This window comes from Neltuma alba, unplaced genomic scaffold (genome assembly GCF_004799145.2).
Source record: "Neltuma alba isolate B1F8T4 unplaced genomic scaffold, ASM479914v2 tig00002165_pilon, whole genome shotgun sequence".
In the NCBI taxonomy this organism is placed as follows: domain Eukaryota; kingdom Viridiplantae; phylum Streptophyta; class Magnoliopsida; order Fabales; family Fabaceae; genus Neltuma; species Neltuma alba.
Genome location: NW_021632765.1, coordinates 505,052 through 570,485, shown reverse-complemented (window position 1 = coordinate 570,485; position 65,434 = coordinate 505,052). Strand labels below are relative to the sequence as shown.

The 65,434-nt window shown below is 34.3% G+C and overlaps 6 protein-coding genes, 2 long non-coding RNA genes and 1 pseudogene across 11 annotated transcripts; 8 read left to right on the top strand and 1 right to left on the bottom strand.

The window, feature by feature from the left end:
• The first annotated feature begins 10,484 nt into the window (after positions 1-10,484).
• LOC114718815 (probable ubiquitin conjugation factor E4) lies at positions 10,485-18,605 on the top strand. Its single transcript, XM_028904261.1, has 16 exons — positions 10,485-11,588; positions 12,837-13,041; positions 13,321-13,472; positions 13,562-13,820; positions 13,997-14,149; positions 14,593-14,796; positions 14,898-15,010; positions 15,139-15,253; positions 15,705-15,794; positions 16,235-16,438; positions 16,528-16,623; positions 16,763-16,885; positions 17,416-17,508; positions 17,587-17,751; positions 18,014-18,103; positions 18,194-18,605. The coding sequence occupies exons 1-16, from the start codon at positions 10,747-10,749 to the stop codon at positions 18,371-18,373; spliced, it is 3,084 nt and encodes a 1,027-aa protein (XP_028760094.1). The 5' UTR covers positions 10,485-10,746; the 3' UTR covers positions 18,374-18,605.
• A 2,135-nt stretch (positions 18,606-20,740) lies between these two features.
• Positions 20,741-22,303, top strand: LOC114718882 (uncharacterized). 2 transcript variants are annotated; one of them, XR_003737861.1, is made up of 4 exons: positions 20,741-20,849; positions 21,307-21,407; positions 21,690-21,736; positions 22,019-22,303. It is a non-coding gene; the product is annotated as an uncharacterized LOC114718882 (long non-coding RNA). The 2 variants fall into 2 exon arrangements; XR_003737857.1 differs by having other exon boundaries at positions 21,690-21,752.
• A 29-nt stretch (positions 22,304-22,332) lies between these two features.
• LOC114718891 (uncharacterized) lies at positions 22,333-23,462 on the top strand. Its single transcript, XR_003737862.1, has 2 exons — positions 22,333-22,612; positions 23,015-23,462. It is a non-coding gene; the product is annotated as an uncharacterized LOC114718891 (long non-coding RNA).
• A 292-nt stretch (positions 23,463-23,754) lies between these two features.
• On the bottom strand, positions 23,755-26,694 carry LOC114718848 (tRNA (guanosine(18)-2'-O)-methyltransferase). Its single transcript, XM_028904294.1, has 5 exons — positions 26,080-26,694; positions 25,081-25,219; positions 24,910-24,971; positions 24,396-24,534; positions 23,755-24,091 (listed from the first exon to the last, which is right to left on the bottom strand). The coding sequence occupies exons 1-5, from the start codon at positions 26,658-26,660 to the stop codon at positions 23,963-23,965; spliced, it is 1,050 nt and encodes a 349-aa protein (XP_028760127.1). The 5' UTR covers positions 26,661-26,694; the 3' UTR covers positions 23,755-23,962.
• A 1,974-nt stretch (positions 26,695-28,668) lies between these two features.
• LOC114718296 (pentatricopeptide repeat-containing protein At3g29230-like) lies at positions 28,669-30,858 on the top strand. 2 transcript variants are annotated; one of them, XM_028903579.1, is made up of 2 exons: positions 28,669-28,867; positions 28,991-30,858. In XM_028903579.1, exons 1-2 carry the CDS (start codon positions 28,856-28,858, stop codon positions 30,785-30,787), a joined length of 1,809 nt encoding a protein of 602 aa, XP_028759412.1. In that variant the 5' UTR covers positions 28,669-28,855; the 3' UTR covers positions 30,788-30,858. The 2 variants fall into 2 exon arrangements, with proteins under 2 accessions (XP_028759412.1, XP_028759418.1); XM_028903585.1 differs by having other exon boundaries at positions 28,670-30,858.
• Positions 30,859-33,122: 2,264 nt separating this feature from the next.
• On the top strand, positions 33,123-36,561 carry LOC114718288 (L-arabinokinase-like). The gene has a single exon (XM_028903570.1). The coding sequence runs from the start codon at positions 33,484-33,486 to the stop codon at positions 36,427-36,429; it is 2,946 nt and encodes a 981-aa protein (XP_028759403.1). The 5' UTR covers positions 33,123-33,483; the 3' UTR covers positions 36,430-36,561.
• An 8,890-nt stretch (positions 36,562-45,451) lies between these two features.
• On the top strand, positions 45,452-48,910 carry LOC114718310 (chorismate mutase 1, chloroplastic-like). The gene is made up of 6 exons (XM_028903596.1): positions 45,452-45,733; positions 46,300-46,525; positions 46,608-46,694; positions 47,437-47,580; positions 48,211-48,303; positions 48,430-48,910. Exons 1-6 carry the CDS (start codon positions 45,561-45,563, stop codon positions 48,664-48,666), a joined length of 960 nt encoding a protein of 319 aa, XP_028759429.1. The 5' UTR covers positions 45,452-45,560; the 3' UTR covers positions 48,667-48,910.
• Positions 48,911-50,175: 1,265 nt separating this feature from the next.
• LOC114718199 (uncharacterized) lies at positions 50,176-53,936 on the top strand. Of its 2 annotated transcripts, XM_028903457.1 has the most exons (7): positions 50,176-50,433; positions 50,512-50,606; positions 51,028-51,145; positions 51,281-51,399; positions 52,812-52,992; positions 53,203-53,346; positions 53,531-53,936. In XM_028903457.1, the coding sequence occupies exons 1-7, from the start codon at positions 50,200-50,202 to the stop codon at positions 53,825-53,827; spliced, it is 1,188 nt and encodes a 395-aa protein (XP_028759290.1). In that variant the 5' UTR covers positions 50,176-50,199; the 3' UTR covers positions 53,828-53,936. The 2 variants fall into 2 exon arrangements, with proteins under 2 accessions (XP_028759290.1, XP_028759298.1); XM_028903465.1 differs by lacking the exons at positions 51,028-51,145; positions 51,281-51,399.
• A 4,668-nt stretch (positions 53,937-58,604) lies between these two features.
• Positions 58,605-62,537, top strand: LOC114718168 (probable WRKY transcription factor 4; annotated as a pseudogene).
• The last annotated feature ends 2,897 nt before the right edge of the window (positions 62,538-65,434 follow it).

Below are 65,434 nucleotides of genomic sequence, written 5' to 3'. Positions count from 1 at the left end.
TTTTTTCTAAAAATGAACATTGCAAAATTCAAGTAAATAACCAAATTGCCCAAATCTAGTATCAAAAATTTAGGCAAATAAACAATTTTTCAACAAACAATTTTGCAAATTTACAAAGGATATGAAATAGCTAAGATTAACTTTTATCTTTATTTAAACAATTCAAATATTTGCATAAAAATAAATTACATGTGAAAACTATTTTCAAATAAATAAATAACTTGCAATTAATTATTTATTTAACATGAACTGATTCTGGAAAATAATAATAAATGGGCTAAACAAAGTTTAATCAAAATAGGCCCAAAAGGAACATTCAAATAACAAAATAATTGTTCTGGCCCAAAACAGAAGCCCAGTAACCAAACAGTGACCAAAAATTGATTTCTGTGCAAAAACAGCAAGCCCAAGACGCACAGTGCAGCCCAGATAGCAAACAGAGAGGAAAAAAATAATTCTGTACAAAAAAAAAAATCCTCGGCCTAGTTCGAAAATAAAAAACATATGATTACAAAACCCAGAAATCCCATTCGGTCCAAACAATTTTTTTTTTTTTTTATAAAGCCCGAAACGCGGCCCAAAATGGCCGGCCCAAAATCTGAGTAAGTGAAACGCTGAGTTTCACTTAAGCCTGAAACGACGCCGTTTTCAGAACCAAACAAAGAAGCATTCTCAAACCCAAAACGGCGGCGTTTCTGGTGCTGGGTCTCCTTCCTCATGGAATCGGGTTAGGTTAACCCGATTCCAGACCCGCTTGCGACCCGGTTCGGGGCCCTTTCGCAGCCGCCGGCGCCAGCCATGGTTTCCGGCGGTTCTGGGCTATTTTCCGGTGTTAAAAGCGCCGTTTTCCGGCCAAAAGACATCGTTTCTCTCTGTTTCTAATGGCGCAATTCACAAAAAACAACATGGAACGAGATTTAAATGGTAAAAGGGGCCAAAAAACGAAATAAAAGGGAAGAATGAAAGAGCAGCGTTTTTGGTTCCCCAAGGTTCGACGGAGGTGGCGACGGTGATCATCGAAGAGTTGAGTGTTCTCTTCTTTTCCGTCCCAACTGTCCAAAACACAACTCTTCGACATGTACCGAATCAAAAGGAAACAAAACGTAGATAAAGTTTAACCTTTGAACAAATAAAGCATAAAACGCAATGATTCGGGTCCCCAAATGGTGATGGAGTCAGTGACGGCGATCATTGGAGGAACAATTATTCATCTCCTCGCGTCCCATTCATCCGAAAACGTGAAAAATATAGAACGTATAGAACTGGATTTAATTTTCAATTAGAATAACTTGCAGTATAAAATAACTATCTCTGATCTGCTAATGGAACCCGATGTGAGTCACAACGACAAGGCATTGTATTCCATTTTATGCTCAGATCATCCCAGATAAGGAAAATAAAGAGGCAGAGAATAATTAAACCAGGCTCTGATACCACGTGTAAGACAGATTCACAATACAAATAAATTAAACAATAAAGAGATGTGAATCTTCTCATAAAATAATACAACGGAAGAATCTTTGTGTACCTCTTGCCATCTGTCTTATCTTGAATTATCTCGGGATCTGAGATAGGAGAATAGAGCTGCAAAAGAGAACAACAGTTAGAAGAAAAGAGTTGTTCAGGTCTCTTCTGACTGGAATAGGGCACAGTGATGGCAACTGGATTAGCCGTCACCAGTCAGGGAACCTCAAAGGAGCAGATAGGTATTTCATTCGCTCACAGAATATTCAGCCGTCAACTCAATTGTTGTATATCTCACCATCAGAGAGTTATCAACACATATATAGACTGAAAAGCTTAACCCTACTGGGCTTGGGCCTTGTTTGACTGAAAGGGCCACACTCAGAGTATTTTATTAATTTCCTAATATATATCTAAATAATAATTATAATAAAATATCTAACAACAGATTCATTGAAGCGGAGGAGGACAAGACCACCCTATGTTTTAAAGAGAAAAGAGCATGAGCAAGTGATGTTGGAGAAACTAAGAAACTCAAACAAAAACTTCAAACCAATATTATTCATCGATTCAACTTCAAAGTTTTAACTTTGAAGCTCCTAACAACTGCAGGACCCATTATGCACAAAACCCAAAAACCAAATCACGAGAAAAACGGTTCCAATAAAGCAAATTCAAAGCTTTGAAGATCATATGTGGCGACTTGAAGAAATCGAAGTAATCCATTTTGCTAGATGTGAGACTCACTAGCTTGACCTTTGCGTAGCTGCATCATTGCGGTTGAGTTCTGTGCGAAGCAAAATGGGTGAGTTTTTTTTTTTTTATTGCTCACCCAGTTTATCGGAGCTTTACTCCGACTACATTTGGATCCGACCCACATCACGTACCTGGCTGTGGTGGGTGAGTCTCTCAACGGGAATTTCTACATACGTTGAAGCTCAAACTCGAGACCTCGCTTAAGCGGTGCCAAGCAGCTTACCACTTGAACCAACCCCATTGATACAAAATGGGTGAGTTATCTGCAAGGCGACCAGATGCCCCGGTAGGCCTTCTATTGGGTCAGGAAAAGGGTGAGGGTGCGAGAGAGGTGGAGAATAAATCATGGAAACTTTCAACAAAAGCCCTACCTAATTAATATCAGCTAACCCTTAAAAAATTTTAAAATTTCATTACACCTCATTAATCAAAATTTTTTGTGTAAAAATATAAAAATACCTTTATTTTATTTGAGTTATAAATCGTCAGTTTTGAGTTGCAAATCATCAAATTTTTTTTGGAAATCATTAAATATTTGTCATAAATTTAGATTTGAATTATTCATTTACTTGGAAAATTACAAGAATTTACCACTTAAATTCAGCTATTTAAAAAAAATCAGCAATTTGCAACGCAAATTTGATGATTTGCAACTCAAATAAAGTAAGAGTATTTTTGTTTTCTCACATGAAAAATTTGAATCTCAGAGTTCAGTAAAATTTAAGAATTTTTTAGGGTTAACTAATGTTAATTGGCTAGTAAAAGGGGTTTGTTGAAATTTTTCATAAATTAGTGGGAGAATCACATAAAGGTCCTAAAGAAAGAAAATAACTACAAAAAATCTTAATGACAAGCTACCAGTTATTATTTTCTACTATAGACCTTGTCATTGCACGCTTCTAAATTGTCATTGAGATATTCTAGTAATGATGTTTTTTTCTTGAGAATTTATTAAAATTATACCTAAATTATTTTTAGAAGTTGCTTTAACTTTTACATTATGATGCTCGAGGTGTGTTTGGATTAGTGATTATAAAATTAATTTTTATTCCAATTGACTTTTGTAAACTTAAATTAGAGTAAAAATCAGTTAATGTAATACGAGTTATGTTGGGATTGGCGTTAATAAAAAGTCGGTTAAAAAAAACTTGTTTAGATGATTAATAGAAAAGTGAGTTTAGATGTAAAATGATTAAAAAAAATATAAACTCTATTAAATAGTAGTGTTTTATATTATATGATATTAATATGATAGTTGTTAAAAAATAATTATAATTATAATTATAAAATAAAAATATTTGTTAGTGAGAAAATTTTGAAAATATGTTGTAGATAATTAAATATATATAATTAATTTGGAAAGATTAAAAAAATTGAATAAATTACTTTACAATATTTATATTTATTTTTTTCTAAATTAATTTGTTTGACTTATAAACAAATATGTTATCTCATGATACACATAAATATTTTGAAGAGATCATGTAACAAATCATATGATTAAATAATTTATTTAAATTATTTAATTTCTTCAAATTAGTCTGTTGAAATCTTATATTAAAAGGCTAAAAGCATTCCCTCTCAGGTAAAAAAGTAAAAGCATTTTCTCACTTAAATATATATAATTAATTTGGAAAGATTAAAAAATAAAATAAATTAATTTAAAATATTTTTATTTATCTTTTTTCTTTAAATTAATTTGCTTGACTTATAAACTAATATGTAATCTTGTGATATGTATAAATATAACTATAAGACCCAGTTGATTAATTTGGAAAGATTAAGAAACTTAATTAAGTTAATTATTTGTGATGAATAATTGTTGTTTTTCCTAAAATATCTTTACTAATAAACTTTATTATCTAAAGCTATCATTAGTAGAAGGACTATCTTGGAAAAAATAGATAAACATAAAAGACAAAATAGATTAGGGTCTTATATTTATGACTAAAATAAAAGTCAAATAAGGTCTTATATTAAAGATGAATGGTAGTATAATATAATTAAATAATTTATTTAAATTTTTAATAAAAAATAAAAAAGTATTTTCTCACTTACCCATGTGGACGCCGTTAACTTGCAGTGTAGAAGGCAGAAGCTACTTTATGGGGCGTTGGAAAAAAAGTTAGTATAAAGAATAAACTCATTTTACACCCCCAATGCTCATCCAAACATTTCTGGTCCTCTTTATTATTATGATCGAAATTACTTATAAACACATTTTACGTAAGTTGAGACAATTTTTCTCACATATTTATTTCATATTCTGTAATTCATAATTAAAAAGCTATTTATAAGTTATTCCAAAAGGGCACTCTATCTTCAAATTTCCCCCAACTTATATTTCACATTGTCCGATGCACGTTCACGCCTCTAATATATAAGTCGAGACAAAATTTTTCTCACATATTATAAAAATTGGTCCAACTGTCCACTATCTCAGCAATGTCTCACAGATTTTTTAACCCGTTAATTCTTATAAATTGGTTTTAAACACTAAAGACTAATGGCATTAATGGAGTATTCTTTTTAACCATTAAAATTAGAGCACCTAATAAAAAAAATGCAGAAACTTAATTCAAAACCATAGAAAATCATAAGGATTCGAAATTAATTTTCTCAAAAAGAAAAATAACAATAAATAACATAGCATATCTTAATAATAACAACTCAAAGCCCTTGAGATAAAAGCAAAAATCCATTAAGAAGACAGTCAAATAACTTAAATTTTTATTTAGATCATTAAATTTGTCAAATCCTTAAACAAGTCACGTGACTCAAAAAGAGACTTTAAAATAATATAAAATGATTCTAACACCCTTTTTATTAAAAACCTAGCGAGATGAGGATGTACTATCACTCTAGCCTTGCATGAGAGTTTTGAATGAGAAAAATTTTGCGTTTACTATTGCAAAGTTGGAATATTGATCAAATAGGTAAGCATGAGTTAGTTTTAATATCAAATCTTTCTTCTTTAATTCTAATAGTTTCATCATGCCATCTTGGTTCTTCATTTTCTTTAGTATGAATTATAAGCAATAGGGTTTTTGGTTGGAGAGGAAGGAAAAGTTGCAACACAATAAGGAGTATCTCACCAAAATAGGCAAGTGAGAGTGTCGAGTGTTACTTTTAGGGTGACCTGAGAGGTTGATGTATATGTGTGATGTAGGGTTTTATAATAAATGCGTATATTGGACAACTGATTGCATTTGTTTGGTCATGAAGGTTCAGTATGAAGAATGCTACTATAAGAGTTACATGTGTTATTAATGGCTAAGTAGAACGTGGAACATGTTAAAATATAATTTGAAGTTGTTAAAATTTGAAAGTGAATTTTGTTATGCCAATTGTAAGAAGTAATTGTGATTATAACTATGAGAGTCATGTTTTTTGTTGATAGCTAAGTGGAGTATGTTAAAACCTAATTTGAAATTGTAAATTTTGTCATGTTGATTATAAAAAGTGATAATAATAATAGTTATGAGGGACGCATTTGCTGTTAATAGCTAAGTAAAACGTATTAAAACCTGATTTGAAATTGTTAATTTTGAAAGTTAGATTCTATTTTGTTGAGTGAAAAATTTTGACGTTGATCATGGCCAAGAACAAACTTTATGATAAGTGATGACTTGTTTAGCACGTTAGAATAAGAAATGATATCTACCTGGGGACCAACAACAACAAGCGAATTTTTTTTTCCCCATGTTAGTGGATAATTTGTCAAGAATTTTAATGGTTAAAGTCAATATAATGGAAAGAGTGTAAGGATAAAAAAATCATAAGAGGGGGAATGACATTTGAAGAATTAAGAGTAATAATATCTTCATGGATTGGAATTGAGAGCTGTTAATTCAGAATTGAAACCTGTTAACTGTGTAATTGAACTTGTTAATTTTTAAGTTTGTGTTGTGATCAAGTTTTATTCAAACACTTAATACAACTATGTTTTGAAGATAAAAAATTATCAATTTAGAATTGAAACATGTAAAATGTGAAATATAACATATTAATTTTTAAAGTTGTATTGTGATTAAACTTTATTCAAATACTTAATATAAATGTGTTCTAGAGACAAAAAATTGTGAATTTAGGATTGAAATGTGTTAATCATGAACAGAAAAAATTAATTTTCAAGATTGTATTATAATTGAGTTTTATTTAAAGCCTCATTTAAAGTGTATTTTAAAGATATAAAGTTATTAATTTAGAATTGAAACTTGTTAACTGTGCAATTAAACTGACTAATTTTCAAAGTGATATTGTACTCAAATTCTGTTGAAAGATTTAGAATTTTCTTTTGGTTTCTAATGAAAGTGGTATTCAAGTCATTTCATAAAATTTTAAAATATCTTTTTAGGTCATGTGACTTAAGTAGGAGTTTGATAAATTTAATTAGTACTGGGAAAACGGGTTGGCCCGGCCCTGCAGGGCCGGCCCGTCACGGGCTCGGACTTAAACAGGCCGGCCCGTTTAAGCCCGAATTTCAAAAATCACTCATTTTTTCAAGCCCGGCCCGCGAGATAACGGGCTCGGGCCAGCCCACGGGCTTTTAGCCCTTTTAACTAAAATGAAATTTTTATAATTTTTTTGCATATTTTATCAAAATAATAAAAATAAAACAATAAAGTTACTAATAAAAGGTATAAATATAAATAAAATTAACTCACAAATATAAACATCATCATGTCTAAACATATATCACAGTGTAATAGAGTCTATTGAATAAACAAACTAAATAGAGGACAGACGTAAACAACTAAATAAGCACTAAGTTCAGTAGATAATTACAATGTAGATGATCTGGTTTAATTATCAATAATTAACAAAAAAGTTTAACTAACAAACATAGTATACATAAAGAATAATCATTTGTCATACCGATAAACAAGAAAAGAGTCCATCATCTTTAGTTCTAAATTTGTTTCTAACTATAAAAATGATATAGATCTTTATTTTAGTTCAAAAGATTTTTTGATCAATTATATTTCAAGTATAAAAAATATGGGAGAATAACAAATAAAGACCATAAAAATTACACATACAGTATTTTAACAAGTTTTGACAACTTATAAATAACAATATATTTTTGTGAATATGTTTAGTTTTAAATTTTGTAATTTTCACGTTTTTTTGGTTATTTTTCCCACAACTATAATGATTCTTTTTTTTTTTGTGAATGCTATCTATGTGAACGGTTGGAATAAGTAAAATTAAGATTATGCTATGTCTAAAATGTTAGGGTTTCTTTTTTTAAGTTAAGAAAAAAATATAAAAATTTTAAAAAAATTGGTGGGCCTAAACGGGCCGGCCCGCGGCCCTATAGGGCCAGCCCGTTTATTTTTCGGCCCTACAGGGCTGGCCTTTTTAAGCCCGACTTCCCTTTCAAGACTCCAAAATACAAGCCCGACCCTCGACTTAAACGGGTTTAAACGGGCCGGCCCGACGGGCTCGGCCCGTTTTCCCAGCTCTAAATTTAATAATCCAAATAAAAATATGAGTTATTTAAATGTCTTTTTAAGAGTTTTTTCTAAGATAAAAAGTTCACTAAAAAATTAAATACCTGCCAGTTTTTCAGAAACTAAAGGTGTGTTTAGCTTAATAGAAGAGATAGAAGGGGAGAGATTTTAATAGAGAGAAAGGAGATGAAAGGAAGGAGAGCGAGATTTTAATATTACCTTGTTTGGATTAATACAAGAGGAAGGGAGGAGAAGAATTTTAATGTTACCTTGTTTGGTTTAGAAAGGGAGGGAAGGTAAAATATCTTTGTATGGACAACTTTGCTTTTATATTATTTAAGTTGATTTTTACAAATTTTATAGAGTAATTAATAAAATATAATTATAAATAATATTTAATATATGAGATCAACTTTTATAATTAACAAAATTAAATAAATATAATGATAATACATAATTAATAGCTACTATATATCCAATAACTATAACTATATTTATATCCAAAATATGGTTTCATGAAGTAAATATATTTAATTTGAGTATTTTTTTAGTTTTCATTTTTCTCTGCGCTGTTGATACGAATAGTCAAATAACCTTTTCAAAGACGATATAAAAGACTTATTTGTATGTTTTTGTTTTGAATGCTTGATTTGCACTTGAAAATTAAATTAAAATATATTTAATAGCAACTTTTTTTTTTAATATTTGATAGCATATAAATGAGATAAAATAGGCATAATTGAATCCATAAGTATACCAAATCACATTAAAATTCGGCAATGAAGGGTAACATGGGATTATTAAAAAATAATATGAACATATTAATCAGCACAAGCCAAAATATTACGCTTTCCCTCCAAATTCTCCCAATTTTGGAGGGGAGGGGAGGGGAGGGAAAATGTTACAAAAATTTTCCTCATTTCTAAATCCTTCGTACCAAATTGATGGTAAAGAAAATTTAGTCCTACTGGTTACTAAATAACAATAATAAAAGTAAATAAATTAGCAAATAAAAAAATTGTCATAAAATATAATGAGCCAAATAAGTCATAAATAGTTGGCAAAAAATATGTCATAAGTATATACTACAAAATAAAGAAATATATAGTAACGAAAAAATAACTAGAAAAAAAATAGTTGGTTCACAAAATTATATATGCATACGCAAAATTGAAACTAGAGCACGGCATAGCTAGAAAACATAAGTAATTAAGTAAACAAGTAAAATACTACCTCCGGTCCTAATTATAACACCTAGTTGACTAATTTGGAGAGATTAAGGAATTTAGTTAAGTTAGTTATTTGTCATAAATAGGTGTTGTCTTTCCTAAAATATCTTTACTAATCAAGTGTATTGGTTAGAACTACCATTGTTAGAAGGACTATCTTGGAAAAAGTGGATAAATATGAGAGACAAAGTGGATTGGGATCTTATATTTAGGATCAAAATAAAAATCAAACAGGATTTTATAATTAGGATTGGAGGTAATAGCTAATAAGGAGTTAGGGTAAGAAAGTTACATATGGAACAAGTCAAATAACACTAGAGCCGGGAAAACGGGCCGAGCCCGTCGGGCCAGCCCGTTTAAACCCGTTTAAGCCGAGGGCCGGGCTTGTATTTTGGAGCCTTGAAAGGGAAGTCGGGCTTAAAAGGGCCAGCCCTGTAGGGCCGAAAAATAAACGGGCCGGCCCTGTAGGGTCGCGGGCCGGCCCGTTTAGGCCCGCCAATTTTTTTTTTTAAATTTCTGTCTTTTTTTCTTAACTTAAAAAAGAAAACCCTAACATTTTAAACATTGCATACTCTTAGTTTTACTTATCTTGGCAGCTCACATAGATAGCATTCACAAAAAAAAAAAAAGAATCACTATAGTTGTGGGAAAAATAACCAAAAAAACATGAAAATTGCAAAATTTAAAACTAGGTATATTCATAAAAATATATTGTTATTTATAAGTTGTCAAAACCTATTAAAATACTGTATCTGTAATTTTTACAATCTTTATTTATCATTCTCTCATATTTTTTATACTTGAAATATAATTGATCAAAAAATCTTTTAAACTAAAATAAAGATCTATATCATTTTTATAGTAGAAATAAATTTAGAACTAAGGATGATGGACTCTTTTCTTTTTTGTCGGTATGATAAATGATTATTCTTTATGCATACTATGTTTGTTAGTTAAACTTTTTTGTTAATTATTTATAATCAAACTAGATCATCCGTATTGTAATTATCTACTGAACTTAATGCTTATTTAGTTGTTTATGTCTGTCCTCTATTTAGTTTGTTTATTCAATAGACCTTATTATACTGTAATATATGTTTAGACATGATAATGTTTATATTTGTGACTCAATTTTATTTATATTTATACCTTTTATTAGTAATTTTTATTGTTTCATTTTTATTATTTTGATAAAATATACAAAAAAATAAAAAAAAATCAGTTTAATTAAAAAGACCAAAAGCCCGCGGGCTAGCCCAAGCCCGTCATCTCACGAGCCGGGCTTGAAAAAATAACTTATTTTTGGAACTCGGGCTTAAACGGGCCGGCCCGTTTAAGCCCGAGCCCGTCAAGGGCCGGTCCGTTTTCCCAGTACTAAATAACACCGACAAATATACTGGCAATAAAAACAGGAAAAAAAAAAAAAAAGAATTGTCTCAATATTTTGATTGAATGAATGCTGCCATTACATTACATTATATCATATTTTTTTCGGGTATTATATTCACATAAGTGAGAAAATTGGCTTTAGTAGAGAAGGGAGTTTGATGAAGCAAACGTTCTTGGTTATCCTTGGGGGAAGTCTTGCTCTCCTTCGGGTCCTCTTCTCCATCTAACAAGTGAAGGTTCTGGTTCTCCCCTCCTTCCGTCCAAGTTCAATTCGTCTCCTTACACTTAAATCTTTTTTAATACCCAGATTTTATATCCTTTTCTCTTTCTACCTTGGCAAATTTTCGTTGAAAATTAGTTCTTTTTATTGTTAGCCTCTTCATTTCTTGATTATTGAGTGAGAAACGGTGAAGAAATTGTAGAAGCAGTAGACGATTCCTTCGGGTTACGATATGGCGGCCGCAAAACCCCAGAGGACTCCTCAAGAAGTTGAGGATATAATTCTCAGGAAAATTTTTCTCGTTTCCCTCACTGATGCCACGGGAAACGATCCTAGAGTCGTTTACTTGGAATTGACAGCAGCTGAGATTCTCAGCGAGGGCAACGAATTGAGGCTTTCACGGGACTTGATGGAACGGGTTCTGATTGATCGGCTTTCTGGAAGTTTCTCTTCTGCTGAATCCCCTTTTCAGTACTTAATCAGTTGCTGTCAACGAGCGCACGATGAGGGTAAAAAAATTGCAAACATGAAAGATAAAAGTTTGAGGAGTGAGATGGAATCCGTGGTGAAACAAGCAAAGAAGCTGTGTGTAGCATATTGTAGAATTCATTTGGCGAATCCTGACATGTTTCAAAGTGGAAATTCTAGTGCGAGTAAACATCAGAACTCGCCATTGTTACCACTCATTCTCTCTGAGGTCGGTGGCACCATCAGTGGCTTTGGTGGGAGTGGCAATGCTGGCGGAGTTAAAAGCCCGCCTGGGTTTCTGGAGGAATTTTTCAGGGACTCAGACTCTGATAGTTTGGATCCAATATTGAAAGGGTTGTATGAGGAGTTGAGGGGTAGTGTGATGAAAGTTTCAGCTCTTGGGAATTTCCAAGACTCTTTGAGGGCATTGCTGTACCTGGTTAGATTTCCCATTGGTGCAAAGTCTCTTGTAAGCCACAATTGGTGGATTCCTAAAGGAGTTTACATGAATGGACGTGCAATTGAAATGACAAGTATTTTAGGCCCTTTCTTGCATGTTAGCGCTCTTCCTGATCACGACTTTTTCAAGAGTCAGCCAGACGTTGGGTGAGTGAACTTTTGGCTTCTATGGTTTAAAAGTAAATTTTTTGGGTACATTAATATCTAATCGAAATTGTTGGTGATCATTTGGTTCTTTTCTCATTGTCTGCCATTGGTAATAAAGGAGAACGGTACTGAAAAGAAAATTAGATTAGTTTCCTGTTTGTTTTAGTGTTACTTTCATTCTACTAAATGTAGTTCAGCGATCTGAATCAGCTAAGCAAATATAAAAGCTATACCTAATAAGTAGATGTTATTTTGTTTATTATTTCTATTCTTTGGTTCTGGGGAACAGATCTGTGGTCAGTATGATGGTCTCTCAACAGATGATTATTTAATTGGAATGTTGTCAAGCTCGAGGATCCTTTCCATATAGCTTGAGAAGTATCAATTGAACAGTTTCTTTAGTCCTATAGCTTTCTAGTTTTCAAAATATGTTAAGATGGAGAATTAGAAAACTTTTTTCCCGGTAATTGTTTTAAATGTTTCAAGTTCATATTTTGCTGGGACCCGGCGGATGTTAAACAGCAGACAGTGTTGTAATCTAAAATGCACTGCATTTGTTTATTGGTGAATTTATCAATGTCCCTCCCAACCCCATCCTCCATCGCTGAAAAAGGTAAAGGAGAAGGCCTGGTACTTTAATATAGTGTAAGTATAGTCGATTAAGTTCCTTTTTTTTTTTTCCTTTTCCTAATAAATTATTACTACCATACCTTGCTTCCTTAGTTGAATTATCTTGCATTTAACTGCTGGCCTTGTCGAACCAATGACTGAATCTCATGTAGTCGCCTCTCCTCTGCCAATCTTAGCTTTGAAGCGTAATGCATGCCTCTGCTAATAATAAAAGAAACCTTGGGTTTTCGTATTTTTGGGCATTCATACTAGTGCTTGTTGGGGAACTTTCAGCACAATATTCTTGCTTTCACCTTGTCAGCCTCATTTATGCTAAGTGGATGGATTACTTGTTTGCCCCTTGCATCGTTTATTACCCACTTATGGTCCTTCTTCTCTTTTTATTTGCCTTTTTTGTTTTACTTAATATGTCATACTCATATGTAGTATCCCTCTGCCATTTTATTCATTGGCTTTTATGCGTAAGTTACTCTCTGCTAGCTAATTCCTGTTGGAGTCTATATTGTTAACCCTTGCACCTTTTGGACTTTGTTTGGATGGGTTATTTTCTACTTGGTTTTGAATTTGACTTCAGTTTATTAACAAACTGACTCCTCCTTTATTTTTTCTGAAAAAAAGGCAGCAATGCTTTTCGGATGCATCTACTCGCCGTCCACCTGATTTGCTATCTTCATTCACCACGATTAAAACTGTCATGAATAACTTATATGATGGCCTGAGTGAGGTTCTCCTCATTCTTCTGAAAAGTACAGATACTCGTGAAAATGTACTTGAGTATCTTTCTGAGGTAATCAATAAGAACGCATCCAGGGCTCATATACAGGTAACTTTCTTCTGCACACTGCATCATAATTTGAAGTGTGGTGAAAAATACGATAAAACACGTAAGAATGTAGAACTTTTCAATCTATTATCTTCTATTTTGTTGTTTTATATAATTAAATACTTACATATAGTTATATATCTATATTTGCATTTTTTATTGTATAAGTTTTAGTTGATCTTTTTTAACTCATACCTGTTCTATCTCTAATGATAAGACATTAATAACTTGTGGCAGTATCTCCTATTTGACCTATGCCCCCCCCCCCTTTTTGAGCAGGTTGACCCTATAACTTGTGCAAGTTCAGGCATGTTTGTAAATCTCAGTGCTGTTATGCTTCGTCTCTGTGAGCCATTTTTAGATGCAAATTTAACAAAAAGGGATAAGATTGATGCAAAATATGTCTACTATTCAAACCGTCTGGATTTAAGGTGAAGGCTTTTAAAAGTGAACGTTAAATTTCTTCTGCAAGCTTCTTATATCTCTCTGTATCTAAATTTGGGTTATGAATCTGTTTTAGAGGCTTGACTGCCCTTCATGCATCTTCTGAGGAAGTTGCTGAATGGCTAAAGAGTAATGATGGCGAGAAACGTCTGCAGCAATCTCAGGAAGCAACAAGTTCTGGTAGTAACAATGCTGGTGATCTTGCAAATGCAAAGCCTGTATCACATGCTGAAAAGACAAAATACCCATTTATTTGCGAATGCTTCTTTATGACTGCAAGAGTTCTCAACTTAGGCCTCTTAAAAGCATTTTCTGACTTCAAACACTTAGTTCAGGTAATCAGATGTCTTTGTGTTTGAGCATACATTTATGTTTTAATATTGTATTATGTTGGTCATGCTTGTGGTTCCTTCTCTGTTTTATTCTATGAGCTTTAATTCTTTTAAGTCTATCTATTATCCATTTTTCCATCTTTTGTGAAATATAAACTTTAGAGCGAAATTTTATGCAGGATCTTTCTAGGTGTGAAGATTCTCTTTTAACACTCAAAGACACGCAGGCACAGTCACCATCTCCTCAGTTGGATTTAGATATAGCTCGACTTGAAAAACAAATAGAGGAGTACTCACAGGAAAAGCTTTGTTATGAAGCTCAGATATTGCGGGTAGGTCTGCCACTTTGCTCTTTGGGATTTGATTGCTATTTCTGCTAACACATGCAGTTGCATGCACGCAATTGAAACAACGATAATCAGGCGCTCCTAGTTTTCATGTTCGGTGATGGAACTCAGAAAATATTAAGTTTATATTCCTTTACACTCTCTTAGCAATGGTTATCATTTCTCAATTTTCTTATGCGGTGCTTGGTACAAATGGAAATTGAAAAGATCCTCTACTAGTATACTTGTGAAATATGACTCATTAGCATGAGCTTTTGAACCAAGTGCACCATTATATAACCAGAGATAATTTATCTTCCATCTTATGGATTAAAGTCTCAAAAGTTCACTCCTTGTTTTGCAAATCATATGTAGTTTATGCTATAACTTTCTCTGCCTTAAATTTTTAATGTTCTGATAGTGACTTATTTTCTTCTGGTTTTCCTTAGGATAACACATTTATTCAAAATGCTCTTTCCTTCTACCGCTTGATGATTGTTTGGTTGGTTGGCTTGGTTGGGGGATTCAAGATGCCTCTACCATCAACTTGCCCAATGGTATTTGCTTCGATGCCCGAGCATTTTGTAGAAGATGCAATGGAATTGCTCATATTTGCTTCTCGAATTCCAAAAGCCTTAGATGGGGTTGTGCTGGTAGACTCTGCCTCCAGGAGCTTTATTTGTTTTGTTCTTTAACATACAACTTTTTCTGCTTATGCATTAATCATTATGCTGCATCTAATATTGTTCTGCAGGATGAATTCATGAACTTCATTATTATGTTCATGGCCAGTCCTGAATTTATCAAAAATCCATATTTGAGGGCAAAGATGGTTGAAGTCTTGAATTGCTGGATGCCGCGTAGGAGGTGATTTGATGTCCTTCTGTTGCATGACGCTGTTAACTTCTTTGTCACACTTGTTTCTAAATCTTCCTTGATATGTTTAAGTTTTTAATTGGTTCTTTTGTGTTCCCCCTTTTACCCCCTTTGTGCAGTGGGTCATCTGCTACAGCCACTCTATTTGAAGGGCACCAGCTGTCTCTTGAGTACCTTGTGAGGAATCTTTTGAAGCTTTACGTTGACATTGAGTTTACTGGTTCTCACACTCAGGTTTGCTACGGTTCATGGCTATCTTGGTGACGTACAGCCGATTGTGTATCTTATGCTGTATGTTTCTGGATTAATGAAAGGAACTTATCAAAATTGTTCTTAAATCACCCTTTTTCTTGATAATTGCATTGAATCTCAAGCTTGGGTATTAATAAAGCGTTCTATTTGAGGTCTTGTATTTTGTTCACTTAGTACAATTATATGGCATTAAATAAAACTTGTTTTATTATAACAAAAAGGTTATGACTGATTAACAATGTTAGGGGTAATGTAGAAGTGTATTTCTAACGTTTCCTCCATTTATATGTCATATTATTGGAATTCTCCCAGTGTGGTTTCCTAAATACCTGTGCATATCTACATGTACATTTTACAAGGGTTACAATCTTGCAGTAACTGATACCATTCATCTGAGTACAAGATTTCCTTAATCGTCATTTTTGCATTGCAGTTTTATGACAAGTTTAATATCCGCCATAATATTGCCGAACTGCTAGAATACCTGTGGCAGGTCCCTAGTCATCGTAATGCCTGGAGACAGGTACTGTATAAAATATACTTCCTCTGGTTCAAAATATAAACATCAAATCTTTGAGGGGCTTGGTTTTTTTTTTTTTTTTTAATTTTTTTTAAATAAAATGCAATTTGAATGTCTAATCATTTAATGCATTTTCCCCCATTTTTATCTCTAATTAATTATATGTCTCTCTCATATCGTTTTTTCATTCTTTCTTCTCTTTTTCCACCCATTCTTTCTTCCGCTTACCCTCTCCATAATAAAGGTATTATGGGAAAATAAGTTGCAATTTTTACATATATATTATCTTTAACCAATTTTAGCCAACCTTTTTGAGTTGCTTGATTTAGTTATTTGATGCCTGTATTTTGAACCGGAAAGAGTGTTTGAGATTGTAATTTCACACCACAGGTATGTGTTTCTAATTTGCTGATATTTTTTTTCCTTCCTTTTTTCTCCCCCAGATTGCTAAAGAAGAGGAAAAGGGCGTCTATCTAAATTTCTTAAACTTCTTGATCAATGATAGTATTTATCTTCTAGATGAAAGTTTGAACAAAATTCTTGAGCTAAAAGAATTGGAAGCTGAGATGTCAAATACCAGTGAATGGGAGCGTCGACCAGCTCAAGAAAGGCAGGAGAGGACCCGGCTATTCCACTCACAAGAAAATGTTTGTCTGATTTGTATATCCAATAATATCTGCTTTTGTTTTTGAATTATAGACACTGAACAAAGCGTGTTTACTGGATGATTTTGTAGATTATTAGAATAGATATGAAGTTGGCAAATGAAGATGTCAGTATGCTTGCGTTTACTTCAGAGCAGATTACTGCTCCTTTCCTTCTTCCTGAGATGGTAATTTCTTTATATCACTCCAACATTTGCTATCTAATGGAAGCTTATTCAATGGATAATCTCAAATATTTTCCTAAAATTTTGTCATTCTTCTTTTGCACTTATTAATATAATTATGCTTTCATTTTTTTTCCCCAAGGTTGAAAGAGTGGCCAGCATGCTCAATTACTTTCTTCTGCAATTGGTGGGTCCCCAAAGAAAATCACTTAGTCTGAAAGATCCTGAAAAGTATGAATTCCGTCCCAAGCATTTGCTTAAGCAGGTTGGCATTGATTATATCTGAAGCCTTATTTTTAATTTATTTGCCCCTTTTTTCTTCTGCGAGATTTTTGAGAGGATTCAGGAGAGATGATATGATTTTCTTGGTGGTCTGTATGTTTTTGTAATAAATTAATTGAATTCATGTTTCTGTTTGTAGATTTGAACGAATACATGATCTAAAGTGAATTAAAGCTTTTCAAATATATCATAGATTAACTTGGAGGTCATAATAAGAGAGAAGGGGGAATTGATAAATTAAGTTGCAAAGTTATTGTTATTTAATTATAATTTTCTGCTGTATTTCTTGCTAGTTTCATCTATGTTATAAGCTGCACTGAGAACTACATCTTGATACGATGATATTTTAAAATTTACTCTGGAATTTTCAATTTCATTTCATTCTAGCCTTCCAAATTGAACCTACTTGGAGTACATGTTCAATGGTTTATGATGAGATGCCGTATTCATGTTTGTGTTACATCATGGTTGGAAAGATAATTACTGATTCCAATATGTTCCTCCTATCTGAAGATTGTGCACATTTATGTTCATCTAGCCAGAGGTGATACCAACAACATCTTCCCATCTGCCATCTCCAAGGATGGTCGATCATACAATGATCAGGTTATTGTCTTTTGACTTATTCCCCTGCTCTGAATTTCTATAATCCAGTGCAATTTGACACTTGGAGTTTTGTTGCAGCTGTTTAGTGCTGCAGCAGATGTCCTTCGGAGAATAGGTGAGGATGGAAGAGTTATACATGAATTTGTTGAACTCGGTGCTAAAGCAAAAGTGGCTGCTTCGGAGGCCATGGATGCTGAAGCTGCTTTAGGGGAAATACCAGATGAATTCCTTGATCCGATTCAGGTATATTTCAGGCTTCTCTGTGCAACTCTGCTATAAGAGTAATTGGTGACTAACTTAGTTAATCTATACTATGCTCACGCTGCATTGGGAATGGGTTGATGTAGAGGATCTTTTTCTTTTTTTTCCCTTTTTTTTTGGGGGGGGGGGGGTGTTTGGTGTTGGTGTTGGTGTTGTTGTTGGCGCTCATGTTCTTGGCTGTCAATTAAACCTTCTCCGGAAGTCTCAATGTTGGCTCAGAGATCTGACCTTCTTTCTATTGCAGTACACTCTGATGAAAGATCCGGTTATCTTACCTTCTTCAAGGATCACAGTTGATCGTCCTGTCATCCAGAGGCATCTTCTGAGTGATAGCGTACCCCTTTAATCTTATCTCCTTCATTAGTCATTTATTCGGTGGGGGAATTAATTTTTCTAATCCGTGCCAATATGGTTGTCTATACAGACTGACCCATTCAATCGTTCTCACCTCACTGTCGATATGCTGATTCCTGATGATGAACTGAAGGCCAGAATTGAGGAGTTTGTGAGGTCCCAGGGATTGAAGAAACATGATAAAGGCCAAAGTATGCAGAGTAGCAAGGCCGCAATTCAGACCACGAATGAGGAAATGTTGATTGATTAGGAACTTTTCAGGGTTTCATAGCTTTTGGAATGAAGAATTTGGTTCTTGTGGTCTGCATAATAATGCTAGATGTGGATCTTAGTTTCATTTATTTTTGTATAATGTAATCTAGTCGTTAGTAGTTGAAGCTGTAAAGATATTTTGGCAAGTTGGGTGAAGAACTTGTGATTTTAATTTTGACTACGAATTCAAATTTTATTCTACACAAGGCACAAAAGTTTGGGATTCTAAATGTTAAATGTTATATTTACATAGAGCCGGGAAAACGGGCCGAGCCCGTCGGGCCGGCCCGTTTAAGCCCGTTTAAGTCGAGGGCCGGGCTTGTATTTTGAAGTCTTGAAAGGGAAGTCGGGCTTAAAAGGGCCAGCCCTGTAGGGCCGAAAAATAAACGGGCTGGCCCTGTATGGCTGCGGGCTAGCCCGTTTAGGCCCGCCAATTTTTTTTTAATTTTTATATTTTTTTCTTAACTTAAAAAAAGAAACCCTAACATTTTAGACATAGCATAATCTTAATTTTACTTATTCCAACCGTTCACATAGATAGCATTCACCAAAAAAAAAAAAGAATCATTATAGTTGTGGGAAAAATAACCAAAAAAACGTGAAAATTGCAAAATTTAAAACTAAACATATTCACAAAAATATATTGTTATTTATAAGTTGTCAAAACTTGTTAAAATACTGTATGTGTAATTTTTATGGTCTTTATTTGTTATTCTCCCATATTTTTTATACTTGAAATATAATTGATCAAAAAATCTTTTGAACTAAAATAAAGATCTATATCATTTTTATAGTTAGAAACAAATTTAGAACTAAAGATGATGGACTCTTTTCTTTTTTATCGATATGACAAATGATTATTCTTTATATATACTATGTTTGTTAGTTAAACTTTTTTGTTAATTATTGATAATTAAACCAGATCATCTACATTGTAATTATCTACTGAATTTAGTGCTTATTTAGTTGTTTACGTCTGTCCTCTATTTAGTTTGTTTATTCAATAGACTCTATTACACTGTGATATATATTTAGACATGATGATGTTTATATTTGTGAGTTAATTTTATTTATATTTATACCTTTTATTAGTAACTTTATTGTTTTATTTTTATTATTTTGATAAAATATGCAAAAAAAATTTAAAAATTTCATTTTAGTTAAAAGGGCTAAAAGCCCGCGGGCCGGCCCGAGCCCGTTATCTCGCGGGCCGGGCTTGAAAAAATGAGTGATTTTTGGAACTCGGGCTTAAACGGGCCGGCCCGTTTAAGCCCGAGCCCATGACGGGCCGGCCCTGCAGGGCCGGGCCAGCCCGTTTTTCCAGTACTATATTTACAAGATCCCAAAGAGCTTGAGATTGCGCATTAAGTTTGGGTGTCCCAGAATATGAGGTACTACCTCTTCTTTTTTTTTTTTTTCAGATAATTAATTTGTAAATATTAAAAAAATTAGTTAAATTGGTTTTTTTTTAGGGTAACAAATGAGTTGTTGTTTCCCTCTAAAATGCCCTCTTTAATCTTAATTACCTTTGGATGAAAACATTCTTCATGTGTGATATTTTAGATTTTTGGATTTGAAGAATAAAATGGATTAAAATTTTATATTTAAAATCAAATTTAATTTCTTAACTTAACTAGTTTCTTTGCTAAAAATGAAAGCTAGTGATCAGGAAATGTCTGGCTGGAAAAAAGAAAGAAAAGGGCTTGCAAACTTGTCTATTTCAGTTGCGAGTTGGCAGCCAAATGCCAGTGACGTGTACAAATGGAATTTAGGAAATGCCTTTGGGGCGCCCCAAATAGCTCCTCTACTGTGTTTCATTATGCTTAATATGAAAGATACTCAGTTTTGACATAGTCATATCTCCTACAACTCACTCCAGTCGTTGACTTTATAAATTAATTTTATGTAATAATGATGAGTTATGACGGTGATTAAACATTAGATTAAAATATTTAGGGGTGAAAATAACATCATCATCAATATCAATCATCATCAATACATACAATAAAACTCTTCCACCAAGCCAATTCCTAAAACGGCTTACTAATGGCTTCAGACACATATTACTGTTCATAAGCCAATTTGATTAAAATAATATAAATCTTGGGCTTCTATTTGGCTAACTTCATTTAATGCATGTACGTGGCTTTTGCACGGCTTGGTTTGGGACTTTCAAATTTTAAATTTTAAACCTCCCGTCACAAATGTTTGTCCTGTTAGAGGATTTTCCAGTGCCACTAAGATCAAGAATTTAAAAAAAAAAAAAAAAGAAACTTTCGGATTGTTCTTTTGCCAGTGCCTTTATGCTTCTTCTTTTCTCTCCTTTTGTCTCCGTTCTCCTCACCTCAGATTCAAATCTCTCTGGCCCAGTGTTAGAAGGTGATGTAAATTGGTGGCTTGGCACCCCGTAAGTGTGTGGATAGTGTGGGGATATGCCGTCCATGGTGGTGCTAAAAAAGCAATGGAATGACACAGTAAACCAATCCCGCATCTCAGGCATTTATGTTCCTCTTAAATTTTTTTTAATTAGAATTTAGTTTTATGCCTTTCATTATCAGTTTAGTCGTTGTTAGTGATGGCCGAGAAATTTTACCAAGTCACTGTTTCAACCTAAAGAGAGCCTCTGATGTTGCTCGGGGGATGCACTAGGAGTAGGGTTCCATGAGTTTACTAAAAAGGAGAGATCAAATCACATGAAAAGGTGCGAGAAAAACAACCCATAGAGTCAAAAATAGTGAGCAAGACATATATCTAGGCAAATCGTGAGGCAAAACCCATTGCTTTCTACTTCACTAAGAAGATGAACGGTGGTCCATTTGTTTTTAGTGCGTACTGTCTCTCTCTAACCCTATAATCATTTGGGTGTGCTTATTGGAAGTATTTTCTCTCAGATTCATGAATCAAATACTTAATCGTTTGTGTTTGTTACAGCTAATGCTCCCATGACAAGGGCTTTCATTATCACCTCAATGCTTTTCACTATCTTCTTCGAGATCAAAGATCGTTATAACACACTGAGATTGTCTTATCAGGTGATCTTCTCAATTTAATTGATCTATTTTTACTTTCTCTGAATAAGTATCTGGTGTCAAATAAATTTACTAATATATGTCAATGCAATTGAGGATCAAATTGATAGTTTTCATCTTCATTATATTATATTATTAAACTGGACCGGTCGTTGGGCATTTCAATATGAAAATAACATCTGACTCCTGAGGATGTTTTGTTATTAATCCTTCAATGTGCAGTTTAATTTATACTTCTATTTATTTCAAAATGGGTCGCTGATACTTTTTGCTCCCATTGTTCAGGTACTTGGCGTGCAAGTTGTCAATTTGTGATGATAAAGTCGAGTCTGGTATAATTTTCATTTGGTATAAATCAGAACTTCATTAGTAGACTTCGTTTTCCTTATAAGTTGTTTTTTAGATCTTACTATCGATTAACAAGTCTAGAAGAAGAATATTAATAAAGAATCATCTCACTGATGTTGATTTCCATTAAAAATGAAAAGTGTAAAAGACATGTGCATCTCATACAATTTCTGCTTACCCTTACCCTATATTGTTCCCTATCTCTCAAGACATATTTTGAAAACTTTGCCTCTGGAAATTGATGAAGTCCATATTTGCTTTTTCAGCAACTCCAGAGTTGATCTTTGCACTGTTTCTGCTATACTATTTCAAGGTCTTCGAGAGACAGATAGGTTCCCATGAACACTCAGTGAGTTTTAAATATAGATTCCTGAATTTTTGGGCAATCTCCTAATATGCTTATGTTCATGTGCTTGGTTTTCTTCTCCACAGTTGTCACCTCTCTTATAAGACGCTTTCCCAACAACAACATTAAAAGTGGTTGTTGGTCATGGTTTGTGTTAGTGGCCTGTATCAGTAAGTGGACTTTAGAGTGTTTGACATAGTGCAAGGTGACCTATTGAATTTATCATCAATTCCTGAATATCTTATGCGATCATGAATGGGACGATATGTTGGTTTTAACCGCATTACTTGCATTATTTGACATTTTGACAACTAAATATTATGAAGTTTTTGTCATGTAATGTTTTAATTCATGATTTTTATAATCAATCTGTTGTTTTTGTTCACCTTGCTGGTGGGTGCCTTGAGTTGGACCGCAGACTCCCCTTAGGTGTTCCAAGTAGGAGTGGGGTTTGCTATTCCTGTTTGTAAGTAGTCTTGGTATGGAACTTCCTCCGACGTGATGAAGACCATAGGTATTCTGCTTAATTTATATTTGATATATATGTTATGTGTGTTTTAATATTTTTGCTTTCAAGGAGTTGACTGTGGTATTGACATTGTGGAGGTAGTATTTTCTTCTGGAATGTATTTCAAGGTGTTCAATTTCTTTCTCTCTCATTTTATGGAGTTTTGACACTCCTGTATAATGTGTTGGGAATGTGTTTCTCAAATTTTTTTTGCATTCAACTTTGACCTACACATTACTTAATGAACAGTACTCAAGACACCCACTTTATATTGTCGAGTTTATTTCTTTAATGCAATTATTATCTTTACTGAATGTCATGAAACATTTTGATATTAGCAGATGTGAATGATTATAGGCCATTGACTAATTTAGGTTAATTGATTTTCTTTTATGATACTGTTTTTAGGTACCGAACATTGGCACCCTTGCATATGAATGAAATCAAACCAAATTGAAGTGTTTAATCAGATGGCCATGAATCTTTTAGAAAGCAGATGGCAATTTCGTATGTGAAGGAGGAAATTCTCAAACAATCCATGTTTTGCTATGACTATCAACAAAAATCAAGTACAATCACTTTGTCATATTGGGATCCATTTACTAAAGCCAGTTTTCATACATGATTTATCATACATTGCACTGTCGAGATTGAAAAGCATAAATGGATTGAAGAAGCATGCGTGGTAAATAATAGAGGACAGAATTTAATTTCTTTTTTTTTTTTGTGTTAACAAGGTTAGAATTTTTTAGTTTATGTTACTATGTTTTACTCAATAAAATAAAAGATAACATTTTTTTTTAATTACAATCTCTCTGCGCATCGTGCGGGTAGTACATTGTAGTTTTATCAATAATGGGATCGTTACAACTTGTACCTCTACTTTTTACCTTTGCATTGATAAATTTTTTTTCTTAGATTAAAGAGTCACATACGGCAGGAAAATTGAAAAATAAATCACAACACATGACTCGAGTAATTCGGTTTGTCAAAGTTATTTTATAGCAAACAAAAAGTTGTTTCAAATATCGATGATGAATGACAGATTTCACTTTTTTTGGAGGGGGGGGGGTCCCCCGTCCCCCGCCGGGGGTGGGGGTTGGGTTAATACTGCAAAACAGAAACATGCTGACAGAAAATGTGGTGGAAAGAATAAGAGTAAGAATGGATTAATCATGCAGAGTCGTCATTCTAAAAAGGTGTTTGTATTCTATAGTAAGCACCACACTGTCCTTGGTAAACCTAATACACTGGTGTGTTTGCCGTGCCAGTTTGTACGAATCAGTCGTGTGAAGTTACTTGGAAGATTTGCCAGTCTCTGATTAGGAATGTCACCTTCCTGCTATAGTTCTCATCTCAGGTCAACAGAGTTGACTTGCGCTTTGCATATTCATGGACAATACTAATGGCACTCTTGCTATGGCGCAATGAGAACTCGGCAAGTAAGATTTGGCTTTCTTCCAATGTCAGATCACCATGACAACCCTGCAATAAATCAAGGTATCGTCAGATTCAGCACAATCATGATGATCAAGATTTAAAACCGGTTGATGTAACTTTACAAGAAGATGAAGAAGCCTTGAAGGCACAGGGGCGGTTGCAAATTCAGTCAAATTTTGATACAAAACCGTGTTTAAATCCTTTATTCTCATACAAGCATACCAGCTCTTTGATTCAGATGGAAGACGCAACAGGCTGACCAAAATGGTCCACCATACCATAAATAAATAAATAAATTAGATTGATAGTTCCTTATGTACCATATAGAGCACAAAACTACAACCATTACCATCCGAGATATTCGGTCACAAACAGCATGGTGCATGAGGATTCCTGCGGCAACTGAAACATTGAAAGAGTCCACCATCCCTTTCATGGGAATACTGCAGTGCAAATCAGACAACTCCAAAGCCTCATCACTAATACCCCTGCAATAACACCTTAAACTCTGTTGACCAAATACAAAAACTCAATACAAAAATGAACTCCATGCTCTAAGAGATATGATAACTATTCGACATTTAGTTAAGTTCCAAGGCTGTCTGATATCTTCTAACTACTAATTGTTGATGAATCACTAAGTAAAGAACCAATGACATTTAAATTAGATCATATTTGGAGACGCAGACCAGCAGAAATGATAACTTTAGAGTATTACATGGGTAATTTCCGTGTGCAATGACAGAATGACTTAATCAGTCATTCAAAATGTCCATTTAAAGCCTAAACTTGAAACAAAGCAGCTTCTTCAAGGCATCGGTAAGCTCTTACACAAGTGAGATGAAGGGCATGAATCAAATTACCTACTCTCATTCCCGACTATGATTGCAGTAGGGCATGACCAGTCCAAGTCATAAATGGAAACCTGTACATAGCAGGAAATTGCATACAGTGAAATTATTTTACAAGTGCATAGAACACACAAATATATGCAAAATGCTTGTATAAACTAAACCAAGCTGCTCAAACAGTACTGTATCCAATCCCAAATGTGTTGTTGCGATTCGATAACCACGAGATTTCAACACTTCAAAGCACTCCTTTGTAGAATCCCACAGTTCAATGTCCAACCATTTCTCAGCACCCATGCTCACATGGCGATTTTCTCTGTACCTGCAATGTCAAGGCAGGTTAATAGGTTGATGATTGATGCAGGTGAAATTTGAATGAAGCATCTTCTCATGATTCTCATGACAAGCATCTGTTTTGTATCATTGTAACTAATAACACGGTCCTGTTTTGGATACAAATCAGGTACCGAGACTAGGTGCAGTGCTTCACAAGAAATGTGGTATCAGCCTATGAGGGCAAGGCATGCCACTTTAATAAATATTTGGCAGAGGGACGATTCTGCTTCATGAAATATTTGGTACATGGAGAGAGTGAAGCACTTTGCTGAATATCTGGTATGGTGTGATGAAGGTGTGGGACGGTGGGCTTAATTGGTACACTATTCGGGGTCATGATTGACTTCAACATTATATTAATTGTAAGTTGTAGAAAGCACAAGCAATATGTGCAAAATGGGAAAGAATGATTCATTTCGAGGTAGAAGGAAAGTAGAAAACTGATTTAAATCACATTACACTCATAAACCATAAAAAAAAAAAGGGGGCAAAATAGAAGAATAAAATGCATTTGACATAACTAGAAAAACAAAACATGAGCATTCTAGATGTGAAAGCTACATGCCCATGAATATTAAAGCCTGACATTCAAATGTTGAATAATTAAGAAAAGCTTTATGATAGCAGTCTAAATAGACAAAAACTTACAATTATCGAATGGCTAATAAATGAATGCTGATCACAATGTTCCTCTCTCAGTACGAAAACAGAATGGCGGGTATTGGAAACAAATTAATAGAAACCAAAAATAGTTATAAAGCAAGCAGAGCCAATAAATCCTAAACCAGGTAAGTCACACATCCAACGTTCAAAACAAGTTTTTTTTCACCTCAATTGTCTTTACACCTTTTGGAGCTGTCACAAGAGACGACGTGAACGGATTGGAACCCAAGCGCATCAGCGGAGCGAAATGCAGCAGAAACATTCCCAAAATCACTAAGCCCTTCGACAACCAAACAAACAGAATAGCTCCGGTTGTGGACCACATCCCTGAACCTCTTCTTCCTCACATCGGAGATGCACGGACCAACCGCCTCCAGAATCTCACTACTTGTGACATAAGTATTTTGACAATTGAACCTGTCAATGTATGGAAACCACCGAGATGCATCATCATGAAGGGTCTTGCGCTCCATCTTCATCAACCTAGCAACGTCATCGGTGTGCGTGAGCAGGTGCTCGACAGTGTCGTTGGGTTGGTCTTCAGAGGGTTCGATGATGGGATTTCCGGATAAAGATTGGTCATTTATGTGAATGGGTTCGACTGAAGTAGCTTCCTGAGCTGAGGCGTAACATGGGGAAGCAACCCTTAATCCTGAAGTGCGCAAAAAGGCGGGAGAAAGCGCAGAAAGAGTGGGTGGAGTGGACCGAAGGCTGCATTTGAAAGAAGAGAGAGATGTGCGAAGAAGAGTTGTGCAAGTGTTCATTATGGGCTCCCGTTGCACCAAGTTCAGCAATGGCAGCTTCTCCAATCTTCACTAGCTTCTTCAGCTTCTGCTTGAGGGTAGCAATTTGCCTTTGATCCATGATCAGTATGGAAACGATGCCGTTTTAAGCAAATGGCATGAAATATCAACCTCTGAAAAAAGTTTCATTTCATTAAATCTCATTTTTTTTAAATAATAAAACAAATTTCAAAATTCTTTTGCAACTAATGAGAGGAAACAATCTACACCAAAACTATTTTAGTAGGAGGAAAACTTGTAATATGGGTTACATAAGTGGATTCAACCCGTTAACCTCTAAAAAAATATAGGTTGGAGTTGGTTAAGAATCAACCTGTCAATAAACAAAATTTTTCAACCTGTACTGTCTAACTAACAATCCGCTGTAAGTTATCCTGCCAACCCACAGGCTAACCAATATTTATTGTTTTTGTATTTTTTAAATTTTATTAATCACTATATGTATATTATTATATCTTATATTCTATCCAAAAATTTAAAAAATACCTATATTATTTATTTGGTGTTTTTAATCAAATATTTGAAGAAAAGATAAAAATTTCATTATATTTTTTATATTGCGTAAGAAAAATATTTAAAAAATAAAAAAAATTTAAAAAAAAAGTAGTTGGTGGTTTAACTGGTTAACCCTTAAAGCCCATTTAGTTCATTGAATGATAGAGAATGTAATGTAATGTAATGAAATATAATGTAATGATGATTACATGAGCTTGTTTGGTACGTCCTTAAGGAAAGATGATGCATAGGCATAAAAATGTTTGATTGGATTACAAAGAACATGGAAATAAGTAAAAATAACATACCAAAAGACAAAATTACCCTTTGAAAAGTGCTTTTGAAAGAATGAGCTCCAACTTTTTGATAAGTATGCAGAATTACAATCTTGGAAGAAAAAAAGACTGAGTTAATCTTTTTCTTTTGAATAGAAAATATTAATTGAAAAGATTTGTTAAAAAATTGAAGTTAATTTGAAGGGTCACCTTATGGCGACAAAAATCATAAAATGCTAAATAGATGGTTTGATAAAGTTTCATGTTTAATGGGCATAGGTCCATTGGTATATTTAGTAAAGAAAAGCATACTCTTCGTATGCACCCAATCTATTTAATACTCCTCCGGTCTTAATTATAAGACCCAATTGACTTATTTGAGAAGATTAAGGAAGTAAGTTAAGTTGGTTATTTATAATAAATAAGTGTTGTCATTCCTAAAATATCTTTGCTAATTAAGTATATTGGCTAAAACTATCATTATTAGAAGGATTATCTTGGAAAAAAATACATAAATATAAGAGACAAAATGGATTGGGTCTTATAATTAGGACCAAATAAAAAGTCAAATTGGGTCTTATAATAAAGACCAGAGGAGTATTAATTTATTATCTCTACAAATGAAAAATGAATATAGTGCACATCAAAATTGTGAAGATTGTCGCAAAAGAAAACCACACGAAAGAGGCAAAGAATGATTACTTTTCCAGCGCGATGATGATCATTAGCGACAGTGAGGAAAAAGGCAGTTGCAGTGTGAACACAATTGGTACCAATTGATAGAGTTTATGAGTCTCTTATTAAGGGCAATCTGGTCAATTCAAAAAATTATAAAGGTAATAAAATATTTTCTACTTGATTACAAGAGCTCTGCATCCTCATTTATGGGTTTTAGCTATGTAATCCCTCATATATGTACTTAAGATAATTAGGATTACAATATGTAATTCTTTTTACATTACAAAAATATAACCAAATAATTGAATCAGCCAATTACATCAGGATTACATGTAATAAACTTTTATGGAATTGAACCAAACATACTATTAGAGTTAACTAAAAACTAACCCTCTAACCCGTCAGACCCTAAGCACGAGGTAGGAACAGCATCATCTATTGACGAGGCTGAAGAGTCAGTGAACCGGAGAACAGGAGATGGGCGTCAATTAAACTACAAAGCAGGGGTAGTTTCGACTCTTCAAGTTCAAGTCCAGCATATCATCCATTGCTGTGCTGCTCCCAACGCCGTCTGTTCTTTCCGGCGAACTAAACAGGTGAGGCGTCGAGCATTTGGTTCCCTCGTCTTTCCGTTCTTCTCCCATATGCCTAACGTGACCTGATTGCTTCTGCCAGACCGGTCTCACTCGCTTTGTAATCCCTGAATTAATGATGGAAATGGTTTTTCCCTCTCCTGGGCTTACTCGTTCATCCATGCTAGCCAAAATATTCAAATGATTGTAGCTATTTTCGTTTATTGCCCTCTGTCCAGTTCAAACCATTATTCCATGAATCATGATGCAGATTTCTGTGCCATTGCGGACCCCAACTTGGTTTTCTAGACGAAGGCTCCTCGAGGAGAAGCTTTCTGATCTCCATAAATGCACTAACTTGGACCACGTAAAGCAAATTCATGCTCAAATTCTCAAAGCTGACCTCCACCAAGATCTCTATGTTGCACCCAAACTCATTGCAGCTTTCTCCCTCAGCCGTCAGATTGTGTCAGCCGTGAATGTATTTAATCAAATTCCGGAACCCAATGTTCATGAGTATAACGCTTTGATTAGAGCTCACGCTCAAAATTCTCAGCCTTCACATGCTTTCGCAGTTTTCTTTGAAATGCAAAGATTTGGGGTGTGTCCTGATAATTTCACATATCCATATCTATTAAAAGCGTGCGCTGGCCGTTCTTGGTTACCCGTAATTCAAATGATTCATTCACATATAGAGAAAACCGGATTTTATGCAGATATATTTGTGCCCAATGCACTCATTGACTCCTACTCAAAGTGTGGACCTTTTGGCCTTGCTGCTGCATTGAACTTGTTTATGTCAATGACGGAAAAAGATATTGTTACTTGGAATTCTATGATCGGTGGGTTGGCAAAAGCAGGGGAATTAGAAGAAGCTTGCAAATTGTTCGATGAAATGCCTGTGAGAGATATGGTAAGTTGGAATACTATGCTAGATGGGTATGTGAAGAAAGGAGACATGGACAAAGCATTCAAGCTGTTTGAGAAAATGCCTGAGAGGAATGTTATCTCTTGGTCAACAATGGTTTGGGGTTACTGTAAGGCTGGGGATATTGATATGGCCAGGATGTTGTTTGACAGGAGTCCTGCAAAAAACATGATCCTTTGGACCACTATAATATCCGGGTATGCTGAGAAAGGACTTGTTAGAGAAGCAAGCTCCTTGTATGAGCAAATGGAGGAAACAAGATTGAAGCCTGATGATGGCACTATGATAAGTATACTGGCAGCATGTGCAGAGTCTGGAATTTTGTGTTTGGGAAAGAAAATTCATGCCTCCATTAACAGGACTAGATATAGATGCAGCACTAAAGTGTCCAATGCATTGATTGATATGTATGCAAAATGTGGTTGTTTGGAGGCTGCATTTGATGTATTTAATGGAATGGGAAAGAAAGATGTCGTGTCTTGGAATGCCATGCTCCAAGGATTAGCTGTGCATGGACATGGAAGGAAAGCACTTAAACTTTTCTCTAGGATGATACATGAAGGATTTGAGCCCGATAAGTACACATTCGTTGGCCTTTTATTTGCCTGCAGTCATGCAGGCCTTGTTAAGGAAGGCAGAAAATATTTCTATTCAATGGAGAAAGTGTATGGGATTGTTCCTCAAATTGAGCACTATGGTTGCATGATGGACCTTTTAGGTCGTGGAGGGCATCTAAAAGAAGCTTTTGCACTTCTTCACAGTATGCCGATGGAACCAAATGCCAAAGTATTGGGAACTTTTTTGGGGGCTTGTCGGATGCATAATGCCGCAGATCTTGCCAGAGCTGTGAGTGATCATCTGCTCAAATTAGAACCATCTGATGTTGGGAATTACTCCCTTTTGTCAAATATTTATGCTCAAGCAGGAGATTGGAGTAGTGTTGCCGGTTTGAGGCTGCAAATGAAGAGCACAGGAGGGCAAAAACCATCTGGAGTTAGTTCCATTGAGTTAGAAGAAAAGGTGCATGATTTTACTGTTCTCGATCGATCTCACCCCAAATCAGAGGATATATATCAGATGATTGACAGATTGGTACAGGATCTTAAGTTGGTTGGATATGCTCCAGCGGTTGAGGAATAGCTATTGGTGAATGCAAGTTCGTTGTATCTAAAGTGATGCTTATGATGTGAGTAAAAATATATTTTCTGTTCTATAGAATTCTTGGTTTAGTATAAAAGCACGCTGTATATTTTGTGGAAAATCATATTCTGTAAAAGGGCCATGTGAATTCAAACGGGTCCGAGGAAGGAAATAGAACATGTAAAACGCAGCAAAAATGAGGTCGGGGTGGTGTAAGGCCAGCAAGGGCAATGGACTTTCAGGTGAACAAGAAAATTAATATTAAGCATATCTATTAACTGGGTCAAAAGATTTCAGTGATTAAGCTATTTAGTCATTCGTTTCGCCTAAATAGGGGTCTTTTCGTAATTTTATCTGTCAATTAATGATCAAAATAATGAATGTTTAACAGAGGAGTAGCATTGTAATATTTTAGAATATCTATTGCCCTAACAAATTAGTCTAGGACAAAAATGCACCTTGACCCTTCTTAATTCGTATGAGTGTAACAATTTATGGACTGCAATAAATTATTTTCTATATTTGAATATAAGAAGATAACTATAGTAACAAATTCTAAAATAAAAGGGTTATTAATTTATTTGTTTGCAATTATTTATATACGTTTTTTCATACATCTTTTAGACACTATTACTTTGTATAAAATTATCATGAAAAACATTAATTCACATGTTCTTCCAGATACTTTGATCTTTTGTAAAATCATCAAAGTTAATATTTACTCAATATTTAATTTTTAACAAGTCTTTATGAATGCAAGGAAGAAGAGGAAAGATTTTAATAAGTTGAATCAATATATATGTGTGTGTAAATGAGATTGAAGATTTTTAATTGATCTTCCTTGCTTTTCTTCCAATGTTTTAAAAGCCGGACCGGAAGTCGAACCGGAAAGATCAACGGGTCATGGTTCAATCGGTCGGATCGGTCGGACCGTTTGGTCAGACCGGTGATGCAATAATTAATTTAAAACAATATTATATACATATAATTAGTATATATGAAAAATATCAAATTATTAAATAATTTAGAAATGCATTTAAATAATCTAAAATTATAATGAAATCATTGAAAATGGACTAAAACCTTATATATTTAAATTTATGTATGTTTAAAATATTTAATGATATTACAAATTATCAATTCATTCAAATCAAAATATTTTTTAAACGATAGACCAAATATCAAAACAAAAAGACTAGCGACTTACGATTTTAACACCACAATATATGAAATTTTCAATGAAATAATACTCTATGGTTATAAATAGTCTAAAAATATATTAGGATATTTAAGGGGATCAATTTTTTTATTTTTCTTCTATTTTTTTTTAAAATTTTTAGTATTTTTTCAGTCAGGCTAAAAAACCGTCCGGTTTTCTGAAAACCGTTCCGGTTCCCGGTCCAACTCCGGTTTCCGGCTTAATAACGGCTCAACTCCGGTCCAATCCGGCTCAACTATATGAACGGTTTTTTGGTCCAAACCGAGCCGTTAACGAGTCCGGGTCACGGTTCAACCGGTTCGACCGTCCGGTCCGGTCCGGTTCTTAAAACATTGTTTTCTTCTTTTTGAGAAATTTCCTTTGTTAATGTTTTATGATCCAACTTGTTGATTTTTTTTTTTTTTCAAAATTGAACTCCTTAAAAACTTTTATTCCTCGGCTCTGTTCCCCTCAAAGCACCAATTCCTCTCAAAAGAAAGAGTTAATACAAAATCTACTTTTTTTTTTAATGAATTAGTTTTAACATATTTAAATCGAATTTTAACTACACAAAATTTTGGTAACTTGAAAAAAACAAATTTAGTGATTAATTTTTTTTGTAAAAATTAAAATTACTCTCAATAAAAGCCATTAGTTAAAAAATTTTTGTTTAGTCGGGGAAAATTATAATTAGAGATATTAAATGAACACAATAGTACAAAATGTCATATTATGAAATATATATATATATATATATAGATGGAGAAGATTTTTTTTTATAATAACAAGCACTGGCGGGAGAATTTAGTATATTTGACATGATATTACTATTTCCGGTTCTTAATATAAGACTCTGTTTAACTTTTATTTTGTTCCTAAATATAAGACCCCAATCCACTTTGTCTCTCATATTTATATGTTTTTTTTCCCAAAGTAACCCTTCTAACAATAATAGTTCTAGTCAATACACTTGATTAGTAAGGACATTTTAGGAAAGACAACACCTATTTAGGACAAATAACTAACTTAACTTACTTCCTTAATCTCTTTAAATTAGTCAACTGGCTCTTATAATTAGGACCGGAGGTAGTAGTACTAAATTCAGCATGATTGTATATTTGAAAAAAAAAACAAGGTTTCTGACTTAATTGAGAAAATAAGTTTCCGTTAGGGATATTGTTGTGTTGTGATAATCCTTGTCATGAATATTTAATCTAATCTCATCCAATCTATCTAATCTAAATTATGGGAGAAAAATCCGCAACAGATCCACCCATATTTAGCTCAATACGGTACATAGCCGAGGCTCATCCGAACAGTATCTTTTTGTACACGTAGCCGATTTGCTTCATAACCTTTTTGCGGTATCTGAATCGCAATCTTTTCCTCGTCCTCGTCCTCCTCCTCCTCCTATATATTTGATTTTCCCACTCTCGATGCGATCATCAGAAAATATCCTACGTTCAACTTTATTTCAATTCAATTTCAAAGCGAGACAATGATGACCGAACAAGAGAGTGGTGCAGTCTCATCTTCAAAGAAGAACTTGGTCTTCGCTTACTACGTTACCGGCCATGGCTTTGGCCATGCCACTCGTGTCGCCGAGGTGGTGCGACATCTAATTCTCGCCGGACATGATGTCTACGTGGTCAGCGGCGCTCCTGACTTTGTGTTCACCTCTGATATTCAATCGCCTCGTCTTTTTATTCGCAAGGTGCTTTTGGATTGTGGAGCCGTTCAAGCAGATGCATTGACCGTTGATCGCCTCGCTTCTTTGGAGAAGTACTCTGTAACAGCCGTCAAGGCTCGTGCTACAATCTTGGAAAAGGAAACACAGTGGCTAAAATCCATTAAAGCCGACTTAGTGGTCTCGGATGTAGTCCCTGTTGCATGTCGTGCCGCCGCAGACGCTGGAATTCGTTCTGTTTGTGTGACCAATTTTAGCTGGGACTTCATTTATGCAGAATACGTTATGGCTGCCGGGAATCATCATCGTTCAATAGTTTGGCAGATAGCAGAGGACTATTCTCATTGTGAATTCCTAATTCGTCTTCCAGGATATTGCCCAATGCCAGCTTTTCGTGATGTTATTGATGTGCCTCTGGTTGTAAGAAGGCTGCGCAAATCTCGAAAAGAGGTGAGGAAGGAACATGGTATAGCAGATGATGTCAAAGTAGTCGTCCTCAACTTTGGTGGCCAGCCATCAGGATGGACGTTGAAGGAGGAGTTTTTACCTCCTGGATGGTTATGCCTGGTTTGTGGTGCTTCTGATAGCCAGGACCTTCCTCCAAATTTCAAAAAACTTGCCAAGAATGCATATACACCCGACATTATTGCAGCATCTGATTGTATGCTTGGAAAAATTGGATATGGGACTGCTAGTGAAGCTCTGGCATTCAAGTGTCCTTTTGTCTTTGTGCGGAGAGACTATTTCAATGAAGAACCTTTTCTGAGAAATATGCTTGAGCAATATCAAAGTGGTGTTGAAATGATTCGGAGGGATTTATTCACTGGTCATTGGAAGCCTTATCTTGAACGTGCAATGACTTTGAAACCATGCTATGAAGGTGGCATAAATGGTGGAGAGGTGGCAGCCCATATCCTGCAAGAAACAGCTTTCGGGAAAAAACATGCATTAGACAAACTTAGTGGTGCAAGAAGATTGCGTGACGCTATGGTTCTTGGGTATCAACTACAAAGGTCCCTTGGACGAGATATTGCAATTCCAGATTGGTATGTAACTGCTGAGAATCAACTTGGACACTCACCCGGCTCTTCGTTGGTGGATGATGAAAGCTCCATATTCAGCTCGCACAATGAGCATTTTGAAATTCTTCATGGAGATGTTCAAGGTCTTTCAGATACTGAGGCGTTTTTAAAGACCTTATCTGAATTGGACGAGAAACACATAACACGTGAGCGCAAGGCTGCTGCAAGCCTCTTCGACTTGGAGGAAGAAATTTTTGTCACAAGAGCTCCAGGAAGGTTAGACGTAATGGGTGGAATTGCTGATTATTCTGGAAGCCTTGTCCTGCAAATGCCAATAAGAGAAGCATGTCATGTTGCTCTGCAAAGAATCCATCCAAGTAAGCATAGATTGTGGAAGCATGCTCAAGCTAGACAAAATGCTAGAGCGGATAAACCAACTGCCGTTCTGCAAATTGTATCATTAGGCTCAGAATTAAGCAATCGAGGCCCAACCTTTGACATGGATTTGTCTGATTTTATGGATGGAGATAAGCCAATGTCGTATGAAAAAGCGAGGAAATTCTTTGCTCAAGATCCTTCCCAAAAGTGGGCAGCTTATATTGCTGGAGCAATAGTGGTATTGATGAATGAATTGGGCATACGTTTTGAAGATAGTATTAGCATGCTGGTGTCTTCTGCTGTCCCAGAAGGAAAAGGTGTTTCGTCTTCTGCAGCTGTGGAGGTTGCTAGTATGCATGCTATTGCAGTTTCTCATGGACTGATTATCAGCCCACGAGATCTGGCGTTGCTTTGCCAGAAGGTGGAAAATCACATTGTTGGAGCTCCATGTGGTGTCATGGATCAAATGGCTTCGGCATGTGGTGAAGCCAACAAGCTTCTTGCAATGATTTGCCAACCTGCAGAAATTGTTGGTCTAGTGGAAATTCCCAATCACATCCGGTTCTGGGGAATAGATTCTGGAATTAAACACAGTGTTGGAGGCGCAGACTATGGATCAGTCAGAATTGGTACCTTTATGGGTCGGAAAATGATAAAGTCCAAAGCTTCTGAGATATTAGCCAAGACTCTTCCAAATGGGTTGAACCTTGACGAAGTAGAGAATGATGATATAGAACTGATAAACAAAGAAGCCTCTTTAGATTACTTATGCAATTTGCCACCTCACAGATACGAGGCTCTTTATGCTAAGAGCATCCCAGAGCACATAACTGGTGCAACATTCTTGGAGAAATTTGCTGATCATAGTGATCCTGTCACTTGCATTGATGAAAAGAGTACTTATGCAGTGAGAGCCCCAACAGTACACCCCATTTATGAAAACTCCCGTGTTAAGACATTTAAAGCACTACTAACCTCAGCAACTTCAACTGAAGATCAACTCTTAGCCCTTGGAGAACTGTTATATCAGTGCCATTACAGTTACAGTGCTTGTGGACTTGGATCTGATGGAACAGATAGGCTTGTACAATTGGTTCAGGACTTGCAACACAGTGCAGCATCTATGGTTGAAGGTGGCACATTGTGTGGAGCCAAGATCACTGGTGGGGGTTCTGGTGGAACGGTTTGTGTAATTGGAAGGAATTGTTCGAAAAGCAATCAACAAATTGTCGAGATTCAACAGAGATACAAGAAAGCCACTAGTTATTTGCCTTATATTTTTGAGGGTTCATCACCAGGTGCTTGTAACTTTGGGTACCTGAAAATTCGCCGTCGTGCTCCTTCAAATCGTTGCTGACCAAAGCCCTACAACCAAAACCTGGAAACAAATCCGAGTCATGAATCGAGTATGTACTCTCTATACGGATTGAGTCTTTGCATATTAACTTCTATGTATCAATGCGCACACGATCACATACCCACATATGAAGTGTATAAATATTTATAAATTAAATAAATGGCTATCCATTTATTATGAAATTATTTATATTTTCACTTATAAAATTTAATAAAAAATTGGAATACATGGGCGAGCTACGACCTTGTTTTAATAATATAATTATAGTCTAATCACACAGAAAACAAATTCAAACTTAATTTAAATTAATACTATATTTACATGTTAAAGTAAATAGAAACTTATTTCTTATTTGAATGAAATGGATCTCATATTTTTTTAATATATAGAATAAATACACAGGAAAATGAAAAATATTATAAAAGTTTAGAAATGACAAATAACTAATTCTAATTTTGAAATGTGATGTCATTTGTTAATCTAGCAATTCGCCGTTAATTAAGAGTGAGAAGGTGGCATTTAAAAGAGTTAAGGGCTCTTTTTTTTTTTTTAAGTGAAGGGGCAATATTATAAAATTATGAAAATTTAAAAATTTCATTTTGATATAATGGACTGATTTGAAATTATCAAAATCCGAATAATTGATTTTTTATTTCTAAATTTTCAGGATATTTTTAAAAAGTTTTTTCAAAATACAATAAAATAAATGTTATTAGGAAGTTAATAAAGAATTGATCGATTTTAATAAAACGAATTCGATGCCATTATGAAATCATTGTAAATTCAATACCCTCCCAGCATATTTACTCCATGGGGCTTTTTATCCTTTGCGAATTTTAAACATGTAAATTTAAATTTCAAACAGGTATGAAGAAGACAATACTCAATACACAAATTTGAAGTGATCATAATAAAAAAATAGAGATTAAAAAAGTATATTTTGGGATACTATCCATATTCAATTTGATTTGGTGTACTAGATTAATTTGGAAAAACTCTGCAAATTTTCAAATTTTCCTCCATGGGAAAACTTCAAAAAGGTCTTGCTACTTCTTTGATTGGTCTTTCTTTTTCCTATAATTAATCATTCATATTTTTTAATGACGTTTAATATATTTGGAAAAAAAATGCAAATTTTTCAATTCCCCCAACAAGAGAAAGTCTTCTAGTAGTATTCTTATTTATGCAATTAGTCTTCCTATTTTTAAAATTGATGGTTCAACTTTCAAGTAAGCTCTTACTTTTTATAACTCCTCCTGTCCTTGACATATGACCTAATTGTTGAGTTAGTTTTGGTCCTAAATATAAGACCAATTTCTCATATTTATTAGTTTTCTCTAAATTACCCCTATGGATACTTCCTCAACCATAATTAAATAGAATAGGGAGAGGAGGTATCAAAAAAGATGATTATGGTGTTTTTGGAAAAACATGTTACATTTCTTGTAATTAACTAACTTACCTAACTTTTTTAATATAATCAAATTAGTTAAATGAGTCTTATATTAACGATCAGAGGAGTACATAAATTGAAATCCCTCTGATCCTTAATATAAAATCTACTTTGTATTGTAATTTGTACTATAAAGTAGATATTATATTAAAAACAGGAGGAGTGTATAATTTTTAATCAATATAAGAATGTTGACAAGTACCTTTGGGCAATCCAAACGTGATAACATTGGTTTGGGTAAGCCATTGCAGAAGAAGGATGCTCATCAGCCTCACCTTCAGTGAAATGGAAATCCAGTCCAAAAAAAAAAAAAAAAAGCGTCAAATGCAGCCCAAGGCTGATTTTGTGAAACCATAACTAACTTTTTTCTAACAAGTCAAGAAGTTTTACATTCAACATGGAACCTTCCAACAGAAAGTATTTTGAATGTAGATATAAAGTAAATTCTTTTAGAGGAAAGCAAGTTTCTTCCAATATAATACCTCCAATCCCTAATATAAAATTCAGTTGACTAATTTAAAAAATTAAAGAAGTTATTAAACTTTTTAAAACTATTTATAGTTATAGTTTTTTTCTAAACCAGTTTGTCTATTTATAAATTGATATATAATCTAATGATTCACATAAGTATTTTACAGAGATCAAGTAAGATATGCTATAATTAAGTAATTTAGTAATTTTTTTTAATCCTTCCAAATCAGTCAGCCATGTCTTACATTATGGAACGAAGATAGTATATAGAAAACCATTTTAAAACGTCAGAATAGAAGACAACTTGGTATTCTTTTCATGGAGGTGATTATTTAATTTAGTACTTCAACAACAACAACAAGCCTTATCTCATTAGATGGGATCGGCTACATGAATCGTATGATGTTATTCTATCTCAACAATCAAGTTTTTAGATATGTTGTTGATCAAGAGTTCTTGTTCAGGTTGCCTAGATGAATCACACAATTATTTAGTACTCCAAATTAAGTAATATATCCATTGCATGACAAATTATTACCAGTTTAATCTCCAATTCATCATGGTAAGACCAATCGATTGTGAAGAAATATTTTTATTAGTCCAACGATTGATCCAGTTTTAACATTGCTGAATACAACGAAACCTACATTTACAGAGAGGAATGACAAATATCCTCTAACTTTGCAATCCATCACAAAAGTGTTGTTCAATCCAATCTTCTCAACAAGTAGGCAACTTGAACTTGTTTTGTTAGAGGCATGATCCAATCACCATAAAGATCAACAACCAAGCTTTGTTTGATTTTGTAGACTGGTTCAGTGTCACAGTCTTTACTGTTTGTAAGCACCTCCATCCCATAAGTCTTGGTCTTCTCTTCTACTCTCATTTTTATTGCCTCTTTAACAACATGATATGTTAGCAGACCCATTAACTTATCTTTGAACTACTAAATCAAAGTTGATTCTATTAAAAACGTAGCTTGCACAAACATGCAAATTATGCCCCAAAGAAAAATTTAGAGTGATCTGCCAAATTGATCTTTTTGAATTGTTAAACCTACTTTAACCCCTAGAAAAAACCTAGAAACATAACTACCAATAGCAAAAAGTTCTTGCTTTGATACCTCCCAATTGTGCAAGTTTTAAACAAAAAACATCACTCTCTTTTACATTATTTCTTAAGTTATGGTATAAGAATGATGTTAATGAAACTTAGCATTCACCGCAAATTTTCTGTAATGGATGCTCTTTGAGTGAGCCTACAGTCCCCAAAAAAAAAAATCCAAAAACTTAGAACTAGAGTTTGCCCTAATGGATACTTGTTAACATCATTCTTATATCCACAAATTAATTGTATCAGCAACAGAATGCAATACCTATTCACATATTAATTAAACAAAAATCTCATGAAGATGGGTATCCATCACGGCAAACTTTCGTTCTAAGTTTCTAGATTTTTTTTTTGGGCTGCAGACTCACTCAAAGAGAATCTATTACAAAAAATTTATGGTGGGGGCTAAGTTTCATTAACATCATTCTTATATCATAACTTATGAAATCATGTAAAAAAGAGTGATGCTTTTGTTTAATACTTGCACGATTGGGAGGTATCAAAGCATAAACTTGTTGCCATTGGTAGTTATGTTTGTTACAACCCATAACGCAGCCCCAGAAAGGAACACCGAATTATCATTGCTCTAGAAAAGCAAATTAAGTCTACATATCAAAGCAGATAACAGGTCCCCTTTTTATAATGTTCACAGTGGGCTGTCTTAATAAACCTATTACACTATTAGACTTATAATAGAAATTTAAAACACATTCTTTACACTCTCCCAAGTTGGGGGCGAAACAAATCTACAGCACTTGACTTAACAAGCAGTCTACTTAACACTTCAGCTCCCACTACTTTAGTAAGAATGTTAGCTTCCTGACTTGTAGAGCGTATGTGTTTCAGATTGATTAAACCATTTTGAAGCTTTTCCCTTACAAAATACCAATCAATCTCAATATGTTCTATTCATTCATAAAACACCGGATTTGCTACTATGTGCATTGCTGCTCTGCTGTCACAGAACACATCAATGGGTTCAGAGTAATTGATGCCAAGATCCTAGAGGAGGCCAACCATCCAAGCTATTTTAGCAATTGCAAAACCAAGCGTCCTATATTCTGCTTTAGCCAAGGAGCTGGAGATTGTGCTTTGTTTTTGGGTTTTTCGTATTACTAGAAAGTATGGAAAAAAAGTCTTGATTAGTATTTGAGGCTTAAAAAGTAAAAATATGATGAAAATAATTTATAAGAAAAGTTTATTGAATTATGAGAATTTTGGCTAATTTGAAAAAATTATTCGAAACCAATGATTTTAATTACTTGAAGGCCTCAAGTAATTGGACAGAAGTAGAAAAAACATATTTTGGAGATTATAAAAGATTGTAAAATTATTCTCGATCCTTAAAAGTGAACAGTTTGACTTTAAAAAAATTTAAAGCCAAAATTTTCATAAATGGGGGTATCTGGAAAATCTTTAAAAGAAATATCTATAGGTTAAATTTTGGTCCGAGAAAAATTAGAAATTTTTTTTCATAGTAAAAGAGAGCTAGTGAAGGACAAGAGTGAATTTACAGAACCAAAAAATATCAGAAAATAATTGGTCAAAGATACGATGGAATAAAATAAATTGATATTTCCCTTTTAGTTGTACAAACCCTAAGGATACTTTTACCTAGTTATTATCATTATTTGAAGTCATATATGACAAGAGAGGGAGTGTAAAAGTAAGATAAGGATATTAGAACACATGTATGTACTATTGGTAAAGTCAAAACCTGAAAAAAATACCCAATACGATGCAATATTGCAAAATTGATGGAGGACCAGGGTTTATTTTTGGACGAACTTTTCCCATTTTCTTTCCATTTTGGCACCATTTTTCATGAGGGGATAGTATTAAAATTTTAGCGCTTGTCAAAGGGCAAATTGGAAAGGAAATTGTTATGGAATTTTGGCATTTGTTAAAGGGCAAAATTGAAATTTTGGCATTTGTTAAAGGGCAAAATTGAAATTTTGGCATTTGTGAAAGGGCAAAATTAGAAAGGAGTTGTCTTGAATTTCAAGACCACATGGAGCATGGAAATAGAGACACATTGCAATAGTAATTTTCTTCAACTTTGAGGGCAAAATAAGGTCTTTGAACTTACATGGATGCTTAGAAAATATAACACATAACCATTGTAATTTTGTGCAAGATGGATGGCAAAATATTAAGGATGAACTTAAAGAGGCATTATAAATACCCCCTCCCTCCATTCACATGAAAATTTTGGCCAACCTAAGGAGGAGAAGGGTGAAATTTTTGCTCTAGAAAAAAAAAAAAAAAGAGAGAAAGAAGAAGAAGAAGAGCAAGAGAACTCAAGTGGATTCAAGCTTCCATATAAGGTAAGGCTATGGACTTTGATAGAGTTTGTATGGCCATATATATTGTTGAGTTTAAATATGGTTTTGATGGTGAATAGGAGCTAGCAACTTGAAGTCCTTATGCTGTCCAAATTTAATTTAAGCATGCCATGAATGATTTGATGATAATAAAGGGATTAAGAGCTAGGAAAAAGGCTTAAATCCTGTTTTATTGCATGGTTTATAAAAGATTTTAGGATTGATTTCTTGGAGCTTGGTATTCGGCCATATAGGGTTCTTAGGGTTAGAGTTTGATTCATGTTAATTTGATGTTTCAAATGAGTTTATAAGGTAAAACTGTGTAAGACTATGTTGAGAAAAGGTGTTTGGAAGCATTAGAATTGAAAATGAAAATTTTGAACTACAAACCCTATACATTCAGTTAAGTCAAGATGGATGGGAAGGAGTTGGATTTTGATTATTCCAAGCTCAAATATAGATTCTACATGCAAAATTAGGATGCCCCTAAGAACTATGTTAAGAAAGATGACACTAAAACTCTACAAATCAAAGATAAAGGTTAAGGGCTTAACTTGAGTTATTGAAGTCGTTTTGAATTGATACTTAGAATGCTTCTGTTATATGATGAATAGGAGTTGAGCATTGGCAAGAAGGACTTCCAATCCAAGGGAGGAGAAGCAAGAATCAAGATTTAGAACAACTTAATAAGAACATATAACTTTAATGTTAACTTGCATTGGTTTTGTTATGTGTTCTATACCATGATATGGTTAAACTATTAATGATGATGATGATATGTGCTAAACTCTTTCCATTTGATGTCTTCACAATATGGATGGATAAATTTTCACAATCAATATAGTTGCTTGAGTTGTTAATGATAAATGTGTCTCGCAGGTTTACATTAACTAGTTTTGTTATGTTTTTTTAACATGAAGACCATAACCTTCTATGTCTACATTAATTAGTTTTGTTATGTTTTTGACATGAAGACCATAACCTTCTATGTCCTTGATTGTTGCTGGAGATTACAAAAAGAGAAAGAAGAGGCAATGAGGAAGGATGAGTAGCCACATGAGACACAAAAAGAAAAGCCATTTTGACCCCTAACAAATGATGGCTAAAGAGAAACTTTTGTAAATCGAAATGACATGAATTGTTTGTATGTCACAATAAACACCAACATTTAGTTTGGTATTAGATGCATTCAACTGTGTATTTTTTTCCAATGATTTGTGAAATTGGTATAATTTCATATATATATATATATATATAAAGCTATAAATTAAAGTTGGCTATAAACTCATATGCTATATTATGATGTATAATCAGTTGTCACTATCTATACCTTTTATTGTCAATATACTTTTTATCAATTGTTACTCATGACACTATCACCTGTCAATTTATGTGCCAATATGAGTTTGAAAAAAATATGATTTTAAATTACATAATGTCATACGACATCATATAATTTCATCAATTCCTCTAAACTAATATATTTTGGTTATAATGTGATATACACTTGTTATTAAAAATCAACAATCACTTATATAAAATTATAAAATTACTTATTATTAATGATATTTTCACTTGTGAATGGTAGCACTATGACTTGTCAATAACATTATTATGACTTGTTAATTTATATACTCATGAATTTATTTAAGCTTTGAAAAAATGTCATCTTATTAACGTAAATTTCAATAATACATTTTGGTTATAATGTAATATAAGATGATATAGTATTTCTGTTTTAAATGAAATATAATTGCATTGCAAATTTGAATCAATATTCCTTACGTCAATTGTTAATCTATGCATCTTGACTTGTTAATAGTGCCATTATAACTTGGCAATTTTCCTGTTGAAATATGTGATTTTGAGAATTGTTTGCTTTTTGTTTCAAGGATATACACAATATAAAAATGATAGGATATGGACACCACAATAATTATTGTAAACAAAATTCAATATGTAAGGATCAAATAGTCCTCATTGTAAACTGCATCAAATAAAGTAACTTAGGCCCGAAAAAAAAAACTCCCGTATCTGTTTGAACACTATATAACCTAAAATCACATTTTTTTCAAACTTATATTAGGAGATAAATTTACAAGTGATATTACAACCATTGACAAGCCAAGTGACAACCATTAACAATTGAATGTATCATTAATGAGGGCAGCCATTAACAATTGAATGTGTCATTAATGATAGTTGATTTCATAATTTTATATTAATGATAATTGACTGTTAATAACGATTCTATACCACATTATAACCAAAATTATTAGTTTAGAAAAATTGATGATATTATATGAAGTCGTATGACATTATGTAACTTAAAAGCACATTTTTTCAAACTTATATTAACACATAAATTGACAATAGATAGTACATGAGTGACAAGTGAAGAAGGGTGTATTGATATTAAAGGATGTAGATGATGACAATTTATTGTGCATCAGAATAACATATGACCAACTTTCCTTTATATCTCACACATGTAACTATACTAATTTCACAACCTATTAAAAAGAACATACAATTGCATGTATCCAATATCAAAGTAACTATTGATGTGTATTATGACATTTACAAAAACTTTTTGTCACTTCTATTTATAAAAAAAATCCTCTCATCATTTGTTTGGGTTCAAAATGGCTTTTCTTTTTTCTTCTTTTGCCTCATGTGGCTGCCAGCCTGCCACATTTCTTTATTACCTCTTCTTCCTTTTTTTGTAACCTCCTACATCAAGTTAAGGGCATAGAAGGTCATGGTTTTTGTGTCAAAAACAAAATAAAACTAGTTAACGTAAACCTGCATGACACAGTTATCATTAATAACTCAAGCAGCTATATTGATAAATATCATGGCCTATATTGACAGCAAATTCTTCTATTTTGCAATAAGGGTTTTTACTCACACCAATCATCATCTTTTTCATCAATCCCACTGAATCATGCCTAAATAGAGTAAGCCCACCCTCAACCTATTCACAGTTCACCCAGAAACAAAGCACCATAATCATCGCATCCATCCATCATAAAACCTAAATTTAAATGACGAACACACACAAAAACAAAAATGCAAGTGATTTTTACCAACGGTTGATGCGAGTGGAGTGTGTCAGATTTTTATATGGGCACAAGGAAGGAACAGGATGAAGTTTGGGTTCGTTTTTTCTCTTGCTTTTTGCTAATATAGTGCCAATTTTTAGTACAAAATAGATAAACTTTTATCAACTTTAGTTATATCTTATTAGAGGCTGAGATATCTTTTCATACTTTACCAAATTATATTTAGGTTTTTTTAGGGCTTTAGATTCATTACCAAATTTTCTCATGCCTTTTTATAGTATTTTGTCTTCCATAGGATCTTCATGTCATTTTCCCTTAAATTTTTAATGTATAAAAATTTTATTAAATAAATTAAAAAAATTATGAATTCAAAGAATAAAGTTAACTAAGTTGCTGTATTTTGAAATTGAGATCTGTTAAAGATTTTTTCACTTCAAGCCTTGGAGGTCCGTGTTCAGGGGCAGTGGGCCCCACCGCCCAACTCCTTTGCATACCTAACCTAACCCTCTGATAGGTATCCTCACCAACCCCGCCCGCCCATGGGGCGGCAGCGCCCAAGTCCTGAATCTTCATTCGCTCGCTGTCTATGTGTTTGTGTGTGTGTGTATACATATATCAGGTTAAGTGTTACTTAATTTAATTCGGTTCTTCTTCCTTTTCTGGTATTCTCTGGTTTCAATTCGTTCACCTTCCCCTTCGTTCTTTCAAATGGAGGCCAAGCTCTTGAGACCCACGCCCTCTGCTCCTTCCCTTTTCTCTACTTCGAAAGCCAATTACGCTTTTGACTTCCCAAGACACAACACTTCCTTCCTTGTTAACCCCGCTACCAATTTTGGTGGAAAACGCTTTATTTCTCCGAAGGCATTTGCGGTTTCGGCTGGGTAAGCACACTGTTTCACGGGTTCTTGCAATTATTTGCTGTATTCTATCATGGGGCTTAACTCTCCAGCTTGTTATTATTCTCTCTTTAGCCCATTTGTACACCTGCTTATAAGGTGCCATGGCTTATGATTTTCGTGTAATTTGCTGTGGTTATGGTAATCTGACTCATAGGGCATGTTCTTAGACGCTTATTATTTAGCATGAGCACATTTTCTTTCTTTTACAATCGTGTCTGGTGGTACGATTGCTGTTTTGTTTGTTTTGTTCTTTCCCTTTGTAAGCTAAGAATTATTATTGTTTCTTTCGCCTCTTCAAGATTCATCATCATCTGCCCGTCACATTCCTGATCATCACGGGTTCACCGATCTTAGCTTATTTTATACTCGGTTTGTTGATTCTTGAATCTTCAAGAAGCACGGTGAAAAAAACTTTAAATTATTTTAATAATTTTTTCACCCATCTTCAAGGTTTACATTACATGCTTATTGTTCATTTCGAGGATGACAATGTTTGTGGTTACTATTTCTCTTTTTAAGTTTAAAATTAGTTAATTGCTTTTATGCAGATCAACGCCAGCAAAGAAAAGAATTGATGTAAGTGAAAATTTGACTCTAGATCATATACGGCGTTCTTTAATTCGTCAAGAGGATAGCATAATTTTTAGCCTTTTGGAGCGAGCGCAATATTGCTATAATTCAGATACATATGATCCTGACGCCATCTTCATTGATGGATTCCGCGGATCTTTGGTTCAATACATATTGATGGAAACTGAGAAGCTTCATGCTCAAGTATGAAACTGAAACCTACTGAGTTTTTTTTTTTTTTTTACTATTTTTTTTTTTTATTGACCGGGTTTCCATTTCACTGAAGGTGGGTAGATACAAGAGCCCGGATGAGCATCCATTTTTCCCTGATGGCTTACCTGAACCAATGTTACCACCTTTGCATTACCCTAAGGTATTGATAAATATCCTTATACTGATTAGAAAACACATATCAATTTAGTCACTAAGAAGTAGGAGCTTACTGAGGCTGTCTAGTTTTTATTGTCCATGTTCATTCTAATTCACACTGTTATTTTTCTGGGTTCATTGTAAAGGGCCCATTCTATAGGATCCACAGTCAGTTTTTCAGTATCGACGGCCAAGTTTATGAACTTCTTCCCCACAATTCTTTCTTTCAATCCACCTCCTTTCCTTTCCCTTTATCTCTTCTTTGTTCTCTTGTCCAACATCAAGTATGCATTCACAATAATTAAGATTGTTCCCCTAATGAAGATTCTGGTTTTTTATTGAACTGTTTTCTTGCTCGGACAGAATTGTGATTTTTCTTTTGGGCAAAAATAGGGCCTAAAAGTCTGATAGACTCTGTTGCAGTTTTCATGAGGTTGTAACATGGGAGTTGTGGTTTATGCTATTAGACATTTCAGTTTGCTTCCCAGAACACATCAAAAGCGTGAAAAATCAATCTACGTACCATTTTCACTGTTACTGCTCGACTTTGGAAAATCCATTGCTGTCAGAATTTGCTGTGGTGTCCTCAATAAACATTTAGCATATTATTTTACATATTTAATTAAATTAGTGAATGGCTACTGGAAAGATTGTGAGTTTTTTATGTGTTACATTGTGTTCTTTTGCTAAATCTTTTATGTGCTAGCTGTCCTTATGAGATTTTTGTTTGATTAATATGTGAATAGGTATTGCATCCTGTTGCTGATACGATTAATATAAATGATAGAGTATGGAAAGTATACTTTACAGATCTCATCCCACGGCTAGTCACAGAAGGAGATGATGGTAATTGTGGATCTACTGCTGTTTGTGATACAATGTGCTTGCAGGTATGCATTTTAATTAATTCCTTTTCTTTTCCAATTCTGTTGAAACACTCTAGAGGTTCTATGTCATTTATGTTTCCAAAGTTTATTCATGTGGTATTATTTATCCAACTTGGATAGTTGTTCTTCATTTCTAGCTCATTTCCCTTGATTGGTGAATGATTTTGTAAATTTACAGTATGACCTCTTCTCAGTAACATAATATCACTTACCTATAAAGAAGAATAAGTAAGGCTGCTTCCTCAATTGAACAAGATTCCTGTGGTGAAGTTTTCATTTATCAGTTATACTTAATTTTATACTATCTCCGGTTCTTAATATAAGAGCTAATTGACTAATTTGATTAAATTAAGGAAGTTTGTTAATTAATTATTTGTAATAAATAGGTGTTGTCTTTTTTAAAATAAATAGGTGTTGTCTTTCTCAATCAATGTCAATAACATATACAAACTGTTGCAAGTTTGTGTAGTTGACATTTGGCATGCATCTTTTGGATAAGTTTTGCCATTGTCATTCCTTGACAAGTTTTGAGGCTACATTAACAAATAGTGGTCAGTTCCATAGCTTGACAAACTCTGGTTCTCAGTTTCTGGATTTTTTTTTTTTTTTTGGGGGGGGGGGGGGGAACTGCAGGCTCTCTCAAAGAGAATACATTATGGAAAATTTGTGGCGGAGGCTAAGTTTCAAGCCGCTCCAGATGAATATAAAAAGGCTATTATAGCGCAGGTACGAATACTCATGAGAAACTGGTCATACTTCCATGAATGCCTCGTTATCATTCATATTGAGTTAGTATAACTCTGATGCTAGTGGTATTTCTGCTTGAAACACTAATCATGTTCGATTGTGCAGGACAAAGATCAGCTGATGGGTCTGCTAACATTTTCTGATGTTGAAGAGACAATAAAAAGGAGAGTAGAAGAGAAGACCAAGACTTATGGGATGGAGGTGCCTCTAAACAGTAAAGGGCATGACACCGAACCAGTCTACAAAATCAAACCAAGCTTGGTTGCTGATCTTTATGGTGATTGGATCATGCCTCTGACAAAGGAAGTTCAGGTTGCCTACTTGTTGAGAAGATTGGACTGAACAGCACTTGTGTGATGGATTGCAGAGAGGATATTCGTCGTTCCTCTATGTAAACGAAGGTTCCCTTGTATTCAACATTGTTAAAGCTGGATCAATCGTTGGGCCAGTAAAAATATTTCTTCCCAATTGATTGCTCTTACCATAGTGGAATGGGAGATGGAACTGGTGATAATTCAATATGTTTCAACCCTAAATTTCATACAAATATTCATATATGAAGTGTTTTGTGCACTGGTTACACTAAGGTAGCTTTGAAAAGGTGATAGAGATGGTAGAGAAAATGAGCAATTGATGACCTTTGTGTGCTCACTGCTCACGCCATTAATTTTGTGCTGTAATGACCTCTACTGCCTTCACCACTTTTATTAATACTATTGATATAGATTATAGATATATTACCAACACTAATGCATTTAAAATAATTTTGAAGAGCTCTTGATGATTTAAAAAATCTTACCTGTCCAAGAAAGGTTAACTTCATAAATGGAGTTAAACAATTATTTTACTTTTATGAATTTGATGATATAATACAATATAATTAATATAATGAAAAATATGAAAGTTATATTATTTTTTCTCGTTAATAATTATTAATCAGTATGTTTTTATATTTGTAAAACAATTTTATCTATAAAAGAAACAAAAGATATTGACAATAACGCCCTTACAACATTTTTAGTTGGAGAATGTAAAAACATGTCCAGTTTTTTTTGACGTGAAAACATGTCCGGTTGATAATTAAGAGATTGGTTTTGTTTGATATTTTATTGGCTTAATATAATATTTGGTCTTTTAAATTTGTCTTTATTTTGATTTTGGTCCTTAGAATTTTAAACTATAAGTTTTTGTCCTTTAAGGGGCAAAATGATCTAAATTTTTATTTAATAATAAAAACTAATATTTTAAATAAAAAGAAACTTGAATGACCAAAATCTATTATTTGAAACTTGAGGATCATAATCGAAATAAGAATAAACTTGAAGGATCAAAAATTGTATTAAGCATATTTTATTTTATCAAATTTAAAAGCATCAAAATATGACAAAAAATTATAAACTACAATTCAATAGTGAAAAAAACTAAATAAGCAAGAGTTTCTCACATTAACAAATCAATTCCAACTACATTGAATTACAATTTACTCCCTCCACAATTCTAACTAACCCAACAAGATTAAAATTAGTTAAAACAATAAAATTGTCTTAAAATTAAATTATTATTTTTTATTATTTCTCTTTACAAATATTATTATTATTAGATACTTTCATATTATATTAAAATGTGAAAGGAAGACACCTTGAGATTAAATGTAACATAAAATAATAAAAAATAATTAATTTTAAGGGTGATGATTTATATGAAGTTAGAAATATGCCCTCATATACGGGCGAGAGTACTGTGTATATTTAGATTTATTAAAACAGTTATGAAAAAATTTAGGAAAAGTCCTTATTATCGGTTGGCTGATTAGATAATGCTCTCACCATTTATTCATTTTCATAGGGTCGACCTTCGCTCTTTCACTGCGGAGCCATGGCTTCCATTCACTACTCAGTTTCAATCCATTCGGTTCCCAAGTTACCCAAGTCCAACAATGGTCGAACCTTTTCGTTAAATTTAGCCAACCCAAAACGTTCATGTTCCTTTCCCAGAATCCGAGCATCGAGTTCACAATCTTCCCCGTCAGTAGAAGAAGCAGTGATGAGCATAGACAATCTTCATAGCTTCATCGAGCTTAATATGGGAAAATGGAATGGGTCTTTCTACGTAAGCATCATAATGGAAAATTTCTTGAAGAAGCAATTTTGTGTTTTTGCCTTACTAGTTCCCTTTTTCCTTTTTCAGCAATTTGATGCTTCTGGGCATTTGTTGCAACAAATAAGTACGAAGCTTTCAGCAAGTTCTTATGGGGAAGATCATCTCATGAGTCTCATTCAAACGTAAGCTTCTCATGACCCCTTTTTTTAATGCTTAAAAGTTAGAAGGAAAGAAACGGATAATTCTTTTGAGACACTCATTGCACTTCGCATTCTATAGCATCTTGCAAACCGCGGTAATTAAGATGATTATATTGGACAATTTAACATAGAAACGATAAAATTGTCATATTATAAGAGTATATTAACGTAACACAAATATCTTGGATGTTGACTGACTTTCTTGATATCAAAGCCAAAATGACAATGCGCGATAAACCTCCGGTATTTCATCTATCCAGTGGATTTAATCCAGTCGGTCATGAAGTGAAGCTCTGCAATCAAGTTCTTTAGAGCTAAATTGTCATTAATCATTGTATCTGTTACACAACGAAGACCGTTTACAAGTCTTTGATTCATTCATTTATTATATTGCTTCTTGTAGCCTATACATTAAGCAACCTTCATCAAATACTTCAATTTCTGGATATGATGAGGAATCAGAGTGGGCAGAGTACAAAATCAAAGAAACCAATATGTTTACTGCTGACAAATATCAACAAGTGAGTTTTCCTCCTATTAGTGAATGTATCAGAGAACACATAATTATCGATTTCTTTCCATGGACACAGTATCTTTGCCTTATGTTTTGTTATCCCTTTGTCTTCTGTAAAATATCCACTATGATTAGCCTGCAGATTGGCTTTTTTCCATCTGAGAGAGCATTTTCCCTGAGGTATCAAACAGCTGGCATGTTGGAAACAGTATTAAGGCAAGGGGTTCTTGGAGAAGATGATACTGGTGAAGAATCACCAAAGTAAGTGATTCTCTGAAAGGTCTTAAATCACTATTTGATAATTTTGTAAGCAGGTCGGGCGTTTACTGTCATAGTTGCAGTTAGTAGACATGGGTAAACTAAATTGAGATTGCAGCTGGCGTGGGTAGTGACAGAAATCCGATACAAGCTTTACTCTTTTGTTTTGCCATTGCATGGAGACGTCTCGCTGACTAATTTTTCTGTGGACATGTGATTAAGATGCATAATGTTGATGATCTGTTGCGCATCATAGTGACTAATACGGGGTTTAAACTGTGGTTCGTCAGGTCTCTAGTTTTGATGATACCACTTCTGGTTCTAAATATAAGAGCTAGTTGACTAATTTGAGTAAATTAAGAAATAAGTTAAGTTAGTTATTTATAATAAATAGATGTTATCTTTCTAAAATATTTTTACTAATCAAGTGTGTTAACTAAAACTACTATTATTAGGAAGACTATACTGGAAAAAAAAATAAATATGAGAAACAAAGTGGATTGGTGTCTTATATTTAGAACTAAAATAAAAGTTAAACGAGGTCTTATATTAAGGACCGGAGGTAGTATTAATCAATGCATGTGGTAATGGCACACTACGGGGGTGTTTGGTTAACCCCAGAAGCTTTTTAGAAGCACTTTTCCACAAATCGAGACAAACTCCTCTACATATTTACTTTGTATACCGTAAAAGCACTTCTGAAACCATGATTTTATTTTACCCAAACACCCCTCTGTGATGCAAACAAATCTTTGGAAAACTAAACCAAACGGAAAAAGAAAAGAAAAAAGAAAACAAGTTAATTTGCTTTAACTATAGTAATTTTAAATGTGTTCCCATTAGGAAAAATATACCTATTGAGATCATAAATGCAAATAACAAATTAATGTCTCTGAGCTGATTATTCTAGTTAAGCCAATTTTCGGATTGATGCACTAAATTCAAGATAAACCTAAAATCCTATTATCCATGGTTCCATTATCCGACAACTCCTTGCCATTGTTGCCATGTAGTTGTCAATTCCAATGCACCAATGTGTGGGCTTAAGAAGGAGGCGTGCAAAAATGCCTTTGGTACTTGATTATTTTCATCATACTATGTAAAACAAAATATACTCCGTATATACTGACGCAGCATGGAATAGTTCAAAGCATTCTGTCAGATTTCTCAATTGCCTACTTCCAACATTCCAGATCGACTTCTTCCTCTTGATTAATGTGGACTTTTTCTAATATGGTCAACTACAAATATGGTCTGTTTTTGGACATTGATACTAGGAACCTCTTCATTTAGATTAGGAAGTTGCTAGTTTGTAAAATGTAGCAGCATATATGTGTATGCACCAGCAAGCAAACACATATGTGCAACTTATATTTCTACCATTTGCTTTGACTTTTCATTTCCTTAACGTGCAGAAATGTGAAGCTTCCCTCTCGGCGACCTTCTGTAGTATGTGAGAGTTGCTTGTATTCTCTTCAGGCAGAGATGCGAGCAAGAGCTTTTCACATTTTGGATCCAAAAGGAGTTGTAGATATGCTTATTGTTTTCCTAGAGGAAAAAAGTGATGGGTCTCCACCTCTGCTTGACAATTCAATGGTACTCGGGATAAGCAACATTTTTTCATTCTCATATATGAAACAAATTCACCTGCCCACAAACACTGGATTGCATATATATCTATGCTATGAAGGGAATTTTAAGTATTAGGAAGTCTACCTATTTTTAAAATAGCTTGATGACTGAGTAATTCTTTGTTGGTTGTTTCTTTCACGTGTGACACATTTTCTTGTTTTGGATTCATGGCAGGACAAAGAGAGTAAGATTTTACCCTTTCTTGGCGAGTGGAAAGGCCATTCTGTTACAAAACGTAGTGGTGTATATGGATCTACGATTGCTGAAGCTGATACAGTTGTGTCACTTGAAATGGATGACGATGGCCAGCTTAATCAGGTATGTCACTCTTACACCTCAAGGCACAAGCAGATGAAAATTAAGAGAAAATATAACTGCTAAAGAATGAAACCAAAACAGATATTTCAATTAGAGAAGTTTCAAAGTTCGTAAACTTCATGAGGAGGGCTTTCACTTTACTTTGATATTGTAAAATGAACAGCTTGCTGCTTTTGTGTATCAGGTTGTGACTTCAACATCGAACAAGGAAAATGCAAACGTGACTACAAATGTGGAGTGGAAGGGTACAATGTCAGAGAATTTGGTTACATTTGATGGAGGATACCAGGTTACGCTGTTGCCGGGAGGGATGTACATGGGGTGTCCTTGTGACGTGTCAAAAAGTGTTGCAGAGTCAAAATCTTTCCATTTGGAGTTCTGTTGGCTTGAGACGCCTAACAAGAGACAAAGACTGGTTCGCACTTACGATGTACAGGGCCTGGCTGTTTCTTCCACTTATTTTTTTGAGACTAAGTCCTGAATTCTGGGTTCACCTATCAACACCTTACCTTTTATTTTTTGCAAGAGAGAGTAATTAAATAGGCTTGAGTGGCACCGATCTGTATGAATTCCATTTTCAAATACTCTTCCTTTACATCTAAGCTATATATAATCTGAATCTGTATGGTTTTGCAAAGACCTGATCTCTTTAAAAGGCACTTTCACACCAGCTCACACTGTCAACATGCATGATGCTGCAAATAAACAAGAGGACAATAAGCATCTCTTGCATTAAAAGTAACGCAGAGCGAAAGTCATTAATAAACGCCGCCATTGACCACTAAGGTCAAGACATGGTACTTTTTAAAACATCTCTAAATAAGCAAACCAGAGATTGTTGAGATCTTCAACAGGCTCTGAAACCCTCATAACTACGTATGAGGGAAAACACAACCATGATGTGCCTGCTTCTAGAAATAGCAGCCACACCACAGCTGATACCAATTCAGTGCCTTTAAAGCCACATATATTGACTCCTGGCCCCGGGAAGTATCCTTTGCTTAGAGACATGGATTTTGAAAACAATGATAGTAAGCAAGCATCTTGACAAAAGCAAAATCCTTTGGGTGGCATCGAGCGTACAAGAAATGGTCGGGGGGTGAAACCTGGATATATGATAGATCTGATTGGTCTGATTTTGACAATATTAGTTATTAACTAGCATAAACATGAAAAGAATGAGTATTTCTTTTTTCATAACAAAGAATGAGTTTTTTTTTTTAATATTCTAATTTAAGTTATAAATAATTTTTACGGAATATAAGATAAGTATGTAAGAGAAGTTTTGTCTGAAATTATGTGAAATGAACTTAAATGTGATTCTTAACAGGGCCTTAATGTTTCATTAATTTTTGAAATATTAATTATTCATATTATCGTATAATCATGAGTTAATACAATGCCGTATAAAAAAAATAACAGGAGAGAGAAGCTTTCTTACCTGATGACGGACGACGTATCCCACAATGCGTATCCGTTGCCTGTTCCATTACAGGAAGAAAAAAATTTCATTAATTAAAAGAAAAACACACACAAAAAAAGAAAGAGAGAGCAAGAGGAAGAAAGAAATGAGGGAGAATGACACTAAGGTCCCATGTAACACAAAATACTACAAAAAAGTCCCAGGAAATTTGGTAATGATTATGAAGTCCCAAAGGGACTTGAGTGCAATTTGATGAATTGTAAAAAGACGCCTCTGCCCTGGTGAGATACACACAAACTAACTGAAAGCTGCCCTGTTTTTCAGTCTGAAAATCGGTACTCCATACGCAGGAAGCAAGACGGAAAAAACCCAAACTTCATTCTGTTTCTTCTCCATTCCCATCTGAAAATCTCATCCACTTCATTAATGTCAATCATGGGCAAAAATCACTTGTGTTTTTGGTTTGGTGTGTGTTTGGTCATTCAAGTTGGGGTTTTATTATAGGTGGACAGGGTGATCATGGGTGTTCTGTTTCTGGGTATATTATGAGTGGATTGAAGGTGGGCTTGCTCTGTCTGGGCATGGTTCAGGGGGAATTGATGAGAAAGATGAAGGTTGGTGTGATTAGAAATCCTTACTGCGAAATAGGAAAATATGTTGTCAATATGGGCCGCGACAGTTGTCAATATAGCTCTTTGACTTGTCAATAGTAACAGCATTGTACAGATTTACATTAACTGATTTTTTAAATTTTTTACACAAAGGCCATGACCTTCTGTACCCTTGACTCATTGGTAGAGGTCACAAAAAGAGGAAGAAGAGGCAACAAAGAAGGGTGAGTAGTTACATGAGGCAAAAGAAAAAAATGGAAAAAAAAAAGAGCCACTTTGATCCTATACAAATGATGGCAAAAGAATTTTTTTCGTAAATAGAAGTGACATAGATTTTGTTTGTAGATGTCACAGCATGCACAAACAATTAGTTTGATACTGGATACATGCAACTATATGTTTTGTTTAATGGGGTTATATAGTGGTGTAATTACATATATATGAAGTTGTAAATGAAAGTTAGCTATGTATCACATTCTGATGCGTAGTTAGTTGTTATTATCCGCACTCTTCATTGTCAATATATGCTTCATCACTTGTCACTCACTGCACCATCAGTTGTCAATTAATGTGCTGATATAAATTTTAAAAAAAATATGATTTTCGTTACATAATGTTATACAACGTCATACAATATCACTAATTCCTCAAAATAATCCATTTTTTATAATGTGATATAGAATAGTTATTAAAAGTCAATCATCACTGATATGAAGTCGTAAAATCACTTGTCATGAATAACATATTCACTTGTTAATGGTTTCAGTGTAACTTGGCATGTTAGATTCTGCTGTCATTTCAGTTGTCATTACTCGCACCCTGCATTGTTATTAGACCTGTTATAACTTGTCAATGGAGCACTGTGACTTGTCAATTAATTTGCTGATGTAAGTTGTCAACAAGATGAATTCAAGTTACATAACCTATTTTAGTATCATATGATATTTTTAATTACTCTGTCATATTATATTTTGGTTATATTATCATATATAATCATTATTAATGAAGTGTCAATGGTGACCCTATGACTTGTCACTGATGGCACTGTGACTTGTTAATTGAAGCACTGTGACTTGTCAATGGTGGCACACTAACTTGTCAATGGTAATACTGTGACTTGTTGTTCGCCAAATAATTTCTTGAAAGGGTTGGGCGCTGCGGCAGATATGATCAGGCACCGCAGCGCCTTACACAGAATGGCAGCTCCTAGGGACAGATGGGGGCGTCGCGGCAGATATGGTCAAACGCCACAGCGGATTATCAGTTGTTAATGGTAGCACTGTGACTTGCCAATAGAGCACTATAACTTGTTAATGAAGACACTGTCTCTTATCAATTGAACATAAATTTGAGCAACACCTTCTTCTTAATAATTATATTTTAATGCAAATATTACTTAACATTATAAATAAATGACACCTTCAATTGTAAAAATTTTGAATAGTAATTGTTAATATCCACACATTCATTTGTTATGACATTGTTATATCACTTGTCATTAACTCCTGTTATATTACTTGTTATTTTGGATAACTCAGGTTGTTAATTTCTACGTTGGGTGCTGTTGAGCTATACACAACTGAGAATTTCAAAAGAAATGAGTTATTTTCTTTTCCAGCAATTGATGATATAATTTCCTTCAATTCTTCATAACTTGTGCCCTCTTTTATATTGTTGTTCTTACATTACCTCCCACATATCTCATATCATCTTCTCTATCATTTATAAACTTTCTCCCTATGTGAACAAAGCAAAATAGATGTTTCCAAATGTATTCGCCATCAGTAATTTAAACCTGCATCAAGAATCACGCAACTGTCATTGACAAGTCAAGGAGCTATGTTGACAACTATCGTGGCACACATTAACAACTATCGCAGGCTGATTGACAACACAATATCCTATTTCATGCTAAGAATTTCTACCCACATTAACCTTCATCTTTTTCTTCTTTTGCCACTAAACTAACATCAGAACAAAGCAAAACCATTAACAAGTGAATATGTTGTTCATGACAAGTGATTTTACGACTTCATATCAGTGATGATTGACTTTTAATAACTATTCTATATCACATTATAAAAAATGGATTAGTTTTGAGGAATTAGTGATATTGTATGACGTTGTATAATATTATGTAACGAAAATCATATTTTTTTTAAAATTTATATCAGCACATTAATTGACAACTGATGGTGCAGTGAGTGACAAGTGATGAAGCATATATTGACAATGAAGAGTGCGGATAATGACAACTAACTACGCATCAGAATGTGATACATAGCTAACTTTCATTTACAACTTCATATATATGTAATTACACCGACTGTATAACCCCATTAAAAAAAACATATAGTTGCATGTATCCAGTATCAAACTAATTGTTTGTGCATGTTGTGACATCTACAAACAAAATCTATGTCACTTCTATTTACGAAAAAAATTCTTTTGCCATCATTTGTATAGGATCAAAGTGGCTTCTTTTTTTTTTTTTTTCCATTTTTTTCTTTTGCCTCATGTAACTACTCACCCTTCTTTGTTGCCTCTTCTTCCTCTTTTTGTGACCTCTACCAATGAGTCAAGGATACAGAAGGTCATGACCTTTGTGTAAAAAATTTAAAAACTCAGTTAATGTAAATCTGTACAATGCTGTTACTATTGACAAGTCAAGGAGCTATATTGACAACTGTCGCGGCCCATATTGACAACATATTTTCCTATTTCGCAGTAAGGGTTTCTAATCACACCAACCTTCATCTTTCTCATCAATTCCCCCTGAACCATGCCCAGACAGAGCAAGCCCACCTTCAATCCACTCACAATATACCCAGAAACAGAACACCCATGATCACCCTGTCCACCTATAATAAAACCCCAACTTGAATGACCAAACACACACCAAACCAAAAACACAAGTGATTTTTGCCAATGATTGACATTAATGGAGTGGATGAGATTTTCAGATGGGAATGGAGGAAGAAACAGAATGAAGTTTGGGTTTTTTCCCTCTTGCTTCCTGCGTATGGAGTACCAATTTTCAGACTGAAAAACAGGGCAGCTTTCAGTTAGTTTGTGTGTATCTCACCAGGGGCAGAGGCATCTTTTTACAATTCATCAAATTGCACTCAAGTCTCTTTCAGACTTCATAATCATTACCAGATTTGCTGGGACTTTTTTGTAGTATTTTGTGTTGTATGGGACCTTAGTGTCATTCTCTCAAGAAATGATTTTCATTGCATCCGTCGTGGACTTTCATTTGAACCTGCGCCCTCAGAGATCACATGAAGCATTATCACTAATTGCGCCATCACCAAACACATCACTAAAGTTTCAGTTGGCTGGATGCACTGCGCTTAGAGCTTTTCTTCTTCTTCCTTCCTTCCTTCCTCTTATCCATTAATGTCAACTAAAAACGGCCAACCCCTCGCGGCACCGCCGCCTCGTCCGACCGTCACTCTCCCGCCTCGACCTTCCATGGAGGCCTTCTTCACCGGTGGACTCGGCCTAAGCCCTGGCCCCATGACTCTTGTCTCTAGCTTCTTCTCCGACAGCCACCCTGACTCCGATTGCCGTTCTTTCTCTCAGCTGCTCGCCGGAGCTATGGCTTCGCCGCTTGCTCTCGGCGTCAGGCCAAGTTTCCCTCCGGAGAATTCCAACTCCAATTCCTCCACTTCTGAGGATGGAGCAAAGAAGAATTTGGGGTTCAAGCAGAGTAGACCAATGAATTTGGTTGTTGCTCGTTCCCCAATGTTTACAATCCCGCCTGGGCTTAGCCCTTCTGGTTTGCTTAATTCTCCGGGCTTCTTTTCGCCACAGGTGTGTGAAAGAATTTAACTTTGTGGTTGTACTTGCGCTTCTTTTGGCTTGCCTTGCTGGTTTTGTGGGAATACCGAAAGTGGACTTGGCTAGTACATTTACCTGAAATGTTTAGTTCGTTGAAGTTTATTGGTCCACATATATTACAACGTACTGAAATTTCGAAACAGCTTTTCCGAATGGATTGGCGTGATTGTGTCTTGTTTTTGTCTTAATAGTTGATGGTGCATGGTATTGTATCCCAATTGTTAGTTACTAGTTACTCTTCGGTGCATGCATTCACGTAGTTGATCTCTAGGTCATTCAGTTGCCCTTATCCTGGCTTCGCGAATAATCTCTCTGTCGTCTGGTGCAATTTTAAGATCTAGAAAGAAACCCATCGGAGAAGTCTTCAATACTATTGAAGGCATTGTATCTTTGAGATTACAGTTGGTAACTGAAAAAGTCAAGCATTTAACTTTTCCTGGGAATTCGTCTTCATTCCTTGAATCATATATTTCGGTTTTAAATAAGTCCTTGTTCTTGATGCATGCTAAGTTTATTGTGGAAAACATTATTCTGATTTTTTTTTCCTGCAAAGAATTTGGTTCATTGCTTTCTTGCTGTGGAGAAATAGCTGCTTGCATAATATGACAGAGGTATTGGTCATGCCGCAGGGCATTTTTCTCATCATTATGTATCAATGTGATCATCATGTCTGGGGGACAGCGGATATAGTTGTATGAGCCTCTTATTGTCTCTCCATTTCAATATATACAGAGCCCCTTTGGGATGTCCCACCAACAGGCTCTAGCACAGGTTACAGCTCAGGCTGTTCTAGCACAATCACAGATGCATTTGCAAGCTGATTTTCACCCATCTGCTGAAACAGACGCTCCTGAACCATTGGCAGTGCAGCCATCCAGTACTCCAGTTGAAGGATCAGAGCTGCAAGTGGCACCATCACTATTGGAACCTAAAGGTGCCCAAGTGGAAGTATCAGAAACTTCTCCTGCTGACAACAAGTATCAAACTTCTTCTATGGGCATTGACAAACCAGCAGATGATGGCTATAACTGGCGTAAGTATGGACAGAAGCAGGTTAAGGGGAGTGACTATCCACGGAGCTACTATAAGTGCACACATCTGAATTGCCCTGTAAAGAAAAAGATTGAGCGTGCCCCTGATGGCCATATAACTGAAATTATCTATAAAGGCCAGCATAACCATGAAAAGCCTCAGCCAAATAGGCGTGCTGCCAAAGATAATTGTGAATCAAATGAAAATAAAAGCATTCAAGTTATGTCTGAGTCAAATACACAGGGTTGGGTTGGAAATTCATTTGTCTTGGGTGAAAGCATGCCTGACCATTCAATGCGTGAGAGTGACCAGACCTGCAATCAAGAGGCTCCCAGACAGTCATCTGGATCACGTGAGAGTGAGGAAGTGCTTGATGCTAATATTGTGGAAGAAGATGGAGATGTTGGTGAGCCTAACCCAAAAAGGAGGCAAGTTTTACAATTTTGTGAATCCTTCTATATAGAGCTCTGAAATTTTTTTTCTTTTCAAAATATAGGCTAAAGTTCTGCTTTGCAGGAGCACTGGGGTTGGGACTTCTGAAGCATCTTTGTCCCACAAGACTGTTACAGAACCTAAAATCATTGTGCAAACAAGAAGCGAAGTTGATCTGTTAGATGATGGCTTCAGGTGGCGCAAGTATGGCCAGAAAGTAGTGAAGGGAAATCCTCATCCAAGGTGATCACCTCGTCTATTCTCATGTGCTACTCTAGTTATCTTGTGAGCTTGTAAAAATATGTTTGTAATGTGTCACATAGTTGAAATCACATCAAGTGACAATCCAATTCGTATACAAGAACTGCAAAATGCAAACCGATGACAAGAAAAAAATTAGCTCATAAATGAGGAGCATGCCATAGTTCCTTGAAATTGTGATTCACGGCCACCCAAAAGAGAAAAAGAAAGAAATTGTCATCCTGCATTGAATTCATTATGATGCGCTAATTACTTTTTTCAGTTTTTCATTGATTATTTTTATTTTCATCATGGTATTGATCAAATCCATTCTCTTCTTCCCTGACGATTTTCTTTTTCTGCGGGAGATACTACCTGTATTTCAGCTTAAATTACCCATTGATTCAATCACAAGTTTCTTTTTGTCATTTCCTACGATTGAAATGAGGATCTTTTCCTTTTCACCGGATGTGAGTATTGCTAAATGCTAAGTGAGAGAAGGAGGCAGAGCACTTGGGTGATAGAACTGCACATTAAAGAATCCTTATAGATCGTTTACAATTTTTTTTATTTGTGTTTCACTCTAATTAATATTCTTAGTTGAGGCCCTCCTATGCATGAACATATACGTTGCAGTTGCTCTAACCTTTTGGTGCTGCTTCTGCTTCCATTAATTAAGTCTTCCATGTCTCAATTCCAGTTGTTGTGTAAGATCATTCAGACATGTTGTGCTTGTCCCATGATACAAGCCTGTTAAAATTTATCAAGGGATGATTGTAAATTTAGGATTTGTGAATCATTCTCTAGTCATGCAGCACCCACTCTTACTCTAGGAAGATAAACTTAATACATATCCCTCTATGTCCCTTGGTCCTGCTACCTTTTTCGAAAGTAGTGGTTTCATATTAAAAAATTTTCGACTCCTTTGTTTTCCCTTCTCAACATATGGATATCTGTGGAATTGCCCCTAATACGTCTAGTTCATTCTTCTCCATCAATATCTTGCGTTCAAATGAATTTTTACATGTTAGTTTAAACTTACCATACGTTATTGCTAATGCTTATTTTCTGTGAGCAGGAGTTATTACAAATGCACTAGTGCAGGATGTAATGTGCGTAAGCATGTGAGAGATCTTCAACAGACCCTAAAGCTGTCATAACTACGTATGAGGGAAAACATAACCATGATGCGCCTGCTTCTAGAAATAGCAGCCATACCACAGCCACTACCAATTCAATGCCTTTAAAGCCACACAGAGTGACTTCTGGGAAGCACGCTTCGCTTAAAGATATGGATTTTGGAAACAATGACCAAATCCCAGCTGTTTTACGCTTAAAAGAGGAGCAAAACAGAGCACAAATATGATACCAAGATCGGTTAAGCAACTTTTTTGAGTCAGAGAACTAACCTGGTGAATAGTGACCTAGAAATCAAAAGGATTTAAAGGCTTCGTGAATATAGTTGACCATGGTTAGAGGCTTAGCGCTTGTATTTTGTTCCCTAGGTTCTCTGTATTTTGACGCTCTCTCTTGTAAATGTAAGTTATGGACCTACTTCAGTATATGAAAGATCATTACAACTTAATAAATAGACATATAGAGTTTGTCCCACCTGCATGTTGCAAGGGCAGTTTGGATTGGTGTTGTCGTGTTGAGAACTGAGGAAAATGGGAGGGTGGGTGGCGTGACAAGTTTGTTGTTACATTGTTAGCGTGACAAGCTGTTACATTGTTAAACTTTATCATCACAAGGGGCGGTCGAATGTTCCATTGAGAATTTATTTGAAATCCCCAAGATGGTTGTAGTATTTGTATGGATTATAGATTGGGAAAATTACGTACAGGTCCCACAGAAGGTAATTTATTACTCTGAGGTCCCACGAAATGTCAAAATCACTGACAGGTCCCAAGGGACCTCAGGGTAATATTTTCGATTTGTAAAATGACATTACTGCCCCTCATATTCCAGATTCACATTTGCTCTGTCATTGCGATTTACAACCTCAACAGCGACTATTAACAATCCAATGAGAGGGCGTTAACAACCCTAGCAGTATCCATTAACAACTTACTTTATAAAATCATATAACCTCCAAATAAGAGTAAATTATAACCAAATAGTATAATACAACAACTTTAACACTAAACTGAGAAGTTTTTTGATATTATTAACAATTTTAACTAGATCCAATAGGATTATAGTAATATTTTAATGCGAAGATCCATTTACAATCTCAACAGCGACTATTAACAACCGAATGAGAGGGCATTAACAACCTAAGCAGTATCCGTTAACAACTTACTTTATAAAATTATATAACCTCTGCATAAGAGTAAATTATAACCAAATAGTATAATACAACAACTTTAACACTAAAATGGGAATTTTTTTGATATCATTAAGAATTTTAACTAGATCCAATAGGATTATAGTAATATTTTAATGCGAAGATCCATTTACAACCTCAACAGCGACTATTAACAACCGAATGAGAGGGCATTAACAACCTAAGCAGTATCCGTTAACAACTTACTTTATAGAATCATATAACCTCCATATAAGCGTAAATTATAACCAAATAGTATAATACAACAACTTTAACACTAAAATGGGAAGCTTTTTGATATCATTAAGAATTTTAACTAAACCCAATAGGATTATAGCAACATTTTAATGCAAAGATCCATTTACAACCTCAATGGTGAGTATTAATAACCCAAAGAGAGCTGTTGACAATCTAAGCAGTATCTATTAACAACTGACTTTATAGGATTATATAACCTCTAACAACTATATAAGATTAACTTTAAGACTGTTTAGTTATAATTTAGTTAGTTATAGTTAGAAGTTATATTATCCGATAAAGTTAGTTGTTAACAAACACTGCTAAGGTTGTTAACAGTTCTCCTTAGGTTATTAATACTTACTGTTGAAGTTGTAAATGGATTTTCGCATTAAAATGTTGCTATAATCCTATTGGGTTTAGTTAAAATTCTTAATGATATCAAAAAGCTTCCCATTTTAGTGTTAAAGTTGTTGTATTATACTATTTGGTTATAATTTACTCTTATGCGGAGATTATATAATTTATAAAGTAAGTTGTTAACGGATACTGCTTAGGTTGTTAATGCCCTCTCATTCGGTTGTTAATAGTCGCTGTTGAGGTTGTAAATGGATCTTCGCATTAAAATATTACTATAATCCTATTGGATCTAGTTAAAATTCTTAATGATATCAAAAAGCTTCCCATTTTAGTGTTAAAGTTGTTGTATTATACTATTTGGTTATAATTTACTCTTATGTGAGGTTATATGATTCTATAAAGTAAGTTGTTAACGGATACTGCTAGGTTGTTAACGCCCTCTCATTGGGTTGTTAATAGTCGCTGCTGAGGTTATAAATCGCAATGACAGAGTAAATGTGAATTGGAATATGAGGGGTAGTAATGTCATTTTACAAATCGAAAATATTACTCTGAGGTCCCTTGGGATCTGTCAGTGATTTTGACATTTCATGGAACCTCAGAGTAATAAATTACCTTTTATGGGACCTGTACGTAATTTTCCCTTATAGATTCATTCGAAATCATTTTTTATTATTAAAAAATGTTTTCAGTCAAAGCTGTTGTTTTAGGAGAATGCCAGCAGCTTTTATTATTAAAAAATGTTTTCATTCAGAGCAGTTGTTTTAGGAGAATGCCAGCAGCTTAACATGTAATTTTAAATTCAAGCATTTACTTCAAACATTAAATGCCATATTCCAAGTAGTAATATAATAGAGGAAAATTTGAGGAAAATCTGGGAGAAACTTTTCATTGAAAATTTTATTGGTACATTGTGTGTATAAAATTAGGATAAGGTGTTTAAATATTTTGAAAGCATCTATAAAAGAGCATCCAATACCTGATTTTTTTTTTAGCTCTTATATGTCCTTAAAGTTTATTTTTATAGTAAACATACTTTAGCTGCTATCTATCGTTAAGTTTGCGTTTTAAATTATGCAGTTTGATCGATGTCCTTAAAGATCAAACTTAACGGTAGATAACGGTTCAAGGAAAAAAATGCTACGAAATAAAGCTTCTAAGATATATAAGAGCAAAAAAAAAAAACTTCTATGTATTGGGTGCTACTTCGTGTGTATTTTTAGGATATTTAAACACCTTATCCGTATAAAATTTACAAACCAAGAATATTATATGTGTATGAAAATTTATTATGTCCTTCCTACTAATAAAATTTTTAATGAGGAATTTTCACAGTTTTCCCAGAAATCTAATAATACTCACTAAAGGGTCCTCATTCACATTGTATAATCTGATTTGTAACAAAATAATCACTTCGAAATACTATTTCTGGTATATAATATAAGCATCAATTAACTAAATTATATAACTTAAAATGTTGGTTAAAATTAGTTAAAGATAATAAATATGTAAAAAAATGTAACTTATTTTTGTAAAATACCCTTATTTATGGAAATAGTAAGTGTGAGAGAGAATAGGTGGAAA

Bases quoted from the DNA above. Each gene is read 5' to 3' on its own strand.
- LOC114718815 (XM_028904261.1), top strand. From the start codon at position 10,747: ATGGCGGCCGCAAAACCCCAGAGGACTCCTCAAGAAGTTGAGGATATA. The intron at 16,439-16,527 runs GTTTGTCTGATT...ATGATTTTGTAG, and splicing joins TATTCCACTCACAAGAAAAT to ATTATTAGAATAGATATGAA. The intron at 16,624-16,762 runs GTAATTTCTTTA...TTTTTCCCCAAG, and splicing joins CTTTCCTTCTTCCTGAGATG to GTTGAAAGAGTGGCCAGCAT.
- LOC114718288 (XM_028903570.1), top strand. From the start codon at position 33,484: ATGATGACCGAACAAGAGAGTGGTGCAGTCTCATCTTCAAAGAAGAAC.
- LOC114718848 (XM_028904294.1), bottom strand. From the start codon at position 26,660: ATGAACACTTGCACAACTCTTCTTCGCACATCTCTCTCTTCTTTCAAA. The intron at 25,220-26,079 runs GTGTAAAGACAA...TTGACATTGCAG, and splicing joins TCTTGTGACAGCTCCAAAAG to GTACAGAGAAAATCGCCATG. The intron at 24,972-25,080 runs GTACTGTTTGAG...TGCTATGTACAG, and splicing joins CACATTTGGGATTGGATACA to GTTTCCATTTATGACTTGGA.
- LOC114718199 (XM_028903457.1), top strand. From the start codon at position 50,200: ATGGCTTCCATTCACTACTCAGTTTCAATCCATTCGGTTCCCAAGTTA. The intron at 52,993-53,202 runs GTACTCGGGATA...GATTCATGGCAG, and splicing joins CTCTGCTTGACAATTCAATG to GACAAAGAGAGTAAGATTTT. The intron at 53,347-53,530 runs GTATGTCACTCT...TTTGTGTATCAG, and splicing joins ACGATGGCCAGCTTAATCAG to GTTGTGACTTCAACATCGAA.
- LOC114718310 (XM_028903596.1), top strand. From the start codon at position 45,561: ATGGAGGCCAAGCTCTTGAGACCCACGCCCTCTGCTCCTTCCCTTTTC. The intron at 45,734-46,299 runs GTAAGCACACTG...GCTTTTATGCAG, and splicing joins GCATTTGCGGTTTCGGCTGG to ATCAACGCCAGCAAAGAAAA. The intron at 47,581-48,210 runs GTATGCATTTTA...GGGGAACTGCAG, and splicing joins GTGATACAATGTGCTTGCAG to GCTCTCTCAAAGAGAATACA.